At 43.7% G+C, this 72,089-nt stretch overlaps 2 protein-coding genes across 2 annotated transcripts in view; both read left to right on the forward strand.

The window, feature by feature from the left end:
- Nucleotides 1-2,965: 2,965 nt before the first annotated feature.
- aox6 (aldehyde oxidase 6) lies at nt 2,966-48,610 on the forward strand (the record flags this gene model as incomplete). The annotated part of the gene is made up of 34 exons (XM_080023814.1): nt 2,966-3,055; nt 9,199-9,256; nt 10,355-10,451; nt 11,358-11,466; nt 11,535-11,661; nt 13,212-13,273; nt 13,689-13,763; nt 18,755-18,835; nt 19,573-19,717; nt 19,816-19,908; nt 20,201-20,352; nt 20,509-20,602; nt 20,768-20,877; nt 21,179-21,363; nt 21,580-21,742; nt 22,096-22,185; nt 22,328-22,497; nt 23,294-23,420; nt 33,055-33,177; nt 33,339-33,435; nt 33,556-33,680; nt 36,917-37,050; nt 37,164-37,251; nt 37,380-37,466; nt 37,708-37,899; nt 38,952-39,179; nt 39,763-39,858; nt 39,940-40,068; nt 41,724-41,798; nt 42,876-42,928; nt 44,397-44,511; nt 45,629-45,694; nt 46,252-46,440; nt 48,389-48,610. Exons 1-34 carry the CDS (start codon nt 3,002-3,004, stop codon nt 48,608-48,610), a joined length of 4,011 nt encoding a protein of 1,336 aa, XP_079879940.1. The 5' UTR covers nt 2,966-3,001.
- A 14,632-nt stretch (nt 48,611-63,242) lies between these two features.
- LOC307245536 (stomatin-like protein 2, mitochondrial) overlaps nt 63,243-72,089 on the forward strand; it is an 11,351-nt gene continuing 2,504 nt past the window's right edge. The window contains exons 1-8 of the mRNA XM_080021172.1: nt 63,243-63,383; nt 65,290-65,442; nt 65,921-66,020; nt 66,273-66,331; nt 66,447-66,548; nt 67,286-67,420; nt 67,542-67,686; nt 71,184-71,263. Coding sequence (XP_079877298.1) covers nt 63,342-63,383; nt 65,290-65,442; nt 65,921-66,020; nt 66,273-66,331; nt 66,447-66,548; nt 67,286-67,420; nt 67,542-67,686; nt 71,184-71,263 — 816 coding nt within the window. The 5' untranslated portion in view covers nt 63,243-63,341. The remainder of the gene's footprint in view (nt 63,384-65,289; nt 65,443-65,920; nt 66,021-66,272; nt 66,332-66,446; nt 66,549-67,285; nt 67,421-67,541; nt 67,687-71,183; nt 71,264-72,089) is intronic.

A 72,089-nucleotide genomic window follows, 5' to 3' on the forward strand; every position in this document is an offset into this window, starting at 1 on the left:
GCAACAACACAATACGATGCTACCGCGGAAATAATCAACTCTCTCTGTAGAGCTGAGACTTTGATAGGATGGAGGCTCTTGTTGCATCATCGGCTTGCTGGAGCTCCTCCGGTTGGAAACAGTTCTTTGTGATCCATATGTCCTTTTGTGACCAGTTGTGAACATGTTGTTCCTGCTCGTAGCCACTTGCGTACAAACTGTTTATGTTGTTCTACACGTACACATTAGGACATAATGTCACAATACCTCATAAGTTCAATTGAAAGTGCACAGAAATACAAAATTCTTATAACAGACATGATGCATTATCATGCTGGAAGTAGCCATTGGAAGATGGGTTAATTGTGGTCATGAAGGGATGCACGGGGTCAGCAACAATACTCAAAAGGCTGTGGCATTCAAGCGACGATTGATTGGTATTAACGGGCCCAACGTGTGCCAAGAAAACAATCCCCACACCATTACACCACTGACACCAGCCTGGACTGTTGACACCAGGCAGGTTGGGGCCATGGATTCATGCGTGACTCCACCATCTGTGCCTCAGCAGAAATGGAGGTTCATCAGACCAAGCTACTTTTTTCCAGTCTCCAAGTCTGTCCTGTTTTGGTGAGCCTGTTCCCACCACGTGGGTGAGTTCATTTTGCGTTAGTCATTCTATACCAGAAAAGAATGGCTTTTATTTTGAAATTCCCCATCAGATATTTCTGAACTGCACTATCCATCTGAGATTAAAGTAATATGTGGAAACATGCCGTTTCCTTTTTATTGTACTCTGAATTTGGCTTCTGACAGTTCCCTCTAGGGATGAATAAAAGTGTAGATATCTTAATTTCCATTCGCTCTATATGGGTGTATTACATCAATACCACAATTTAAAAGCATTTACTTTTGAAATTCTAAATCAGAATGTTTAAACTTCAGGAGTGGTGATCTGAGTGGTGCACTGTCTTCATTTTCATTCTACAACATAATGTGGAATGAAAATTTTAAAAAACGATAAAAAATCCACAATAAAAATAAAATAAAAATAAAAATAACCTAATATTTTAAAATATTTCATATTTTAGACTTAATTTTCACAGTCAAAAGATCATTTATGTATTTTTTTTTCAAATGTCAAAGGTCGAGCAGACCTGCCTTTGTGTCCTCATTATCCTGTTACAGTGGCTACATGATATAATGTTTTATATCATCATTTAAAAGTATTATTAAAGTACTATAATTATAAAATTATTATAAAAGTTTATTATAATATGCATTTTCCCATTTCACTTTTGTCAGAATTAAATAGATCAGGGTGTAAGAAAATATTACACCCTGAAAATCTATAACTTATTATTTCCACATATCACAAAGTTAGTTAATCATTCCAATCGCCAATCGCGCGATATACAATTTTATTCGGGGTGCACCTGTGCCCGGGTTCACATGCGCATAGAAAGTAATGTTAAGTTGTAAATGCGGTCTCCCCATTCCAGAAGAGCAGGATTTTTTATTTACAAGTAAATATTATACAAAACATCTAGTTTTTACTAAATTAAATCCCATAGCAATGGAAAGCAACGGGCAGACGTCTGCCAGACAGTTGGGGCGCATAGGTTTTTGTTTTTTTTCGAACAGTACAGAACGGGACAGTCCCTTAACTGAGTTGTGTTTAAAAAAAAAAAGTTTCATACATGTAGGAAACAAACGAAAATAAATCGATGTAAAATAACAAGACAACCACGGGAGCCGGCGCGCACCGCTGTCTGGAGGAGAAACAAATAAAACTCTGCTCCAATTCTCTGAGTCAGGTTTTACGTTTTTTCATTCTCCATACAAGTAAGAAACTGACGAAATGAAATAAATCAAAATCTTTCTCTTTAAGATTATATTATAAACTGCTTTATTATAATCACAAGATTTGCATGTTGAGCAGCAGGGACGTGCGGGTGGGGGGGGCTGAGCACCTGCCCCTAAAAGTCTCTGTACGGGACTGTAGAGGGGAAGTGAGACCCGAGAGAGGGGAGAGGAGGCCCTCTCCCCTCTCTCCCTCTCTCCCTATCCACTCCAGTTTCAGAACACAATAAACTGCACTTACATTGATTTTTCGTGGCAGATAAAAAAAAACAAAAAAACCTGTCTGTCATCAATGTCAGTCGTGATCGACGGAGTCGATCGGCGATGACGGAGTCGACCGCCGATAGACGATTTAATCGTAAAACGGCCCAAGCCTATTGTATAGTTACAGTGCCTCCATCACTGCAAAGGGTGATTTTTACTAAATATAAAATATAAATCAAGTTACACTATGGGAAATTTCCCCCCCAAAAATTCCCCCCAAAAAGGCAAGAATTTTCCCCCCAAAAAGCTAGTAACGTTACAAGCATTTTTTAGGGGCCCAATGCAAAATGTTATTTGGGGGGTGGGGGTTCTTAACCCTCTACGGTGGTCATGCATTTAACATTTAAATTCATCAATGTGGTGCCCAATAAGAGGAAAAGAGGCTGGATCCGTGAAAAACTCTTTAACCTTTTATTTTCTCAAATTCAAATCAAACATCTCAAGTTGACCCCAGCAATTTAAACCTACGGAAAATGGGAAACACAGGGGCTCCCCCGTCCCCGGCCCCATAATTATTTTTTATTCATTTTTAATAAAATACAATAAAAATAAAAATAAATGAGGCCATTGCACAGAATAAGAGGGCGCTTGGCGACCCAGACAAGACCGGTCATTTAACAAAAAAAGGCTTAAATGGAAGCTTGGGGACTGGCTTCGGGGCCCTATGCAGCCGCATAGTCTGCATATACGTAGCAGGAGTTTCCCTTTCAGAAAACAACGTTTTTGTAACAGCACGGGGGGGGGGGGGGGGCTTTTACTTTGAAAATCGTACGACTGGGTCGACTACACCCACTTTCGGCTTCTTTTGGGGTGGACTCTGAGCGCTGAAGCGCTGTCATTGTCACCAGTCCAGAGGCTCGTTCGGCAGCGTCGGTTCATCCGCTCAGCAGCACGAATGGCCGAGCAGGAGAAACAAGGAACTTTGTGCTTCTTCGTCAACGGCAGAAAGGTAGAAAAACGTTTTGTTTCTGCAGACATTGTGACATGTCGCCTCGGACAACAGTGTCTGATCAATGAAATAATGGAACAAGTCTACGTCATGCACTGAAATGCACTTTGAAAAGGAAGGATATACACTGTGTGTGTGTGTGTGTGTGTGTGTGTGTGTGTGTGTGTGTGTGTGTGTGTGTGTGTGTGTGTGTGTGTGTGTGTGTGTGTGTCTGTGTGTGTGTGTGTGTGTGTGTGTGTGTGTAACACACACACACACACACACACACACACACACACACACACACACACACATATATACTGAATATATATTTCCACCACGCACTGAGGTTCAAGATGCATTTTTGGGACACCATTTTAAGAACATCATTAATATATCAGTTATTAATTTCTGTTTTTCACTGTGTGAAGTTTAAAATGGAATACAAATCCTTCGCGGCTGAATTCAGACTATGAGTCATATTATTATGGCTCTTGGGGCGGTGTAAATACCATGAGTTCGATTCTTTTTTTAACTATCAGAGAAATTAGTTAATTTATTTATTATAATTCAGTACACGAGTGCATTATAGTTACAGAACAAAAGAGGAAAAAGTTACAGAACATCTGATTCATTTCACTAGATTTTGTAAACAAATATAGTTCATATTTTGTTTGGATGTTAGTGTTGTTTGTTTGTATTTTGTTTCTATATTTGTTATATATTTGATATTGATGGCATAAATAAGATTTGAGATGTATTCTTTATTACAAGTTTATTAGAATGAGGACATCCGGTGTAATATGAATAACATTAAAACATATGTTTAATTTAATATAACTGCGTAAAATATATTAATTAAATATCCAAACAGGAAAGTAACGCTTTACTTTTAACTTGTAGTTCCTCTGGCCTCCTGTAGGACAAATTGTGCAACATTTTGTCTTGGTAACCAGCAGCTAGCGTGCGGCCTGGGGTGTATTCCTTAAAGGTCGCGAAGAAAAGTCCCTGTGAAGCAACAATGAATATGAGTTTATCATTAACCACCCATCCAAATTGGACCTTTTCACGTGACGCTGGACAACTTCGGTTCTGACTTGAGGGGAATGTTTGTCCCTGGTGGAGCGTGAAGTTCACCCAGGCCCTTGTACATCCGCCACAAACACGGCTAGACGATGTACAACCACTCCCAGACAAATTTAAGCTTACGACGGTTCCAAATTCCATAAAGGCTACAAATTCTTCAATGAACGGTACCTGTGTGATTATCAATGTAAGTGTTTTTGTCTTTCATGGCCCTTACATCAGCGAAGGATAGGTTTACGGTCATTGATAGGATCAATCTGGTAGCTTTCTGTTTTGTAAATAGAAAATCTTTAGGACCTATTCATGATCCGATTGCTGCAGTACAGACCTCAAACTCTTGTTGCAACTGCTTTTCCATATTATTGCTGTTAGCTACAGTGTCTGGAATGTAATACCGTTTTCACACCAAAATTAGCAGGTGTACCTGGGTTTTTTTTAAGCATATGTGAACCCGCTAAAAAATAGGTGATTGACGCCTTTCCCATCGCCAGGAGAAATGGCGTTGTCTATTTTACTCTGGTGTGTCACGTTTGACGTCACAAACACGCCGGAAAAGGGCCGTGTCATGGTTCCCAAACAGCAACATAAAACTGTCAACTTACCAAAAAAAAACGCTCATCACCTCCGTTCCTACAAAAAAAAAACGTTCAAAGGAATCGGATCGTTCGTGAACAACCCAACACTACAGTAGAAGCAGTATGGGGTAACCATGCCCGCACCTGTGCACCGGCAGAGCCCGATGCCTTCGGCGGCAGGGAGTGGAGAAGCTCCTCCGGTCCAGAGCCTGGCTTGGGACGGTGCTGAGGTGGCTCGGAGCCCGGCGGGGAGCGTGGGGGTTCTCTGCTAAGGTCACACGGAGTGGTCCCCACATTAAAAACATTTCATGGTCCCCAATGTGGGAGAAAGTCATTAACTTCTGATTTTGATTTTGGATTCTAAAACGGATATGAAATGATGGAATGATACATGGATATTGTTGTCTATTAACAATTAGCGTGTCTACCCGGGTGTCATGTTTTCATCACTGCCGATCGGAGCTGGGGCCGATAAATACCTGTGACTTCTCCAGAGTAATTTGTCCCGGGAATGAATGCCGATTGTAACCTTTCCCACTAAAGATAAAAGCCAGATGTGAGTGGGTGTTAGAGGGTGTTAGAGGGTTTTTTCCGTGCAGTGGACAAGAGGCGTTAACCTAAGTGGACTGTAATCCTTAAGTTTATATTCCATTAGTCTTTGTAGATATGATGAATTTAAAAAATGTTGTGCAGCAACAACACTAATTTTTATGTCTCTATTAACAGGTTACAAGCACCATACAATCACAAAGTGGCACTTCTAAGGTGCCATTGTCATGCACCAGCTCAAAGGACAAACTAATTAAGTAACAAAGGTTTTTTTATCCTATGCTTTACAACATTAAGTTCATTGATAGCCATGAAAAAGTAGTTACTCTTACCTTCATGCAAAATATAACATTACAGTTTTTCTCAATTGTTTTCACACGTTTTCTGAAAACATACCTCATATTCTCAGAACTCTACACACAATTCCAAAAACACAGACAAAAAATGAAAAACTCCACAAATCTCCTGCAAAATGAAACTCTATTCAAAACAATGTTATGTCTTCTCAAAATGTTTTATGGTGTGTTGAAATGACACACACTATGCACTACTATAAACACTACTATGAATGGGAAAACACTACGATGAACACAGAACACTAGTATGAATGTAAAACACTAGTATGAATGTAAAACACTAGTATGAATGTAAAACACTAGTATGAATGTAAAACACTAATATGAATGTAAAACACGAGTGTGGGAGTCTCTACCCACATGTACGGGTTTAGGGAGGGAGACGTTGTTTGGGCAGTGGAGCGCCGACATGGCGAGGAATTTATTCACACGAACAACACAAAGGCTTCGCTGGCAACACAGGAACATAACATAAAGGGAATGAACAGAGTTTGGTTCTCGTGGTCGTGCTCCGGGACGCAGGCGTTTCCACGACGTGTGTCTCAGCTCCCAACTGGAAGACAGAACAACATATATTATATGAAGACTCCCCCAGCCGGGTCCAACCAATCACTGCTAAAGAGGCTGATTGGGCAGACCTGGTAAAGCTTCCTCCTCTGGGGGGGCAGCCAGGAGCAGGAGGCAGCATTCGACGATGCGCCAAGGTACCTGGTTCCAAATGTCCATTGCTGGTCAGACGATGGTGATGTGTGCATGTTTTTGGTGCGGGTCCTTGCTGATGTTAGATGGAGGAAACCCCCTTGTGAGCACGGGGAGAACATGCAAACTCCACACAGGAAGGCCCCTTATTGGAAGATAACCCACCGGAGATCGGTGCCAGCAGCGCCCCAGGCCAAACCCAGGACCTCCTTGCTGTGAGGCAGCAGTGCAATGCACTGTGCCACTGTGCCACTAGAATGCAGTCAAGTGCAAATGAGAGGCAGGACACTGAAGACACGTCTCAGGGGGTTTGGCTGGAAGCGTCCACTGAGCAGTGGCTTAGGTTTTGTTTGAACATTGGGGGGGACACATTAAGCGGGGGGCTGGGCGTCCTCCCTCAAAATTTTGAGCTTGAAACACTTTTTTTTCACATTTCCTGCATTCTGTTGAACTTCTATGCACATTGATGCATCAATTTAAGTTGGAAAGGTTTTTATGTTCTCAAAATTCTTTATAAGTACATTTGCATTACTTTCTGCAGCAGTTCCAAAATCGCACTCTTTCTATCATCCCCAGCTGGATACTTTTCAGCAAAGGCAGTGTGTATGCTCTGCAAACAAATCGGTCTATGCACTTTTAAATTCTTTATTGTCCTCTGAGACTTTTTTTTTGGAATTTGGAATGCATCGCTACTGTATTGCCGGCAGGGCATTGCCAGAATTTTGGGGCCCCATGAAAAAAATCCTGCCGGGCCCCTAACATAGAAATCAGAATAAAATAACATACTGAATGATGTGTTATTAAATGTACTACTATAAGCTTCTGCTGGTCTATATATAGAATAATATATAAATAATAAGATAATTAGCTAGCCATGGCTGGTAGAGGTAGCTCAACATCATCATGTTAATAATTACTGCTCTGATCCTGTGTGTGTATGTACAGTGGGTGAAATAATTATTTGATCCCTCACTGATTTTTTAAGTTTGCCCACTGACAAAGAAATGAACGGTCTCTAATTTTAGTGGTAATTTTTGGTAGGCTTATTATAACAGTGAGAGACAGAATATCAAAAGAAAATCCAGAAAATCCCATTAAATAAAATATATAAATTATTTTGCATTTCATTGAGTGAAATAAGTATGTGATCCCCTATCAAAACATGACTTAGTACTTGGTGGAGAAACCCTTGTTGGCAAGTACAGAGGTCAGACGTTTCTTGTAGTTGATTACCAGGTTTGTACACATCTCAGGAGGAAAGTTGGACCACTCCTCTTTGCAGATCCTCTCCAAATCTTTCGAGGCTGTCGTTTGGCAACTCCAAGCTTCAGCTCCCTCCACAGGTTTTCTATAGGATTAAGGTCCAGAGACTGGCCAGGCCACTCCATGACCTTAATGTGCTTCTTCTTGAGCCACTCTTTTGTTGCCTTGGCTGTATGTTTTGGGTCATTGTCGTGCTGGAAGACCCATCCACCACCCATTTTTAGTGTCTTGGCTGAGAGAAGGAGGTTGTCACCCAGGATTTCACGGTACATGGCCCCATCCATCTTTGCCTCGATGCGGTGAAGTCGACCTGTCCCCCCCTCCGCAGAGAAACACCCCCAAAGCATAATGCTTCCACCTCCATGCTTGACGGTGGGGATGGTGTTCTTGGGGTCGTAGTCAGAATTCCTCCTCCTCCAAACGCGTGAGTCGCATTAATACCAAAGAGCTCGATTTTGGTCTCATCTGACCACATCTCCTTCTCCCAAGCATTCTCTGAATCACTCAGGTGTTCATTGGCAAACTTCAGACGGGCCTGTACACGTCCCTTCTTGAGCAGGGGGACCTTACGCGCGCTGCAGGACTTTAATCCATTACGGCGCAATGTGTTACCAATGGTTTTCTTGGTGACTGTGGTCCCAGCTGCCTTGAGATCATTAACAAGCTCCCCCTGTGTTGTTCTGGGCTGATCCCTCACCTTTTTCATGATAATTGATATCCCACGAGGTGAGATCTTGTGTGGAGCCCCAGACCGAGGGAGATTGACGGTCATTTTGTGTTTCTTCCATTTTCGAATAATCACGCCAACGGTTGTCTCCTTCTCACCCAGCTTCTTGCCAATGGTCTTGTAGCCCATTCCGGCCTTGTGCAGGTCTACAATCTTGTCCCTGATGTCCATAGACAGCTCTTTGGTCTTGCCCATGATGGAGAGGTTGGAGTCTGATTGATTAATTGATTCTGTGGACAGGTGTCTTTTATACAGGTAACAAGTTGCGACAGATGTCTTTTATACAGGTAACGAGTGGCGATTAGGAGTACTTTCTTAAAGCAAGAGGACTAATCTGTGGGAGCCAGAATTCTTTATGGTTGGTAGGGGATCAAATACTTATTTCACTCAATGAAATGCAAGATAATTTATATCGTTTTTTTTATGTGATTTTCTGGATTTTCTTTTTTATATTCTGTCTCTCACTGTTATAATAAACCTACCAAAAATGAACACTAAAATTATAGACTGTTCATTTCTTTGTCAGTGGGCAAACTTACAAAATCGGTGAGGGATCAAATAATTATTTCCCCCACTGTATATGTGTATCCATTTCTTATTATTTCTTATTTACTCGATTGATACCCAACTGACTGGGTAAACAGGCGTGTTGGCAATTTCAATGAGGAAGGTAGCAATAAACATATACTGTATATTCAGACAAGGTAATTAAAATAGTGCTAAATAGTGACACTCTGCGAGTCTTCAAACTAGCGACCAGGCCACTGTAGGTCCAAGGCATATGTTGCCATGGGATCTTAGGAACCCACTTATACCGGAAGTTAGTCAGGCCAGCGGGATTTTGCCTAAAAGTTAGTGTACACTGATGGCTGAATTCATGAACCTGAATTTGTTGTTTTGTCCGAGCAGGTGACGGAGCAGCATGTGGACCCTGAGACGATGCTTCTGTCCTTCCTCAGGGAGAAGCGTATCCTTCATCCACAATCCATAATCAAAACGATCGATTGGTCGACCGGGTGGTATGTCGGTCGGTTCAAACCTGTGACTCACAGCCTGGGTGTCAGTCAAGTTCAAGAGATTATTTGTCACATACATATACGTACGGTCATACATATATGCAGTGAAATTACATGACACCCGGTGATTACGCACAATAAGATCTATAAGCTCTAAAAATACTAAAATGTGCGTAATCGACGTGAGGTGATCGTGCAGCCGGCCACAAGGGGTGGAGCCACAATCGCTATTCTGGTTCCTATAATTATATAATAAATTGTCTGTTGTATTAAATAGACATTTATATCCTCGTCAAATCTATTGATCACTATTGATTACAATCACTCATTTATTGTTTGGAAAAAACTTCAGTATAAATGGTCAGTACGGTGTATTGATATTTTACATGTTCTATTCAGTTTAATACAGAAATTTTATATTTCAATTCTCTGGTGTTCTTTAATTTTAAAAGAACCCAGTTGCATAACTTTCAAAGTTTGATATAGTTTTTAAAATCAAATCAGAAATTGAAACAATAGAATCATAAAGGTGTAATGATTTATTTGTGTTCATTAAACTGTTCATTTAATTTTTTTGCTTATTTGTATGGGTTTGTTTTTTGTCTCTTTATTTCATGTGTTTTTGTAAATTGTTTCATTCATTTTTTCTCAACTAGGACCCAATAATCGATCAATCGGTCGTTCTGTGACCTCCTGTTGACTTGTCAGGAGGTCAGTCAGGCGTTCCACCCACCTCACACCCATCATGGTGTGTTTGTTTTCATCTTGAAACTAAACTATTTTTGGGTTTTCCCTTCAGTTTGTACTTTGAAAATATGTTAAAAGTTTTTCTTTGGTGCCTGACTAATTTTCAGTGTGAAAAGTGGTTGACACCGCAGCAACAATATGGTGGTTGCCAATGGCCCAAATCTGGTTGGCGGCAGCTGGGCAACAGTCAACATCGAGCCCTGTTCAAACTTGTTTTCTATTCACAAATGTGATATTCCTGATCTGAATATTCCATGTTTTGAGCGCCATTCGTGGCAGTTCTCCTTGACAGCGCCCCCTAGTGCGGCTGACGGGAACCAAGTACGGCTGTGGCGGCGGGGGCTGCGGGGCCTGCACAGTCATGATATCCCGCTTCCAACCCGGCACAAGGGCCATCCTGTATCCTCACCCAGAACTGTATTGTCTTTGTATTTCAGTGAAGAGGATTCAATATCTTGGGGGAACAGGAACAAGTGGAAGTGTTAGGCTTACTGACTCAGACCAGAGGTGAAACCAAGAGCACAACGCAGGAGAGCAGGTTAAGGTTCACAAAGCAGGGGTTTATTAGAACAAACAGACCAGAGTCAAGAGAGCCAGGATATTAGTCAGCGAAGGTAAACAAGTCAGGCAAGGAGCAGGCAGAGAATCAGAATCTGTAAGACAGGCAGGGAATCAAAAACCGGGGAATCAACAAGGTATTGGCGAGATCACACAAAGAGACAATCTGGCACAGAACCGATGAAGTAGACCAGTATAAGTATAGAGTGCCTGATGAGCTGCAGGTGAGGAGTAGAGTGGAGATCCTTGGTGGTGTTGTAGCAAAGGGGAGTGGCTGAATCTGAAACGACAGGAAAGTTACTGACAAGACTAGACTAACTTAAATGAGTAGACCAAAGAATGCTGCTCTCAGTGAGGGTTCATGACAGGAAGTGTGCTTTGGGTCATTGTCCTGTTGAAAAAGATGGGATGGCGTTTCGCTGCAGAATGCTGTGGTAGCTATGCTGGTCAAGTGTGCCTTAAATTCTAAATAAAGCAAAGCCCCCCCACCACACCATCACACCTCCGCCTCCATGCTTCAAGAGATCATCTGTTCACTTTCCCTGCTTATAACAGACACAGCGGTTGGAACCAATGGAGAGAATTGGATTGTATATCAATATACCACGGCTCTGTGGAATCCTCCATTCAAATTGGTCAATAGCAACAAACTGTAGCAGTCAGTTATTTCTGAATAACAACCGCTGATCCGTTAATCTAGAAGTTATCTCAAAGTCTGTCATCTTGTTTCCCTTGACGGCACGGCAGCCATTTTTCCGCCAACGCCTGCCTCCTTCCTGTTTGCCAGCTACATGGAGCCGCCATCACCACGGTGGAGGGAATCGGCAGCACCAAGACCAGACTGCACCCCGTGCAGGTAGCATCAGGGTTGGGGGGGGTCAGAGTGTGTATTTATAGTAGTTACCATGGGTTGGGTCCCTGCAGGAGCGTCTGGCCAGGGCTCATGGCTCTCAGTGCGGCTTCTGCAGTCCTGGGATGGTGATGTCCATCTACACTCTGCTGAGGAACAAACCACAACCCTACATGGCCGACATCATCGAGGCTTTGGGAGGTAACATACACACACACATACACACACACACCCAGACCAGACCTTTGTTTAAGCCTTTGCTACAAAGCCCGCTTGCATAAAGCTTCTCCAGTGGACTTTTGTTCTTTTAAGTTTCAGACGGTTGTATATTGAGATCTCGAGAGATCCACAGCATAGAACAAAGTCTAAAAATTCTAGTGGAAAAGTAGGTTATACAGACAGGACTCCTCATTTGGAACAGTACTGGTGTGTGCCAAAGGTATATTTTGTTTATTTAAGAGTTGCACACACAAACCCTCGGGAAAAACAGTAGTATCTTATGGATTTCACAGGATAAGAGACACAAACAGTCTGTGAGGGTTCAGAACTATGACCCAAATTTAGACATTGAACTAAACTAAACTACTACTACAGTGGTACCTCGACTTACGACTGCATCTATTTATGACTAATCCAAGATAACAGCAGCAACAGTCGCGAAATTTGTATCGACTTGCGACCGACTGCTCCAAGATACGACCGTGGAAATTTGCAGTTGGCGCGTCAGCAGTCAGTCAGCGGTCAGTCAGCACTCAGTCAGCAGCCACTCAGCGGTCAGTCAGCGGTCAGTCAGCAGTCAGTCAGCAGTCAGTCAGCAGTCAGTCAGCGGGCGACCTACATCGTGTGTGCATGTAGTTCGTGGCTTATCAATATTTCCTTCATATTAACTGTGTTTGTGCTGTGTATCTTGTTTATTTTCACCCTTCATGATTTCATAATTTATATGGGAAAAATTGCTTCGACATACGACTGTTTTAACATACGACCGTTCTTATAGAACCAATTACAGTCGTAAGTTGAGGTACCACTGTACTCCTAAACACTAAAAGTATAACTACTTATTTTTAATGAACACACATCATGTATCATGTTGTTTTCCTTTAAGACCACGGACAAAGGTTTCTTTAAGTGTTTTACAGAAAAAATAGAAAGCAAAGTTTTATTTCTTTTATTTTGTGATGCATTGTGTGTTCTGACACCTTTCTATCATAGCAGCATTAACTTTTTCACCAATTTGTGCTCCAGAAGTTCTTTTGTGGGATTGGACCAGACAGACTGGTTTGGGCGTGTGTGTGTGTGTGTGTGTGTGTGTGTGTACGTGTGTGTGTGTGTGTGTGTGTGTAATGTAATATGAATATGTACTGTATGTAGTGAGCTCCAAAATCTTTCAACATTTTTCAAAATTCTAATCTTGACAAGTCAAAATTCTTTATTTTAAAAGACAGTTTTGTATTCTCTTTATATTCTCTGTGTTATTTTCCTCCTGTTTTCATTTAATTCAACTTTGATGTTTTCTAGTTACAGTTTATCTCCTGTCAGTTTTATCAGTTCAACTACCAAACAGACACACTGAGATTTAATCTCTATTTCCCAGCAACACAAAATAAAATAAAAACATAGACACCCACAACATAGAAAGACTTTGTAAACAATCTGTATAGATGTAGAAATATCCCGAATGCTTCAAATCTCCCTTTGCTTCAGGAATAAACAACTTAAAACATAATGATTTAAAGTGTTTTCATTTCTAGGAAACCTCTGTCGCTGCACTGGATACCGTCCCATCGTGGACGGCTGCAGAACCTTCTGCCAGGTACCCGAATAAAGTGATATAGAACAATACGATATATAGTATAATATTATAAAAATAAAATAAATGCAAAAATAAAAATGTAACAATAATCTGTTGGGTACCGAGGTGTGTGTGTGTGTGTGTGTGTGGGTGTGTGTGTGTGCGCAGTATGTATATGTGTATATATTTGATAAAATAAATAATGATAATCAAAATATATATGTATAATAATAATAATAATATATACATAGTTGTATAGTATAATGTTTAACTATATAACATAGTTGATGTTATTAATATATAAGTAATAATATATAAATACAATAAAAAAAGTCAAATAATAATCTGTCATGATGCTTTGTTTCAATCCCTGTAAAGTTGTGTAATATATAATCTCAGAAGCAGGTTATTGAACGGAGCTAAACTGTTCCAACAGGAATCCACGTGTTGCCTTGGAAACGTTGATGGAGGATGCTGCATGAATGGAACCGGAACTGAACCAGAACTTAATGTGAGTTCTAAACCCTTTTACTAATATAACTTCATAAGGTTTATATACTGTGTCAATATTTGAATTTATATATACATCCTGCAGTTCATTTCATCATACTCCAGAAAAGTACTCCAGAGTCTCAAATTATAATTTCAATTATATAAATGGGCCAAGATATGCATTTAACTCAAGTTAAAGTACTTTTTCTATGAAAAGCCGTTCAAATTGTTTAAATAACAATGAGTGAGATCCAGCCAAATTGTTTCTAAAATACTTTGTTACTCTTGCTGAAGTTGTTATTTGGACTATTTTTCGCACTACTTTTGTTGTCATTTAAACAGTGATTAAAATCATATAAAGGAACAAATATAAGTGTTTTTTTCTTTAAAATTCACTTTTAGAGGTAGTCACTACAGTAATTTCATGTACTCGGTTACAGTTATTTTAGTCATTATGGAAAGAAAATACTTTTCTGAGTAGTTCTTTCTTGAATATATTTTAAAGGAGGTAAAATGGCACTTCAATCATTAAATGGTTTGAAAGTACTTGGAGATTTTACTTACACTAAAACATCCGGTTGGATGGAAAACATGTTTGTCTTTTTACTTTTCTGCCCCTGCTTCAGTGTGTGTGTGGCGCGCACGCCTGCTACATGGGTTCGACAGATAGTTAACAGTTTTTCCAAGAATGAAGCAGCTTGTATCGCTCAAACTTTTACTTAGAAAGCACTGTAAAACGACAGACGTGTTTTCCATCCAACCGGATCAAAAAAGAAATCATGTGGTGGCTCACTTCCGCATGTGTCATCAAACCCAAACTACGGCAAGATCGATAGTACAAACAACATCGCGTTTAGAGTTACCACTAGGGTCGCCCTTTCCCCAGATAACATCAGAACATCACAGTTGGAGTTTCATCCAAATCGATCCACATACGGAGCAGATATTAGCGCAAAACCGTCCAAAATTCTGAGTGATTTTAACACAGGCGAGGCAGTACATTTGACGTTGAAATATGTCCAACCGGCTAAAACTATCTGGAAGACATACTTCGGCATAATTTACAAACACAGTTGAGGTGTCGTTTAAACCGCTATGTCACAAGGATCTTGTGGTTTAAATTTAATCCAAAATTGATCCACATACAGAGCAGATAGGAGTGACAAACAAAATATTCAGTTGGTCTTGGTTAACTGACACGTCACGCGTCTTGTTCTAAAATGAACGAGATGAGATTTATACGATTTAGTAAGACTCTTTATGACATCATCATATTATGTACTATAAATGTACAGATTTCGATTGAGAATGTCCAGTTGGAATGTACCCAGTGTGTAGCGTGGACTTGGTCGCTCTGTACTCTTTAGAAGTTACCAAACTATCGATTGATGTGTCTATGTATCACTTCTTACCTGGTAGATGTCAGTAGATCAGTTCGATTTATATTTTTAAATCCATGGTCGACATTACTTGGCCAGATTAATGAAAAAAAGAATAAAAGATAATCCTTAAAATGTTGTCACTGCATCCCTCGAAAACATTGAAATGTACGACTCAGTGAATCGTCAAAAGATCCAGCGAGGCGTCGGAAAAATAGAAGCCGTGCAATGGTAATTACGCACAGAAATACCACAACGTTTTTTGTATGTCATGGAAACGTATCTTACTGAAAATGCAATCCAAGTAAAAAACTCAACAAATAAACGACGTACACGACACAGCACCAAACGGCCAACTGTCACTGAGAGTGCAGCCCTGTTTCCACAGAAAACACGGTGAGTTCTAACAATGAGAAGTTCTGGTTTACATATAAGCGTGGACAGTTGTTTCGAAGACAGGAGTATTACGCTGTGTAGTCCTCATGGTGGTTGCTCCGCGGGACCCCTTGCTACGTTCAAGTAAATGAAGAAAATCGTGCTGCGTTTCAGAGGACCAGGGAAGCTGTGAAGCACACCCAACACGACTAAACTGGACCCTGTGCATTGCTGCCTGCAGCTATATTCTCTATTTATTATTGCAGTTTTGCACAATGAATGTTCTTAAAGTACCTGTGTACTATGTGAAATGTGTCCTTGAAATACACTTAAGAGTACAGTAATAGCGGCCATGCAGTTGCCATACCAGTGCTTTACCCCATCGGAAGCATTTATATGGAATTTTTAAGAAAAACGAACATAATGTGATGTATGCCATTTCAGTCCATGCTTCAAGATCGTGAAATACTGTAAATTCTAGGTCATACCGCCCAGCCAGCATTTAAGTTAATCACTTTGATTAAGTGTTCTAAAATAAGAGAGAAAATGGACTTTTAAGTTTAAATCAAGCACTTTGATAAATGGGAAACAGTACAATAAATGTTTTTATTGAAAAAATTATAATACTGAGAATACTGAGGTGTATTCCCTGTCGTTTGTGCCCAAGGTTCTCAAAATTGTGATTCATATTTTAGCAAGAATCCTGCAGACCCTAGTTGACTGTTCTTGCCGTAACATTTAACTACCGCAAAAATTGCATTCTGGGATATGTTTATTACACCTAAACTGCATGCTGGGAGCTGCTTTTCACTAGTCAGAATTAGATTTATATTTTTAGCTTTTTATCATATTGCAAATCACCAATCATAAATGACATCTCGTGCCATTTTTATTTCACTTTTTATACTTATTTGCATTTTGTTTTATTTTTATTATTTTTATTTTTATTTTTTCTTTATTTTAAAATATATATATTTTTTTCAGTTTTGTCTTTGTTTTTTCATTTTATTTTAAAATGACCATAATTGTTATTATTATATATAGATTTTAATTGGTATTCTTATTGCACTTGGTCCTTTTAAATAGTTTTGCCTTTTGCGTTTTACTGTTATTTCTATTAAAGAAATCTATAGTTATATATATATCTAGTTATAAAGACAGGAATACAGTAAGTGTTGTGAAGGAAACGCTGAATGGGAATGGAGCAGAACAGAACATAATGTCTAATCTCAAAAATAGATACCAGGCCGCCAACCTAGATACATTATTCATTCACAATTAGCGAACCAGACATGCTGAATCTAATAAGAATACAATTAACAAAATGTAATTGTGCTCCTTTATGCTACTTTAGATCACATTGCGATTCAATTAATCAGGGCGACCCGAGGATGATGACTCAACGACTCCCACGCAACGGTCCCCAACGGTCGGCATCCCGTGGCTCCCTCGGTAGGCCACTCTCCGGGCATATCCGGTAGGCGGAGGTGTGCGCGTAGGCCTTGGCGTGGTCCTCAGCCATGGCTATGGCGGCATGGAGGGAGGCCGGCCGGTGGCAACGCACCCAGCTAGCAGCGCGGGCGGGGAGATTGTCATCGAACTGTGCGGGGGCCACCGCTGTGCGGGAATGCTGCTCCGTAGTAGCCAATGCTGGGCCGCGTCCAGGGGCGGCTGGGAGCGCATGAACGGCCATCCCGCTGTGTCGTAGCGGGATGACCGGAGGCCTGCTTTCCTGACCCGTTCCATCGCCACCCTCTGGGCGACAGTGTAGCTCGTCTGCTGCTCCTGCGGCAGCTGGGCTTCCCCCGAGAGGAGGAGAACGAGCCGCCACGCCTGTTCACAGTCCGACCATCCAGCCACCTTGGCTGTCAGTTCAAAGTTTGCGGGATCATCCTCCCCCATCATCTTCTGTAGTGGGGGGACAAGTGGCTCCAGCTCCCCCAGAGCGCCTCCTGGTCCCGCTCGCATCTGTTCATCCTGTTGATGTGTGTGCTGGCCAGGGAATGAGAGAGGCAGAAGGTGGAAGCAAAAAATCTCCTGTTGCATGTATTTATTAATTAATTAAACAAGGCAGCTCGTGGGCCAAAAGGGAAAAATCAAAGGCTCACTGGCAAAGAGAGGGGAAAGAGTCCAGAAGGATGGAGCTAAGTTAAGCACTCTGCCACCGTGACATGTCCAACCCACTATGCTCAGCTCTGGGTGTAATTTGCGCACATTGTGTTTTTATTTTAGATGTATTTTTTTTTTTTACTAAATTTCCTTATTGAACAAAGCAATAAAAGCACTGTGCCCCTGTTTGGATTTAAAGATTTAATCCGTGAGCTTGAGCCAAGGTAGACGGTCCCACACCACTCGACAACCACCGGACCGCCGAGCATTTGCTTGCCATGTTTACTTCCATATGACAGAGTGCTGCATGTGATGTCTTCATTACATCTACGCATTCAGTTAAGTTCAGGACCGTGACCAGTTCACACTGGAATCAGATATTGGCCACATTTAAAAAATACTTTGAACAGCCAAACAAAAAATCTTCAACGGATCCGAATTGAGCACTGAGGCTTGCAGTGTGAACATAGCCTAAATGTCAGCGTTTATTTATGCTATACTGTACCTATAGCCCCGTTTTTGTACTATAAATATCATAATATTGTCTGGTACTTATGGTTGTCGGTACTTATTTAAGCCCCACCCCTGCCTGGCACGGTTAGATTCGTCTTGACAAGTAGATGCGATTTGACTCCTCGTTTGTCCGATTATTTTTAGGGAAAGGCCTTCCCTGTAGCTCCAAACTAGCCTAAAAACTTAGCCTAAATCAGTGACATTTCTGATGTGATGTGCACATTTCCCGTGAACTAATATAGTCAATCGAGACATCGCTGGAATCAGCTTAATGTCACGACATTATTTCAAATTGCCTTTTTTTTTTTTACCCATTTGACAAGAAGAAGGATCCATTAACTATCTCCATATTTAATATACTATATATATTTAAACAGACAAACTATCTCCAGATTTCCATTTGTTACATTTTACGTACCGCACTGGCTGATGGGTTAAGGGGCTAAAGCAAACTATTTTGCTAACAATCAAATGTTTAATGGTCACGATTTATCTTGTAGTTGTCCTTGTCTCGTTCAAGTCAAATGGTGCATTCAAGTCGATTGGTGCGTAAAACTCGAATGGTGCGTTCCAGTTGAATGGTGCATTCAAGTGGAATTGTGCATTCAAGTTGACATTGCTTTGTGTCTTTCAGGATGGACCTCAGTTGTTCAACAAGAAGGATTTTCTGCCTCTGGATGCCACCCAGGAGCTGATATTCCCCCCGGAGCTGATTGTAAGACCTCAGATTAACAATAACAAATTTAGTAGTTGACACAAGACAATGAACAAACAATTTGATTCCGACAACCAAATAAAACATGCAAGATTCAAGATTCAAGATTTTTTATAGGTGTGTTCAAGTTGGTTCATAATCCAGATCGGGATTCTCAAAAAGTAATGAAAGATTTTAATTAAGTAATTAAATCAATAATTTAAATGTAACTGATACTGATGTGATAACAATATTTGAATTGAGACTAATTCAAACAATAATTTAAATTTAAGTTATTGAATTTAACAATTAAAATTATATAAAGGGACACGTGTTTTTATTAAAAAGTTGCATTTAAAAAAATTACAATTTAGCCAGAGGTATTTACTAGTTACATGTACTCAGTTACATGTACTTCAAGATTGGTGCGTTCAAGTCAATTCAATTTGTGCGTTTAAGTCAAATGAGGCGTACAAATTCATTGCATTCAAATCGATTGTATTCAAATCAATTGGTGCACTCAAGTCAATTGTGTTCAAGTCGAATGGTACGTTCAAGTAAATGGTTGACTTGATTAATAAATTAAAGTTGAATGGTGTGTTTAAGTCCTTTGATGCATTCTTGTCCTTTGGTGCGTTCAAGTCCACCCGTGCACTCAAGTCCATTGGTGCTATCAAGGCACTCTTGATGCGTCTCCCTAATACTTTAACAATAAACATGCCCTCCCACTTAAACCTCTCTCCCCTACAACTCACTAGCTGATGGCGGAGACGGAGCCCCAGCGGACACAGACCTTCCGTGGGGAGAGGATGACCTGGGTATCCCCCGTCTCCCTGGAGGAACTGGTCCAGCTCAAGTCCAGCCACCCCCGGGCTCCTCTGGTCATGGGCAACACAAGCATAGGTCTGTCTCAGCCTGTCCAACTCAGACTCTTTATTACAAAGGTTTGATCGGTCTAAAGTCAGAATACTGAGGCGTATTCCCTTTTGTTTGTGTCGAAGGTCCAGAGATCAAGTTTAAGGGCCTTGTGCATCCAGTCATTATCTCGCCCACCAGAGTTGCTGAGCTGTTCGAGGTCACCGAGACGCCCCAGGGTCAGTTCTTGTCAAACCTTTCACTGTGGCTACTCAACAGGACTGTCTTCAGGGGATGTTAGGGGGGTTTAGGCCAGACCAGCTGTCTCACAGCTCCTAGACTGTCTCCTAACTACTTGACTGTCTCCTAGCTCCTAGGCTGTGTCCTACCTCCTTAACTGTCTCCTAGTTCCTCGACTGTCTCCTAGACTGTCTCACAACATTACGCATCACATAATTAACTCATTAACTCAATTAACATTGTACCTCTGACATCGTTAAAATTATCGCCCAAATAAATCTGTCTCTGTAGGGGTCTGGCTGGGGGTGGGCTGCAGCCTGTCCCAGGTCCGGTGTGTCCTGGAAGGGCTGGTAGGACGTCTCCCAGGGGAGAGGACGGAGCTGTACCAGGCCCTGGTCAAGCAGCTGTCCAGCCTGGCCGGGCAGCAGATAAGGAACGTTGCGGTGAGTAGGCCACTGGGAAATAACATGTTTGCACACTGGACCATCATGACACAAAAATGTCCTTAACCGCAGCTGTCATCTCCCGTTCCGCATTAACATTGTTACATTTTCTTGTGTCCATATGGCTATGTGTTATTATGTTTATGTGTGTGCCAGACTCTGGGGGGGAACATTGTCAGCGCTCTCCCGAACTCTGACCTGAACCCAGTGTTGGCTGCAGGACGCTGCAGGATCCGAGTCACTTCAGAAGGTGAGACCATCCATGACCACGACAGGGAGCATGTTAGCGTCAGCGTGTTCCCTCCTCCCTCCCAGGGGGACGGCAGGAGATTCCCCTCGACCAGGACATTTTCTGCGATTTGGTTGGATTGAGTTAGCATGTTAGCCTGTCAGCATGTTGCATGCTCTCTCCCAGGGGGACAACGGGAGATTCCCCTGGACCAGGACTTCTTTGTGGGATTCAGGAAAACCGCCCTGAGGCCGGAGGACGTGGTGGTGTCCGTCTTTCTTCCTGAAACCAGGAAGGTAAGAAAATCCCAAAATAAACAAACAAAACAGTAAATCACAGAGAAGAAACGGTTCACAAAATACATATATAAGTTTTATATATTAAACAATATATGTAATTTCGCCATCATTTTTGTGCATCATGTTTGTGTGTCAATGTTTATTCTTAGGTTCATTGTATCTTACCAAATTTTTATATTTTTGTCATTTTTTTGACTTATTGGATATTGGCAATTTCTGTATGTTGTATTTTAATTCTAAAACTTTATGTATGATAAATAGGTAAATGACGTGGTGTACTGTCTTCTGCGTCCTGCAGGGGGAGCTGGTGCGAGCGTACCGCCAGGCCCCTCGGAAGGAGAATGCCCTGGCGACGGTTACTACGGGGATGAGGGTGTTGATTGGGGTGGGGTCCGGGGTGGTACAGGACCTAAGCATCTTCTACGGGGGGTTGGGACCCACCACGGTCAGCGCCACCAGGACCTGTGCCCTGGTGGTGGGAAGGTAGAACTACACCTCTTTATGAGTAATGTCATTACTAATACATTACTTCTCTGATACCAATACTTGTAAAACAATTTAATTGTATTGTAATTCCTCATTGATCAGCAGTTTAAAGGAGAACTCAAGTTTTTTTACCCAAACCAATTTTTTATAAAAAAAAATCCACAACATCCTTTTCTTGTGGAGTTGGTTCTAAAGTGGACCTCCTTTTTCAAGGATCTGGGACGAGGAGACCCTGTCCCAGGCCTACGACCTCCTGCTGGAGGAGCTGGTCCTCCCCCCTTCGGTTCCAGGCGGGAAGGTTGAGTTCCGCCGCTCCCTCACCCTCAGCTTCCTGTTTCGCTTCTACCTGGAGGTACATCAGGTGCTGACGGAGGAGGTAGGAATCCTGTAATTGGTCCATTGGGCAACCAGCACTCCAGCGCCTTTTTTCTGAATAATGAGCGCTGATCTGTTAACCCCTGAAAAAGTTAGTACCCGTTGCCAACTTCTCCTCCTGGTTTCATATCCCTCGTATCACTCCACTTAATGATAATGCTCATGCTAGTGAGTGCTGCCGTCTAGTGGCGTTCCATGGAAACCAAATGGAAGACTTCAAGAGATGAATGAGGACGTTGAAATGAATATCCCATTATCCCACATATCCCAATATCCCATCCCATTCAGCATCACATTTAACCATTAATGTAAATAAATAATGCTTGGTTGTTGAGGCCTCTTTCTGTGTTGTAGGGCGTGATCCAACATCAGGTTCCTGGCCCTGTGAGGAGCGCCATCAGGCCTCTACCCAGTCAGATCCAGCCCGGCCTACAGAAGTTTCAGGTCAGAAACTCTCAGACAATTATTCACACATGTGACATCTTATCTTTGTCTCGTCTCACCTCACCTCACCTCACCCCACCTCACCTCACCTCGCCTCACCTCACCTAATCTCACCTCACCTGACCTGATCTGATCGTTCCAGGCTGTGTCGGAGGCCCAGAGTCCCCAGGACCCAGTGGGACGTCCCATGATGCACCGCTCTGCGCTGAGCCAGGCCACGGGTGAGGCCGTGTACTGCGATGACGTCCCCCGGATAGAGGGCGAGCTGTTTCTGGTGCTGGTCACCAGCTCCAGGCCCCACGCCAAGATCCTGTAGGTTCTTCGTAGGGTTTCTCACACGGTTCCTCATAGGGTTACTCATAGGGTTCCTCACAGGGTTTTTCTCAAGGTGCTGAACAGGATTCTTCTAAGGATTACTTGCAGGGTTACTCGCAGGGTTACCGGCAGGGTTCCGCTCTCAAATTCCTTTGCAGGGTTCCTCACAGGGATCTGGCAGGGTTCCTCTCTCAAAGTCTTTTGCAGGGTTCCTTGCAGGGTTCCGGCAGGGTTCCTCGCAGAGTTACCCGCAGGGTTCCTTTCTCAAAGTCCTTTGCAAGGTTCCTTGCAGGGGTTACTCGCAGAGTTCCTCTCTCAAAGTCCTTTGCAGGGTTCCTCGCAGGGTTACTTATAGGGTTCCTCACAGGGTTACTCGCAGGGTTCCTTTTTCAAAGTCCTTTGCAGGGTTCCTCACAGGGTTACTCGCAGGGTTCCTCTCTCAAAGTCTGTTGCTGGGTTCCTCACAGGGTTTCTCGCAGGGCTCCTCTATCAAAATCCTTTGCAGGGTTCCTTGCAGGGTTCCTGACATGGTTCCTCGCAGGGTGTCTCGCAATATCTTTTGATGACATTAAGCCTTTATATTTCATGTTTGATATTTTATTCAGGTATGCAGCCACTCTGATCCCAATTACCTAGTTCCAGGTCAGGTGTGGCTGCTCAAACCACACCATCCCGACACCACATACCCCCAACAATGTGCGACCACAGAAGCGCCTGGTGACAGATGTAGAATTTTGGTCGGATCAGTCAGATGTTCTCCTGAACCTCAGTATCTGTGTTGCCGTGGTAACAGGGAGGTGGACGCCAGCTCAGCCCTGCAGCTTCCCGGGGTAGTGGACCTGGTCACCTGGAAGGATGTTCCAGGGAAAAAGGTCCGAACAATAGAACGCTACGAGGAGGAGCTGCTGGCTGAGAAGGAGGTGATCAGTCATAATTCAATTATTACGTTTAATTATCAGTTATTATTCAATGATTCAAATTTACTTGTGTAGAATGTGTAATGGAGAACTTCCTACATACATACACGCATAAACATGCATTCTTATGCATACACATACAGTATATACACATACATATCTCAGTAGACATAGCTAAAGACAAAGTTAAATTCCACCCCTGTCTGCCTATATGAAGATAGACAGACAGGGGTGGAATTTAGCTTTCAAAGGTTGGGGGGAACACAGTTATTACAGGCACAAATCCTCAAAGGGGCTTTCGTTTTTCAGATACCCCTACCTGAGATGGAACAAAACACAACCATGTTTTTTCTCCTAATTTTGATACGTCCCCAAAATGAATGGTTGTAACAAAAATATTTTATACAGCAAAATACAGAAAAAAGTGATGAATATGGTCAATATATTGACTCACTCCATAGGTGAAAAAGTTCAGAAGAAAACCACTCTGGAGATGATGGGGGGCTGGGGGGGTACCTACTTAATCGCATGTAATTTTTCACCTAATGCTTGGATTTAGTTCAGATTTGCACTGATATCTTTGCCCTACAACTCAAAGCAAAATGAATATCAAAATATTATATTAACTAAGTATTTATTCTAAAACTACTCTAGATCAGAGGTACTAAAATTGGTGGACCACAGTCCGGATCAGGACCCTGACGCCATCCTGTCCGGACCCGGAACCCAGGACCCCATAAATTATTGAGAATTAATACATTTTGACGGAGCATTTATACTTTAATCTGCACAAATTTTATTGCCTTTACGGTACTGGAGGAGCGGTCCAGGAGCGTCACGGACCAATTGCATGTATTGTAAATCATCTCACGTGATGTTACTCAGCCAATCAAATCTGCGCATTCCAACAAGCGTCTCACTGTCACACATAGTCGAGGGACGAGATGAGAGAGGAGAGTCACACAGTGAGAGAACTAAGTAGGTCAGTCAGAGAGAAGTAATTTCACATGGCGTACTCTAAAAAGGACAAAAGAACACAGCGAGAACAGAGCTTTTAATCAAGAATGGACAGATTCAAAACCAGTATTTTTCATATGTTCCGAGACCGTGGCGATTATTAAAAGCGGCAACGTGAAGTGCGAGACAAAGCAGAGATCTTTCGAACAAACACCCCCGCTCAAATGCTAACTGAGAGCACAGAAAATAAACAATCTGAAAGCCCAATATGATCGATCAACCAGAATCCTATCACATTCATTCACTGCCCCAAACGTGCTCCTTAATGTTCAATTAAAGTTGCTTGGATTTTGGGTCAACATAAAAAAACATTTACTGATGGAGAAGTTGTCAAGGAGAGCATGAGTGCGGTAGCTGACACCTTATTTGAGGGAAAACAGAAAGAAGAGTTTTGTGAACAAATAAAGCAAATACCTATGTCAGCATCATCAGCCACAAAGAAAGCTGAAATGTTAACCCAGGATGTGCTCGCACAACTGGATGAAGCAATTCAAAAGGCTCCATGCGTAGGCTCAGCTGTAGAGGAGTCCACTGATGTGTCTGACAATGCTTAGCTTTTAGTTTATGGGAGGTTCTTCAACAAGGAGAAGAACGAGTTCTGTGAGGACCTGTTAGGTGTTACACCCCTTCAGACCAGTACAAGAGGAGAGGACATCTACCTGGCCATAAAGGAGATGCTAGCGGACAGGGGAATAGGTGAAAACAGGTGGTTTCAATAACCACAGATGGAGCCCCTGCCATGGTAGGGAGAGAGAAATGAGCTGTGGCAACAATGAAAGAGGACAAGTACGAGTATGCTGAAGTGATGAAACAGTGAGGAGAATGATTAACTTTCTCAGGGCATCCTCTTCCCATCAATATCGCATGCTCAGGGAATTCATAAAAGAACTTGATGCAAATGCTGATGACCTTCTGCTGCATTCTTATGGCTCAGCAAAGGCAAGGTGTTGGAGCGTTTTTGGTCAATCCGAAGGGAAATCCCAGCTTTCTTGACACAGCTGAGGAACCATAAGGCCTTCTCTTTTACCTTCTCTTTTAGAAGATGAGACAAACAGTCTTTATTCGTCACGCAACACACCACACTACAACACATGCTTGCACACACCCACATGCACATGCTTTGATGGTGGCCGGTGAAATGGATCCTCTGCTTTTGACCCATCCTGGCTTGTCCTTCCTCCGGGGGCACAGCCAGGAGCAGTGGGCAGCATACGTGGACGCGCCCGGGAACCAAGTGATAAATGTCCATCGCTGGTCAGACGATGATGGGTGCATGTTTTTGAGGGGGGTCCTTACTGACGTGAGGTGGAGGAAACCCCATGTGAGCACGGGGAGAACATGCAAACTCCACAGAGAAAGGCTCCTATTTGGGAGATAACCCGCCGGAGCACGGTGCCAACAGTGCCCCAGGCGGGAATCGAACCCAGGACCTTCTTGCTGTGAGGCAGCAGTGCAATGCACTGCGCCACCGTGCCACCGAAGATAGAAGAAGATAGATATTGTGGCTTTTTTTGGTTGATATGACTTCACACCTGAATGAACTGAATTAAAGCTACAGGGCAAGGACAATCCAGTTTGTGACCTGATGACAGTGGTTCGCTCCTTCCAGAGGAAACTTGAGGTGTTCATGGAAAACCTGCAGGGAGACCGTGCACACTTCCCAACAGTGCAGGAACAGGTTCAGGGTGAGAGAGTGGTCTCTTCTTTTGTAGACTTTGTTGACAAGCTGATTGTAAACTTCAGCAGACATTTTGACAGCTTCAGCCTTGGACAGCAGCTCACCCTGTTCATTCGGAATCCATTCCTCATCAAGGATATCAGGGGGTTCTCAAAGGAAGTCACACAGCACTTCAAGTGGGTAAATGCTGGGCCTCTCCAAATGCAACTGGTTGATCTCCAATCAAATGTGGCCCTGAAAGAGCATTTTGGAGGACCTGACCCCGCCACTTTCTGACGACAAATAGTCTCAGAGACAGCTTTCCCAGGTCTGAGGAAAGTAGCCTTGAACATATTAACCATGTTCAGCTCCACATACAGTTGTGAGGCAGCTTTCTCCCCAATGAACATTATTAAAACCAAATATTGTTCATGCTCACCAATGAGCACCTACACATGCGCATTCCAGCCCAGATTTAAAATCCTGGCAGGACAAGCTAAAGCTCACTTTTCTCACTGAACAGGAGAAAGTGTGGAGTGGCGGGGTGTGAAATATGAAGGAAAGGAAGAGAAAAAGTGTTAAAGCCGTGTTGGGATGGTGTGGTTGGAGAGGCCACACCTGCCTGGTTCTAGTTCATTTGGATCAGAGTGGCTGCATACCTGTTGCTTGTTGGTTGGTCTAACGAGCAACAGGTAAAACCCCCTTCGCCACATACACTCAAGAGAGGAGCCTGATTCATGTCAGATGTCTATCTGCGTCTGGGTTAATTCCAGCTGCCCCACACTCTACAATATACTGGTGTTTACAACCCCCGTCTTCTGTGTCTCTGTGCCGGAAGTCCCTGAACATGCCACTTGGGTAGTAGTTGGGTCGTGGTCAGCAAAACTGCAACAATTTTATATAGACTAATATAAGTTATTCTCATTTCTATACTCTCCATTCATTCTCTATGTAATTTGCTACAACTTATAAGATACAAACACAATTCCAACTTCCATACCTACAGAATTACACACACACACACACACACACACACACGCACGCACGCACGCACGCACACGCACACATACACACACACACAGTATGTGTGGTGAGTATGAAAATGATGTGAATAAAATACAAGGGCCTTTACAGTCACCAGATTTCAATCCAGTTGAACACCTATGGAGGATTTTGGACCAACATGTAAGACCATGCTCAGCGTCTATACCGTTGGAGAGGGTATCCGAATCTGGGAGGTCCCGGAACATGTTCCGACAGGATCCGGCACAAATTAAGCCCTGAGTGGTTCTAAGCCCGTTGGGGTGGGGTTTCTCTGCTGTGGTCCCCCTTGTCATTTCAAATTATTAACTTCTGATTTTGATTTTTTATTCTAAATGGGATGTGAAATGATCTAATGGTACACGAATATTCCTGTCTATTCATGCACCAACATCCAGAACTTCAACACACGTCGCATCACACAGGTAAAGGGGCCAAAATGAGTGGGTCGACCCCGGTGTCCTGTTTCCATCAGAGACGATCAGAGCCGGAGCCGATAAAAACCTTTGTCTATTGTAGGGTCATTTGACCCGGGACTGAAACCTGGGTGTAACCCTTCCCACTGATGATGAATGCCGGAACTTAGCGAGTGCTATTGGGTTTTTTGCGCAGTGGGAAAGAGGTATATATTTGTAGGAGATTGTTCTTGCACTGCTGCCTCACAGCAAGAAGGTCCTGGGTTCAATTCCCGCCTGGGGCGCTGTTGGCACCGTGCTCTGGCAGGTTATCCCCCAAATAGGAGCCTTTCTGTGTGGCGTTTGCATGTTCTCCCCGTGCTCACATGGGGTTTCCTCCACCTCACGTCAGTAAGGACCCCCACCAAAAACATGCACCCATCATCGTCTGACCAGCGATGGACACTCATCACCAGGTCCCCGGGCGTGTCCACGAATGCTGCCCACTGCTCCTGGCTGTGCCCCCGGAGGAAGGACCAGCCAGGAGTCAGACACACATTTGTCACACACTAGCACACTAGCAGTGTGTGACAAATGGGAGAGATCCGTTATCAAGCAGGAAAAAAAAAAATTTGAGTATGAGCGGTGAACTGGCAAAAAAAACTAGTATTGTTTAGCTGAAGGGTTTTATTTCTCCATGCGTCTGTAAGTTTGTATAAATCAATAAATAACAGGAGAACCTTTCCGGATTTGGAAAATGCACTACCAGGTCAAGGTCTGGACTTGTCTAGGCCTGGGTGCAGCACGGAGTTGAAGTCACCTCCCAAAATCAGATGGTGTGTGGGGTGGTCCTATAGTTGAGCTATAAAAACTGTGGGTTGGACCTGAACATTAGCATAAACAATTTGTAAACCAAAAAATATTTTCCAGCAACAATTTTGTGTCTGCCATTATTGTCAGCAATTACTGAGGTTGGAACGAAGAGAACAAAGGGATTCCTTGTTTGATCAGTATGGCTGTGCCTCTGGACCTAACCTCATATTTGGAACAGAACACTGTCCAATCCAGCCACTCTCAGGTTTAGTGATTTAATTTGTGCAGAGGTGGGTCTCTTGTAGAAAAATAATTTCTGAGCCCAGAGATTTTAGGTGTGCAAACACACGGCTGCGTTTAACTGAGTGGTGGATCCCTTTAATATTCCAGCTAGTGAGCCGAATAGAGCCCTAAGTATGTTACTGGAACTAGGTTATGCCATAGTATATTAAAAGATGTGTAATGGAATCAAGTGGATCAGAACTGGATAATTTAAAGGCCCCATGTTCAGTCATTTCAAAGTAAAAAAGTGTATAAAAACGCACACAAATAAAAGAAACAGAAAAGGGGAAAAAAAAGGAGTCCTAAATCCCTGTGCAGATCTCCCGGCAAATGGAAGATCACACTTACCTCCTTTTAAGGATGTGCTTAGTGACAGGGAAACCTCAAAGCTTTTAAGGCACAAAAGGTAAAGTAGTATGATTAGTATAAAACAAACAACAGTGATAACAGTAATAACAGCATCAGGAAAAATTTGCCTAAACCTATGGTACAGTAGAAACATTAGCATCAAAATAAAACCTTTATAAAGAGCACCAAACCTATAGAATATTGAAATGAAACAGTCCAGCATGGATATTCATTATCCAAAGGTGGAGAACAATATTGACTCAAGGTGTTGTTATCAGTTTATATGTTTCTTATTTTCTGTGCAGGCCTCATAAAGAGATTAGGATGATGACTGTCTACCTGTTTGAGTTTTGGAGGTTTTGCTCCATGCAGTAATAGGTGATGCAAAGTCTGGCAGGATTGGAGATGCCAAACTGGACTCCTTCTAATCCTCGGAGTTGGTGTCTGATGCCATTGAAGGCTGCCTTGGCCACCCATGCAGTGTAGTCAGGGTAGACTGAGATTGTCATGTCTTTCACCATGATCCTCTGCTTTTCCCTGGCAAGACACAGTATATTGGCACGGTCAGCATGGTAATGAGGGCGTGCTATAATGATCCTGGGGTGCTGTCCTGGCTTTGACACCGGCTGCAATGATCTGTGGGACCTGTCTATCAACGGGGCATCATCTAAATTGAATGCTTGAAGGCCCTCTGGTACCCCCACGATCCTAATGTTATTCCTCTTGGATCTAGACTCTAGATCTTCACATTTGTTTTGTAACGAGTCAATCAAAACCCCCAGCCGTTTTACCACCCGTTTCAGAGCCGCAACGTCGTCACAGCAGGCAGTCAGGCTCCGTTTCGTATCTCCCATTATAACCAACCAGAGGTTGATCCTCATGCCTCACCCTCCTATGGTGGGTAGTGATAGGCTGAGAGTCGATAGGCTCCTGCTCCTGCTCCTGCCCTGCTCACCACTCTGAAAGGTCCAATGACCCCGGGCGCCAGTTTATTGGACTCTACCCTCAGTGGCAGGTCCTGGAAGGAGGGTCAGACCCTCTGCTCAGGAAGGATTGTGGGTGCCGCCTTCTGCCATGGGTCTGGTGCTGCCCGTGTCCTCCTCAGGTACTCTGGCAGAGATCGACGATCCTCTCAGCCGATGGGACCCCCACCTCTGGCTCCTGCAACAGCAGGGGCTGTTATCAGAGTATGCACTGGAAGGGAGACATTACTGTAGATGAGGATATTAAGGTGTTGTGTGCATACTCAAGAAGAATCTTGGGTCTTTGAAAGATGGTAATGACATGATGTTTTTGATGGACACTGTTTTATTGCCCGGCCCAAATGCATGCACACACATTCATGCACACAGACAAAGACCCACACACAGACATTCATTATGGGAGAAGGATGGAAGAAAATAATTACCCAATAAAAAGTCTTATTCATATAAATCAAAAATAAATTACAATATGCAATCATTATAAAATGATAGTATAATACATGTAATAAATATAGTATAATAAAATAACAAGTAATAATATAACAATTACAATATAATAAATATAGTCAAACTAATAATTGTATGTACTAAATATAGCCAACGATATAATTCTGACCTCTTACACCGGAAGTAATTGGGACCAATCCCATACACTCACCAGTGCGCACGTACACACACACACACACATATATATTTAACCCATCCTGGCTTGTCCTTCCTCCAGGGGAACAGCCAGGAGCATTCAATGACACACCCGGGGACCTGGTTCCATATGTCCATCGCTGGTCAGATGATGATGTGCATGTTTTTGGTGGGGGTCCTTACTGATGATGGAGGAAACTCCATGTGAGCACAGGGATAACATGCAGATTCCACACAGAAAGGCCCCTAATAAGAAGATAAGCCACCAGCCACCACCACCACTGCTGTGAGTCAGCAGTGCAATGCACTGTGCCACTGTCCCATCATGCCACACCAGATGAGGTAGCTGCTCCAGGAGGCGGAATTGGAGGACACCAGCCACCTCAGGGTTGTCTCCAGGTCCTGGTTGATCCTCTCTGTCTGACCATTGGAGTGTGGGTGGTATCCTGAGGAGAGGCTAGCCATTGCCCCGATCAGGCTACAGAACGGCCTCAAGAACCCTCCTCAAGAACTAAACTGTGGTGCCCCTGTCCAGGGGCAGACCAAACACCCAGAACACACCGGCGAGAGGAATGCCCCCACTGTGAGACCTGGGAGCAAGTGGCAGTAGGGACATAGCTGTGACCTGGTGGACGCAGCCTTGGTCTCCCCGTCTCTCCCGCACTCTAGCGACCACGGTCTCGATTCCCCACTGGACTTGTGCCACAATCCTGGATCCAGAAAGGATGGGCTCGGGAGAGTTCTCCATCGCCGGGGAATCGAACTGCCTGGACAGGGTATCAGGCTTCAAGCTTTTAGACCCTGAGCGGTAGGAAAGGAGGAAATAAAAGTGGTAAAAAATCAGAGCCAGCAGGCTTGGTGGGAGTTAAGTCTCTTTGAATCCAGTATATAGGCAAGGTTTTTATGGTCAGTCCAAAGAATGAATGGATGTTTGGCGCCCTCTAACAAGTGTCTCCATTCTTCCAGAGCCCACTTGACCGCCAATAGCTCCACTTGCCATTATAATAATTTCGCTCAGAGGGTCAGAGTCTGTGGGAAAAGAAGGCACAGAGGTGAAGATTATTGTCCCCTGAGCGTTGGGATAGGACCTCCCCTACTCCCATATCAGAAGCGTCAACCTCCACAATGAAAGGGAGGTCAGGGCTGATATGGTTAGAACCGGAGCAGAGATGAAACGTCCCTTGAGGGTGCTCAATGCTTCCTCAGCCTGAAAGGACCAAAGGAAGGCACGCTGCAATGGAGCTGTAGTTGCAGATGAAACGTCTGTAAAAGTGAGCAAAGCCCAGAAAATGTTGTACCAGCTTGATGGAGGTGGAATTTTGTCTTCCCTGGATCCATTGGATGTTGCCTTTTGAAATGATAAAGCCATGAAAGGACATTGAAATGTCAACATTGAACTCACATTTCTCGCATTTGATGAAGAGGTGGTTGTGGAGGAGGCGATGAAGAACTTGCCGAACGTGCTGGTCCACCAATCCCCTCAAGGGGTGCTGTTGGTCCTTCCAGGAGAGTGAGGCTGCTAGTAGGACCCCAGAAGGTGCAGATTCAGGAGCACTGACGGAGCTCGTCACAGGTCTCCCCCTCCCTGGGTGAGCCCGACCTTTTCCCGAAATCTCGGGGCAGGAAGCACGGAAGTGTCCAGAACCTCCACAGTCAAAGTAACACCTCTCCCTCATTCAACGTTCACGTTGTGAGAGAGCCGAGCCTCCCCCAAGCTGCATAGGTTCATTGATGGTAGGTGGTGGAGTACTCGGGGAGCTTTGTCTCTCTTTGTGCATGGTGGTGATTGCTGTTCCCAGATGGCCGTGGCCCAGGAGAGTACCCTCCCGATAAGGGCCGTGATAATTTAAGCTATCTTAAGACGGCCTGTAGGGAACCTGTCCACTTGCGTTTCAAAAGTCAATTCACACTGGGTCATAAAACCCCGACACATACCCGGGTCACCATTGTCACGTTCTGGGGTAGGTACCTCCACCTGCTGCTCCAGGCAGCAGGTGGAGGTGGACTAGTGGCTGCTGCCATCTGGTTCTGCTGGATGACTTGGGCGAGGGCTTGCATGCTCTCCATGAATTGTTTGGGAAGTGTCTCGTGTGGACCAACAAAGGCACCTTGGTTGGTCAGAGCCAGGCAAAGACGATCCAACTCTACTGGTTTCATCCTGTTTCCGTCTTGCTGTCACAACCGTTGGTGAATTTTGACCCAAACGCAGAGTCAGGAGACAGGTTTCCAAACCAAAATGGAAAAACTTTTTATCTTTTAGTATAACCCAAAAGCAGTGCATGGTCCATTAGCAAAGGTCAACTGTTTTTTTTGGGGTTTTTTTAGAAAGGTTAAAAATATGGGGTATTTATGGGAAAATAGGGTAAAATATGGGAGAATCCCGGGAAAACAGGAGGGTTGACAGCTATGGGTTAAGATTAAGTTATGGTTCAATTAAGGGTTTCTGCTTGGTTCTCCAGGTTTCCTGTGTGGGTCAGCTGATCTGTGCTGTGGTGGCTGACTCCAGAGCTCAGGCGAAGCAAGGGGCGGTGGCTGTGAAGGTTCGGTACGAAGACCTACCTGATCCGGTGTTCACTGTTGAGGTACCAGGAAAGACCTTATTTTTCACGGTTAAAATCTGAAAGACCTTCCCGGTGACTGAGATGAAGGACAGAACATTGAAACTCAGGTTTCATAAAAACCTATGTAATTTACATCCCTAGATTCCACATTCAGTTCACATTTGTATTTTGCTGTTTGTCAGGAAGCCATTGAGAGGAATTCTATCTTTGAGCCCCAGAGAAAGATAGAGAGAGGGAACGTCACTGAGGCCTTTAAAACCGTGGACCACATCCATGAAGGTACGAACACCTAAACTATGATCTGTAAATTTACACTTTATTCTATGATTGTCTTGTACTCCCTTTAGTGTATAACTTGGGTAATTGCTTGGCAAATCCTGGTTGTATTTATTTCTGCAGGACAGATTCGTATTGGCGGCCAGGAGCATTTCTACATGGAGACCCAGAGCATGCTGGTCGTACCTGTCGGAGAGGAGGCGGAGTATAAAGTCTACGTCTCCTCCCAGGCGCCAACATTCACCCAGGTAAACACTGATGATATAAATATTATTGTGATTATTATTATTAGGGGTCCTACCCTACAAAATGGCTGTCGAAGTGTCTGGCGCTCAGAAGCTGTCGAACCCACGTACAGGAATGATAGATGTATTCGGGGCAGTCCAGACACACAGTCGTCCAAATTCTATCCACATCAGTCCATTTTTGTTGGATAAGTTAATAAAAAACTGTATTTTTATCATCTCAGACGATGATAGAACTTCAGGCTACAGATTGGTCAAAGACAATCAAGACAATTGTCACTGCATCATTGCATCACGTGAAATCACTGCAGACTATTGATTGCGTCATCATTGCATGACATCAAACTTGCGCGACATCAAATTTGTGAATACCCATTATAATCTACCGGCTGCACTTTTTTCCATTTACTGGACTATTGGATTGGACTTTAACTAAAGGAATTTAAGACACAAACATACACACATACGCAGAACGCAGAGATACAGATCCGGGACTGACAACCGCCGTTTAATACCAGAAAAGCAACGGAAGAAGTAGCTCATTCTGGATTACCGGTTTCACGAGGTAGGGGCTGTGTTTGGAACATGGATAATGTAGCATAACCTTAATTACTAATAAAATTCATTATGTTTGAAAATAATTAGGTTAAAGTATTACCAGTAGACAATTGTATTAAACAAAGCGCAGCATATTAGTAACACAACCATGATGATGTTACGTAGCAAACAGCTTTTTAGCAACTTGTGTAACTAGTATCGCGGAGACACCTAATGGTAGTCTACAATAAACGTTGGTTAATGGGGCTTTCCACTTTATGTTGTGTAGTAGTATGTTAGTTATTGTTTATTTCCGATTTTTTGGCTTGTTTTCACATTGGTACAATTGCTGCGACGGGTTTAAAGAGGAAAACACACGTTTGGCAAGAGGGTTATTTACTTTTGTATTAGTCCTTAGATATTAATCCAAATTCCAAATTAATGGTAGTCTACAATAAACATTATACAGTATTTCATATTATTAACATTAACCTTAATAAATTCTTCACTATTGCGAACAGGGCTTGTACATCGTTTCGTCACATGGTCACACCGACTTACCTGGACCCCATGCATTGCTGCAACAATGTTTATTATTATTATTAGGCATCCAGTCCGTCGGGTCTGTCTGTCCATCCATTGTGGATCTCAAGCTGCTTCCACCAACAGGACAATGAGTTGAGTGACTGCAACAGCTACCACGGTCACCAGATCTCTGTCTGATAGATATAATAAATAATATAGGTGGGGGGGTGGCCGGGCCTGCGTGTCCCTCTGCGCCACATGGGGGGGGTTGACCCGTCGTGCCGGGGCTGGTTGGGCGTTCCGTCTGGGCCTGTCAACATGAGTCCTGAACCTGGCTGGCTGTGCTAGGTGCGGGGTTCACCATGTGGCGTCCTTCGTGGGTGGTCTCCTGTGATCCCACCGGGCTGCCGAGGTGCCTACCCTCTGATGCCCTCGGTGCGCAGGGTGCTCGTCGCTGGGGGGTCGGGCTGTTGGTGGGGGTGCCGTCTGCCGCCCTCTGTTCTGTAGTCCACCACACTACACTAGCTCTTACTAGTTTGACTTGCCTGAAGGACTCGCACCCCCAACTGCAGTTACCAACAGCACACATTGAGCACTGGGGTTTTCCGGGGTGGCCGGTTGCTGGTGGGTCGGTGTGGGGGCGTGGTTGGCCGGGGGGGCGGTCGGGTGGGCCCCCCCTCCCGGCCTGGCTGGAGTCTGGACGGCTTGCACCTGGTGGATTGGGATGTGCTGCGACCTGGCGAGGCTGCCGGGTGCCTTCTCGGGCCCCTAGGGGGACTGCTTGTCGTTGTGGGTGTGGGTTGGGGTGTGGGGGTGGCTGTTGGCCTTTTGCTTCTGCGGCGGGGCTTCTCTGCGTCAGGTGCCCCGGGTGCTGGGGGTGGTGGAGGGCCTGCATACCTGGCGGCCTGCCGGCATCGCCAGAGGGGGAGTGTAACATTGAGGTGCTCTGCGCTGGGCACTTGCTGCTACGTGTATGGTCACTTGGCACTCATGCCGGGCGGGGCACCTGGTCGGCTGCGGTGGGGCGGGCCCACCCCCCTTGTGCGGGGCGTGGGTGGGCGGGCATGGGGGCCTTGCCGGCCCGCCAGGCTCGGGCAGGGTGTCGGTCAGGGGCTTGTTGTATGTGTGCGCCCCTGGGGTGCGGGGTCTCCTTGTGCTCCCTGGGACTTGGTCATGCTCCTCGGGCTGGGCGTGGGAGTTGCTCCACGGCCCTCTGGCTTCTCTGGGGGCCTAGGGGTCTTCCATGGCCGCAGGGCGGGGTACCCGGGGATCTCCTGCAGCCGCAGGTTGTCTGTGGGGCTGTGGAGTTCGGGGGCTTCGGGCTTTGGAGGCGCCGCAATATAATACCGACCTTCTACACCACTACCAATGGGGATAAGTCATGTACACTCACCGGTGGACATCTTACACACACACACGCACGGCTTGGAGTGCACCCCAGCAACCAGGGGTGCTTTCCTCTCCTTTCCTCCCTCATTTACTGCCATAATCTTGACAGGAAGAGTCCACGTGACCAGTGGTAGTTCTAGTTTTCCTGGACCTAATTCAGTTTTTCAATACATCCAATGTTCATGTTTTTGTGTAAATGTTGTTTGTTTCTATGTTTATTTGTCTCACCATGGTGATTCTTCCCCTCTTGGAGTCGTGATTAGTTGTTATAGATCCAAACATGATAAATAGTTCTCCAAAGAGGGGGGTTGGTGGTGGCTCTCCATAACCAAAACTGTGCTCTTGTCATTCTAAAGGTCGTCCACAGGACAGATTTATTGCAGCAGTTCTTGATGATTTAAGAATTAATAAAGAGTTGCATTGCAGGTGGGGAACTTGAACTCCACTTGCAGACTAACTCTGTCCTGGATGCAAATGGCACAAATACTCTGTGTTGTATGCCCGGCATGCTGACAGCACAGGTTGAAAAAAAAAAATAATAATAATAAAATAAATAAATAAATAATATAATGACACCTTATATGTAATGCACCTTTTGGATGTGATGCTCTCTTGTCAACATGGAGATGAACCTCTAAAGTACATTCCAGCTCCTTGTTGAATCCATGACACCAACAATCCAGGCTGTTCTTGGGGCAAAGAGGTATCCTACCCAGGACTAGAAATGTGGAGCTGATAAAGTTGCGACTTAGTCTATATATATTTAGTACACACTATGTTTTATATAGGATGCAGTGGCGGAGACACTGGACATCCCGTCCAACAGAGTGTCGTGTCATGTCAAGCGGATTGGGGGAGCGTTCGGAGGAAAAGTAACAAAAACGGCCATCCTGACCTGCATCACTGCTGTGGCTGCATGGAAGTACAAGGATATTACCTTATATATATTATAATATCATTTCATATTACATTATACTATATTTTGTGTGTTTATGTGTGACCTTAAAATGCAATTTATGTTGAATATTTTCTCAGGACAGGTCGAGCTGTTCGCTGCGTTCTGGAACGAGGGGAAGACATGTTGATCACTGGAGCACGACACCCGGTGCTTGGGAAGTACAAGGTATGGGACTTTTATTTTGATACAGTACAGATACAAGTTACTCTTTAGTATCCTAGGGCTTTTCTTTTGATACAGTGAAGATTCAATGTACTTTTTAGTAATATATTATATTATAAATCTATTTCCAGGTTGGTTTCATGGAGGACGGGAGGATCATGGCAGCAGATTTCCAGTACTATGCCAACGCAGGAAACACTATAGACGAATCCCTCCTGGTGAGGACAAATTGAGATTTATACAGTATATTCATATCCATATTGAGCACTTTTGAAAGATCTTTCATGAAGGTGGGATTTTTTTTTTTGATACATATACCTTTATAAAGTTTGCCAGTGTACTATACTAGTTGGTTTCATTTTGACTGGTTTAGGACTCTTCTGACACTAATATACATTGCATGTTAACATTTCACCACCTAAAAGTCCCATGTTCCTGATGTAAAATGTTGTTGTGGAGGTGGTTGAGAAGATCCTGCTGCACATGGACAACGCCTACAGCGTGCCCAACCTGCAGGGAGTGGCTGTGGCCTGCAGGACCAACTTGCCATCCAACACGGCCTTCCGGGGCTTCGGTGTACCGCAAAGCATCATGGTTGTGGAGAGCATGGTGACTGACGTCGCTGCCCAGCTGCGGCGCCCCACCCACGAGGTCAGAGGCCCGAGGAACTCTTGGAAATGCTGTTCGTACCATGGTCCATAGCGTTTCATTTATTTTATTTCTACTTTTTTATTTATTGTTTGTTTTATTTTCAGTGAGAAAATGAGTATATTTAAATTGTATTTTATTTTTATTTATTTTTTCATTGTTATTGGGTTTTTTTCCTATTTATTTGTTTATAATTTTTTATTTTTTTTTTTCCAGTCCCCGAAACCAAAATAACTATCTATAATCTCCAATGTTAACAGTTCGGTATTGGGCAAATTACGGAATAAATAAGGAAATTGGTCAAATAAAGGAAAGAGTTTTGTGTTTAATTTAGGCTTAATTTAGGTAAATATGACAAATGTAATCTTGCAGCTCTCCGACCCTGTTTATAGCTTGCATGTTGATGCGTTTTTGCAATTCAGATTCCTGATATACTCTCCTGATGAAAGGTTTGATTCTTTTCTGAGAGCCGGTTCTTGAGGAGTCACTCAGTCAAATGAGTCATTCCATTTGATTCAGTTGGTGAAACACACAGTGAGTGAGGGAGGACTTCCTGTCAGATGAACAGGAGTCAGAAGAGTTGGTTTGACTCTTGAGTTGTGTATGGAATTCTCACAAGAATCATTGAATTCTGTCAAAAATGTTGGTGAATTTGGTGGAATGTAAAAAATAAATCAGTCACCCTCAATATGAATTATGTTAAAAGCCTTGGATTTGAATTTAGTCCCCAGTAATTAGTTTCAGTTTGTGAGTCGAGGATTCCCACTCTTTGCCGGAGTGACTCCAGACTACCTCATTTCAAAGATTTGTTCACTATGAGTGGATCGAGTCTTTAGTGAACTAAGCGTTAATATGTCATCGACCACAATGCTCGGCATCACAATTAAGCACAGAATAAGTATTTTGAATATAAGAGAGGGAACGTTTTTCTTAGAAATAAGCGAAAAATAAGAGTACTGATGAAGTAGTGGATTGATAAGAGGTATTGATAAAAGTTATTGATAAGATAAGAACCACTCCCAGCGCTGGTCTCTACTCTTCCCTCCCTGGTCCAGATCCGGGAGCTCAACATGTATCGGGGTCCGTCCACGACCCACTACAAGATGGACTTCGACCCGGAGAACCTAATGCGCTGCTGGGAGCACTGCAAGACTGTGGCGGACCACGCCGCCCGACTCCGGGCGGTGGCCCAGTTCAACCAGCAGAACCGCTGGAAGAAGAGAGGGATGGCGCTGGTTCCCATCAAGTACGGCATAGCCTTTGCTGAGGGCTTCCTCAACCAGGTGATCATCCGCTACTTCTGGTCTGCCCAAAAAAAACTTAGAACAGCTCCACAGAATAATAGCTACTAGCTATTACATTAATTTGTTTTTTAGGGCTGTCAAACAATTTGTATAGTCACACTATAATTTCATTATTGAGAAGAAAAACTCAAAATAATCTTCATAAAAATTAAGATTATTATTGATTGGCCGTATTTTGTAAATTAGGGTTCACCTTATAGGTAAAGGCTCCTTAGAGGAAGTTATGTTTGGAGGATGAACCAAGGTCTCCCATCAATAGAGTTGAATAGATGGTGATCTAGAGTGGACCCAAGAAATAACCCTGGGGGACAGGGTTGACAGGTTCTGACCCACTTTAGTGCACTACAGGATGTTTCACCAAATCTGATTTACAGAATACTGCTTTTCTTAAAACAGAATACTGCATTTTACAACAGAATACTGTGTTTCAGAACAGAATACTGAATTTCACAACAGAATGCTGCATTTCACAGTGATATTAGAAGTACTATTAGATTCGCAAATACATTGTAAACAACAGTGTTAAATGTTTTTTCCAAAATACCCTGGGTTTGTGTTCCAGGCTGCGGCTCTGGTCCACATCTACAAGGACGGATCGGTCCTGGTGAGCCACGGAGGAACGGAGATGGGTCAAGGTCTGCACACCAAGATTCTGCAGGTACCTCCTCCTTCAGCCAGGTTCATAGTAGTACTGTCTGTTAGCCCACTTTACCCTGGTTCTCTCTGTCCCCCCAACCAGGTGGCCAGCAGGGAGCTCCAGGTCCCTACCTCCAAGATCTTCATCTCTGAAACCTCCACCAGCTGTGTGCCCAACACCTGTCCCTCCGCCGCCTCCTTTGGAACTGACGCCAATGGCATGGCCGTCAAGGTAGGACTGGGTGCCACACCGGCCTGATGTGAAAGTAGGCGTCGCTCAGTCATGGGTAGAAATGGTCAAGCGAATAGCACAGGAAGTGCTATTATGGTAAAGCAGGAAGTGGTGTTATGGCAACACAGTAAGCATTGTTATGGCAACACGGGGAGCGGAGTTATGGCAACACAGATAGTGTTGTTATGGCAACACAGGAATCATTGTTACGGCAACTATAGTGTTATAACTACTTTAGAAATTAAATTGCACTTCTTGAAAGGGCACCAAAATGTAGCGTTATTTGTTTCATTAACTATTTTAATTATCATAACAAATTACTTTTATAAAGTTGGGCCACTACCTCCAACTTCGGAGCAAGCGAAAATAAACCACATTAACAAAATAGAGCTGCCAAAACAGCACTAACCCGTGGAGGCATGGACTCCACAAGACCTCTGAAGGTGTCCTGTGGTATCTGGCACCAAGACGTTAGCAGCAGATCCTTTAAGTCCTGTAATGCCGTGGGCACACGACACGACTTTCAAAGTGGTCAAATCGACGTACTGTTCAAATTACACAACTTTCTGTTTTGTGATGGAGAATTTTGAAGTCGTTGTGGTTTCACACTACATGATTGATCGGCGACAGGGGGTCACACATTACCAGATCTTTCACCAGGAGGAAGCCCTGACGAGTCTGTTGGGGTTTGGGTCGGGTCTCCAAACTACATTTTGTCACGAAAACACACGTGGGACAGGATTATATATTTGTTACTATTCTTGGTCACTTCAACAAAAACAAATGAAAGCAGAATTTAAATAAGAAATATATTAAAAACCTAGAGAAGAAAAGTAAAAGAGGTATGCTGAGTGTTTCTGGCTGCTGCTCCATGCCCTTCCGTCTCCTTCTGGACTCCCCCTCCCGTCACCCCATGTCGGCTCTCATTGGCGGTAGCTCGTTGCCTTACTTCCGACTCGATCCCGACGCGACTAGATTTTTAACATGCTGGATCTGAGGCTTTGCTCTGCGATCTCCAAAAACCTGTCGGCGAGTGGAAAATCAGGCCAGAATCAGGTTGTCTTCTGTTGGGCCACTGAAGTCGACTTGTTCATTAAACATTTAAATGTCTTGTGGAATTTAAGCTAAAACACACTTAAAGAAAGGACGTTGAAAACTTAATTTAAAATAAAGGGGTTCTCTTGAGCTCAAAGGTGAGGGCCAGTCTGAGGTAAGAACAGGCGGATTTGGGCACGAGCCAGAGGAGGCAGAGTTTTGGCGTCTCCTCTTTTAAACTGGCTGCTAATATTTCCTTCACTAGTGAATGTAATTTAACTTTACGAATTGACAAACCAAACTTTACGAACCAAACAATTTTGGTTGGTGTGTTATGGCAACACAGGAAGCGTTTTTATGGCAATACAAGAAGCATTATGATGGCAACACACAAGAAAGTTTGTTATGGCAACGTTGGAAGTGTTATTTATGGCAAAACGGAAAGTGTTGTTATGGCAACTCAGGGCGATGGTTATGGAAACACAGTAAGCATTGTTATGGCAACAGGAAGTGTTGTTTGCAAGCTGTAGAATTGGAAGTTTTGAACCAAGAACTCGGATTGGTAAAAGCTTACTAATTATCATTATAAACAATGCTAATTGTTCGTGTTTGTTTGTCAGAACGCCTGTCAGACCCTTTACAAACGCCTGGAGCCCATCCGGAAGCAGGACCCCAAAGGATCATGGGAAAACTGGGTACGACACGCCTTACACAGTGTGTTTGCTGTTTATTGATGGATGTTTTATTATATCCTTCCTGTGTGTACTGTCAGTACAGCTTATATGGAAAAGTCGCTCCTTCACACGGATTGGTCCATCGACTTGTCATGTAAATTTGAATACATTGAAACTATAAACTGCAAAAAAAAAATGTGAACCCAACAGGACAGGAGTGTAAAATTGATTCTTCTTTATTGAGCTCAAGAAAGGCGTCTGACACACCTGGTAGTACGACAGAGGAGTTCTAATATTTCTTTATCTGCAGTGATCTCTTATAGGATTCAGACATCTATCACTATTTAGGAATTTAGATACACAGTGGAAAGGGGGTTGTTGACTAAAGCATAACACACATCAACGACACCCCCTCTGGAGTCAACCTAACTTATTTGAGCACAGTGAATGATTTGTCAAATGGTTTCTTGGACTGAAAAGACAATGCCCACCAGGGGTCGTAAAGCAAACCCTGATAACGTCTCATGATAAAGCCTGCTTTATAGTTGCCGCAAGCGAGCCGCGCGGCTCATGGCGTGCTCACTACCAGCGCACATTGCTTTTATAGTCGACGCAGTGCTGTGTAGATGCCGTGGTGATATTCTTCAGGGGGCGCTGTGCACAAACCACAGGGGTAAACTGAAAGAACTGACGTCCTGAGAGAAGGCTCTGAATAACTAGAAAAGAGCTTAGTAACTTAAATAGAAAGTGTTAAATGTATGTGTATCTATTGTAGTCAGCTACAGCTATGGCAACTAAAGGAGCCTGGTGACCCCCTCTGGTCGTACTCCGATCTCTTTGACCATCTGGTACAATACATTCAACAGTAGTTAAAGGATCAAAACAGACATTTGCCCTTAAAGAAAATATTATTGTGCAGTCATAGTCAGTAATTTTCCGCCACAGACTTCCAGCTTCCAGACAACAATTTGCCACTTGACTTTTGAGTGGATCTGTACTGATAGTACACACCAAGAAGCATGTAACACATATCACTTTTATGCAGTTCATTCATCTCATTTTCTTTTACTTTTCTAATGGTTTTGTGGGATACTTCAGACCAGGAAAGCCTTTTTTGATAAGATCAGTATGTCAGCGACAGGATTCCACAGGTACGTACATAGTGTGTGTGTGTGTGTGTGTGTGTGCGTGCGTGCGTGCGTGCGCGCACTGGTGAGTGCATGGGATTGGTCCCAATTACTTCCGGTGTAAGAGGTCAGAATTATATCGTGGGCTATATTTAGTACATACAATTATTAGTTTGACTATATTTATTATATTGTTATTGTTATATTATTACTTGTTATTTTATTATCCTATATTTATCACATGTATTATACTGTCATTTTATAATGATAGCATATTGAAATTTATTTTTGATTTATATGAATAAAAGACTATTTTTATTGGGTAATTATTTTCTTCCATCCATTTCCCATAATGAATGTCTGTGTGTGTGTCTTTGTCTGTGTGCATGAATGTGTGTGCATGCACTTGGGCCGGGCAATAAAACAGTATCCAACAAAAACATCATGTCATTACCATCTTTCTAGTGGTGTTATATTAGTAAATTAATACAATGCCGTGGCAATACATAACTTTGTATTCTTCTTTATATTTCAGATTAATTTAAATGTTCAATTCAACATTAATAACAGTAAATAGTTTATCCATATGTAGTAGAATAGTTTGTTATGTTGCTGTGACTATTTTTCCCAGTGGAAACTCTTAAACGAAGCATACTAGTTATAAAACCAGACGTACTAGTACTAAAATAATTTCTAATTAATCTCATCACATCATCTGTATTTGGGGGACTTCACAAAGTCCTAGAATTCCAGTCGAAGCTTGGACATTAGTTATTTCCAACATCCAGGTTTCCCTTCAGCTTCGCACTCAGACGTCACTTTCTTTCCTCCAAAAGTTTGCTTCTACTGATCGATCAATTTGAGGTTTGTTTTCCTTGGGCACTTGAGCTGGTGGTGGATATTGTTTATTATTTTTTGTAAATGTTCATCCATATCGACAGTTTACCGACCACAACTAGCTACACTGCTCCATCACAATCACTCCTCGCGGTGGCAGACCCCGCCACCCACAATGGAAACAACATATAGAGGAGCGCATGCACAACGCAAAAATAAATTGAATGGCTGTTTCTCATGAAGTGCCATTGTAAAAAAGATTGAAACGTGACATGGCCGACTTTCGATTGGCAGGGACTAAAAATCCCTTTTGGAAAAGGAGCGTTGGGACTCCATGGCGAATTGCGAACATAACCGGGCCAGCACTGATGAATTATACTTTTCCTGTAGCCAGTGGGAGGACGAGCTAAAACATCCTGTCCTGGCACCAACGTTCTTAGACAAAGTTTATGTAAAGGTTCTCAATCGTCAACACAGTTGAAATTCTAGACACTAATACATAAAACAATCCGGAAACGGGGCAGGCTTAAAACTTAAGTCGGTTCCCTTCCAATCTCTGGGTTCCGGCACAAACTCTTAGGGGCTTCCCCCCAGGAGTCCTTTTAGAAAAGGACGCTGGGGTCCGAGATTATCATGGTAATAACTGTGTCTCCAGGGGTCCAGACCTGCACATGGACTGGGGGAGGATGAAAGGCCAGCCCTACGCCTACTTCACCTACGGAGCCTGTTTCACGGAGGTGGAGCTGGACTGTCTGACCGGGGACTACAGGGTGGGTGCAGGGGCTCAACCTGGAGCTCGCGGACCCCGAGGTGGCCGCCACATTGGGGTCGTGGCGGACAGTATTCTGGAACAATATAAAAAAAAATAAAAGCTTGTGATAAACTATTACTATTCATTCTACATAGAAACTAATGTAACATAGATACTATACTGTATGTATAATCTGGCTGTATAATCAATAATGTAGATAAAGAATTATATTTAGTTTGGTGTTATGTAAAATTATTATGTTACAATAGTATTGTAGTATTAGTATATGAGTTTATTGGTATTTATATTTCACATTTTTTTCAAAGAGTGCCCAAGTGTTTAGATATAGCCAATCAAAACACAGCATCACAATAAGAAGCTCCGCCCGCCCAGCTTCTCCAGTTTTTTTACCTGTGTTGTCAGCATGCTTGGTATACAACACAGGGTATTTGTTTGGCATTGCATCCAAGACAGAGTTTATCTGAAAGTGAAGTTACATTTCTCAACCTGCAGAGCCACTCTTTATTAATGTGACAAAACACAATGAATTAAGTCGTGGCCTCTTCCTGTAATAGTTACAGCAGTAAAAGGTGAAAGTAGAAGGGAGTGATCACCAGGGTGTTTGGGGGTGTGTGTTCGAAGCAGATGCTGTTAGTGTCTGTGTGCCTGTGTGTGTCCTTGTGTACGTGTGTACCTGTGTACGTGTGTACCTGTGCCTGTGTGTGCGTGAGTGTGTGTGTGTGTGTGCACTGGTGAGTGCATGGGATTGGTCCCAATTAGTTCTGGTGTAAGAGGTCAGAATTATATCGGGGGCTATATTTAGTACATACAATTATTAGTTTTACTATATTTATTATATTGTTATTGTTATATTATTACTTGTTTTTTTATTATACTGTATTTATTACATGTATTATACTATCATTTTTAATGATAACATTGTAATTTATTATTAATGAAACCTGAAGTTCTAAGACAATTTGAGGCTGAATTTATGCTAACTGCTACATATATATGTAGTAAATAATATTGATTGAAGACAGAATAATTCTGGGTCTTTCTTGGGGGTGTAACCAGCTAGGTTTTCCCATGGGAACTGTAAAAAGTCATAATATCGATTGCTTATTAAAATCCAGGCTCTGATGACCGACCTGGTGATGGACATCGGGAGGAGCATCAATCCCTCTGTGGACATCGGACAGGTGAGTGTAATGAAATGTGAATTGTGCTATCTTTCTTCTACTATATATTTATATTCAATAGACTTGTAGATAAAATATAAAATGATAATGTCACTATATGGTAATGTATAACAATGTATGACAGCAGTGAAATCACACGTCACTTTTTCCCAAAATATATGTGAAATGTGAAATGTGAAACTTTTTGTGCTAAAATCAGTTACAGTGGTACCTCTACTTACGACTGTATTTCGTTCTATAAGAACGGTCGTATGTTAAAACAGTCGTATGTCGAAGCAATTTTTCCCATATAAATTATGAATATCGCTACTCGTATCTTGGAATAGTCGTAAGTAGATGCAGTCGTAAGTCGAGGTACCACTGCATTAGTAAAAAAAAACAAAAGAACAGCAACATTTTATATATATATACAGACACATGTATGTACATGTATATACATGTACTGTATATATTTAATATTACTATTAAATATTGAATATATATGATATTTGGCCAATATATATTATATTGATATAAAATGATAAGTAATATAATTTTTTTGTCTCTCCCTGCTCCAGATTGAGGGGGCCTTCCTCCAGGGTCTGGGTCTCTACACTATGGAGGAGCTGCCTTTCTCCCCAAGGGGGGAACTCCTGGCCCGGGGCCCGGCGCAGTACAAGGTCCCTGCGCTGTGCGACCTGCCGCTGCGCCTGAATGTGCACCTGCTGCCAGACAGCGACAACCCCCATGCCATCTACTCCTCTAAGGTGGGAGCTAGGCAGTGGAGGAGGAATAATGGACAACCGCACAGGTGTTATCAGGAAACTAACACTAGACAGCAGCTGGCTGGTCAGGGTATCACTCTGAAGGGGGTTATTTAGTGATAATGACCACCTGGCTGTATGTTATCCTGCTTATTACATGGCTAGTTAGTAAATAAAAGAATACACTTCTTTTTCTTTCGGCTGCTCCCATTAGGGGTGGCCACAGCGGATCATCTGCCTCAAATACCTTCTGTTCTGCGCATCTTCCTCCCTTACACCAACCTGCATGTCCTCCCTCACCACATCCATAAACCTTCTCTTTGGCCTTCCTCTTTTCCTCTTGCCTGGCAGCTCCATCCTCAGCCTCCTTCTCTCAATGTAACTCTCATCTCTCCTACACACGTGTCCAAACCATCTCAATCTGGCCTCTCTCACTTTTCCACCAAACTGTCCAAGCTGAGCTGTCCCTCTAATGTACTCATTCTTAATCCTGTCCATCCTTGTCACTCCCAATGAAAACCTCAACATCCTCAACTCTGCCACCTCCAGTTCAGCCACCTGCCTTTTTGTCAGTGCCACCACCTCTAAACCGTACAACATAGCTGGTCTCACTACCGTCCTGTAGACCTTCCCCTTCACTCTTGCTGGAACCCTTCTGTCACAGATCACTCCGGACACTCTTCTCCACCCACTCCACCCTGCCCGTACTCTCTTGTTCACCTCTCTCCCACACTCTCCGCTGCTTTGGATGGTCGACCCCAAGTACTTTAACTCATCCGCCTTCTCCACCTCCACTCCTTGCATTCTCAGCTTTTCGCCGCTCTCCCTCCCATTCTGGCACATGTATTCTGTCTTACTTCCCTGTTCTTTTTCATCAGCATACTTAGAGGAAACATTGCATCTGTAGTACCCTTTCCTGGCATGAAACCAAACTGCTGCTCACTGATCCCCACCTCTCCTCTTAACCGAGCCTCCATTACCCTTTCCCATAGCTTCATGCTGTGGCTGATCAACTTAATTCCCCTGTAGTTACTACAGCTCTGTACGTCGCCCTTGTTCTTGAAGATTGGTACCAGTACACTTCTTTTCCACTCCTCCGGCATCCTCTCCCTTTCTCGGATGGTGTTAAACAGTCCCATTAGGAACACCTCTGCCATCTCACCCAAACATTTCCATGCTTCCCCAGGTATGTCATCTGGGCCAACTGCCTTTCCACTCTTCATCTTTTTTGATGCTGTTCTCACCTCATCTTTGCTAATTTGCTGCACTTCTTGATCCACTATCCCCACATCATCTACTCTTCTCTCCCTCTCATTTTCTTCATTCATCAACTCTTCAAAGTACTCCTTCCACCTTCTCAACACACTTTCCTCACTAGTCAGCACATTCCCATCATTATCCTTCATCACCCTTACCTGCTGTACATCCTTCCCAGCTTGGTCCCTTTGTCTTGCCAATCGTGTCTTGCCAGTATGTATAGTTGAAGAGCCTACACTGAGAAAAACAACAATGTAGTGAACTATTCTCCTCCAGATTAAGAAACTATTTACTATTATTAATGTTAAATTGTTCATTTACATTAATGGTGAAATGTGACGCTGAGTGTGACGTTGAGGATTTCGATATCAATGTCCTCATTCATCTCTTCAAGTCTTCCATGGTAGTTTCTATGTTGCGTCACCTGATGACGCCACTAACATTATCATACTGTATAGGCAGAGCTGTTTCCCGTGGCAACTGTCGTTATTAACAGATCAGTGGTCATTATTCAGAAATAACTGACCGCTGGTTGTCGATATTGACTAATAAGAATCCAGTATTCCACAGAGCAGTGAAATAAATATTAATATTATAGAGCTTTAAATCTTGGCAAATTGCGTGAAATCGATTTCAATCACATTACATCACCTTGAATGGCTATTAACCAGGCCTCCCTTGTTTCCGTTGTCAGGGTATCGGGGAGCCAGTGCTGTTCCTGGGCAGCTCTGTGTTCTACGCCATTAAGGACGCGGTGGCAGCGGCTCGGGCCGAGTCGGGTCTGGAGGGGCCCTTCACCCTTGACAGCCCCGCCACGCCTGAGAGGGCGTGTCTGGCCTGCGCTACACCCTTCACCCAGAAGGTAGGTCCCACTTGTTTGTCTCGCTTAGGAAAATATATCTTAAAGGAGTTATAAAGGGAGGTCTAATTTCTTCTCTGGTTGGTTTTGGTTCCAGGTCGCAGCCGGAGCAGAAGCAGCAGGATCCTTCACCCCCTGGGCAATCAATATCTAGAGATCAATATTAGACTGACTTCATCCAACAGAGATCTATACAGTATCTGACTCACCTCATCAGATTGATTTCAGCGTGAGACTTGCTTCATCCAATTGTTTCCAGTATCAGACACGCTACATCCAATAGATATTAATATCAGGCTCAGAACTGCCAGCCAAACAGAACTGGCAACCCACAGGGTGTCTGCCGGTCCCTCTAAAAGTATTTCTTTTTTTGTATTTTTTCTTAAATTCATTTTACAAATATTTGGCATCAATGCTTAAGAATATTTCAGGGATGCATCAATTGTGAAATTCTGGGCCGATACCAATATTTAAACTAACAACTTGACCGATTTCTGCTACCGATGTTTTACAAGTTCCACTGAAAGCAGCATCACTTACAGTTTTTCGAGTTCCAATGAACGCAGCATCACTCCTGCCTTGGAGCGCTGTAAAGAGCCGTGTCCGTATCTTCTAAAATCGATGGTAGATGGCGTTGTTCTCTCAGATGGATAAAGAAATAGAAAAAAAATGGTAAAATGGGTCACCTTATATACTTTGGCGGCTGTTAATATGCCTGGGCGGCCCGCCCAAGTAAAGTCTCTTCCACAGAGGCAGCCATGTTGCACCGCTAGATGGTACTGAATTCTACACACTGCACTTTTAAAGAGAAATCTAATTTTATTGGAATTTGTCAGTATATTACTATACTATTAACTATGACTATTAACACATTATACATTCACTTAAAACCCTTAAGTCTTAAAACATGACATGTTGTTTGTTGTTAATAATCCTGATTATAATAAATAAAAGATATTTCATGTTATCTAATCTGTGGTTGAATTCATACTTCCAGAATGTAGCACAGCCCTACGATAGAGAAGTTGGATATTTATGATATTAGCATAACCTCACAATACAGCTTCAAATTGAAGCTGTATTGATTGTAGTGACCCACCACAGCAAACCCCCTTTGTCACGCATTTCTAAAATTGCCAGGAGCAGCCAAATAAGTTGAAAAAACCTTTCAAGAAGTCACACAAATTCAGCACATGCAGCTGAATTGAAAACCCTCACAGAGGCATGTAAACATGCAGCAGGGAATACAGTTAACATTGACACGTACAGTCATGCTTTTGGTGTTAACTATTTTGGCATGCTTTGGAACCAAAGAAAATTCCTTACATCTACAGACAAGCCAATTGCAGATCAAAAACTTGTGGCTAAATAACTGGAAACTGTTTTGTTACTAAGACAGCTAAGACAGACTGCTGTATGCAAATGTGTCTGCTCACACAAATAATGCAGACCTTGTTGCACAGGGAAACGGGAGAGCAGATGCAGCCGCCTAAAATGCAGCAAAACAACCTCTTACTACACAACAACTTGATTCTGTTCCTCTAACTAAGCTGCTTTCACACATGAACTCCAGTCGATGTCGAGATAATAAGGTTCAGACATTGTCCGGAGTTGCTCTTCCTCACATGTAACTCACAACTGGAGATTGTCCATGTCAGATGCGTTTATAACTTACCTGGAAATAGTCAGTTTGGTTTAGATGATGGGTGGACCTGGGTAGAGAGTGCAGGAGGCAGGATGTGACGCAATGACACTGCAGAGTTTTAACACACCCAAAATGGCGGACGAGGCCACCGACTTATCTTTTTTTGACGATGATACTCCATGTATTTGGGCATAATATAAACAAAAGAGTGTATAGGAATATAAAGGAAAGCAGAAAGAAGTACGCAGCAGCTATGCTCCTCCTCCTACGCTGATATCGCTCAATCGAACGTTACGTAGACTTTGTACAAGGGTGCTTAAAGTCCGGTTGAGGTCCGGTCCAAATGATTCGGACATCTGCATAAACATGTACAGCTCTTCCGGGTAATGTCTGGATAATTTCACGGTTGCAGTGCATATGTGAAAGCAGCTTAATGCACTAACACCAACAGCTGATTTCCAGGAACTGCAGAGCAGAGCCACATGTGAAGAAAATGCTCTCTGGAAGAAATCACAAGTATATGTGAAGGAAGGAGTAACCCTTAATATCTGTTTCCCTTCTATGCTAAAATGACACAAGGTAGAGACCACATGTCAAAAGGCGATTAATGTCAGAAATCAACAGATATTTAAATTTTGCGAAAAATGTTTAGTTTGTGCTCCACATAATTTTGGCAGAGGACAGCAGATGCCAATGAGCGCAACACCCACCAGCAGATGAACCTTTTGAACAATTGTGTCATGGAAATTCTAGCCACTCAGGTGGTGGTCGATGCGTGGGGTGAGATAGCTCAGGTTAAACAGAAAATACAACAACTGACTCCTGCTTTGGTGTTCTATCTGTCTCTCTCCGCGTCCTAGCACTCTCTGGCTCCCTCTGTCTGTCTCTAGGTCTCTATGTCCCTCTCTAGCTCCCTCTGTCTGTCTGTGTCTGGTGTCACATCCCTGTCACTGCACACCTGTCCCCAGTCAGTAATCTCACCACCTGTCTTCACTTTCCTCGTCTCTCCTTTTGTTTTAACCTGGTCCCCATTCACTCTCTCCCTGTCAGATTGTTGCATGTGTCTTTGAGTGTGTGTCTGGTGAAACTCTCAGACATGTCTAAGATTCAGATTCCTGGCCCTGATTCCTGGCCTATTCCTGGCCCTGATTCCTGTCCTGTTCCTGGCCCTGATTCCCGACCTGTTCCTGGCCCTGATTCCTGGCCTGTTCCTGGTCCTGATTCCTTGCATGTATGTGACAAATAAACCTCTTGAATCTTGGCCTGTTCCTGATCCTATTTCCTGTTCCTGATTCCCTGCCTGTTTCCTGTTCCTGATTCCCTGTCTGTCCCTGGACCCTGATCCCTTGCCTGTTGTCACATTAAACCCCACCCCTACTCCCTAAACTGTTTTGTGTCCTGCGTTTAGGTTCACCTGACTGTATTTGTAACACAAAGAGCATCTCTCTCGAACCGACTTGCTCAAGGGCTTATATCAACTACGTCACATGGACCATCACTTAGAAGAGGGAACATTGTATAGATCACATAGACATTTAGCAGGGGGTGTAGCCTGGGTTCCTGTTGAGACCATCTGGTGGGTGCGATAAGTCAGACAGGTGAAAGGCAACTTCCCCTTTGGTCACAAGGTGCTTTCAACATGTTCTACTGTGACCTGCCTGAAAAGGCCAGCAGTACAAAATGTTCCTGTTGTTAGTAAAACAGATATGGGGTTACAAGCGGTCGGTCATAGGGTTAGTTTAGTATTTCCATTACAATTGCAAATGAACTTTATTGAGCTATGGTTGAGGCAAGGCAGGCAAGAAGGCAAGAAATATTATTTGGTAATGGTTGACATGTTTTTAAATGGGTTGAAGCCTTTCCCACTTCTAAAGCATATGCAGGTGTTATGGCCAAAGCAATGTTGCACATTTTGCAAATGCTGCTCTGAAGGCAGTAGGTGAGTATTTGGGAACTGACATGAAATATCACTGTGCCTATCATCCAGTCAGTGGAGGAGCTGTTGAGTGAGAAAACGGGAAATTGAAAAACAAATTGGCAAAATGTTGCAGAGAAACAGGTCTTAGTTGGACGAAAGCCCTTCCATTTGTCCTAATGCACATGAGAGCAAGAGTTAGAAGCGGGAATGGGTTTAGTCCTTTTGAAGTGTTGTTTGGAAGAACACTGGGATTGGCCCAGGAGACCTGGAACCCACAGTCCTAGGGCAACTCTCCCCCTGGGTAACAAAACAGATTTCCCCTCCTCTCTTGCGGCTACTGCCAATTGGGAGAGGGCTTGTGCTATGGCCACCTGTTGACCTGTTGGTGGCTCCAGTGCATCTTCAGACGGCCCTTTCGTGTCCCTTCCCTGTGCCAGAGAGTTCCTGTTCCGTCTGCCACACACCACCTGAATGATGTTTTCAGGGCCCTCCGACGCAGAGACACAGGCAGAGATGTTTCAAAAACACCCGTTTATTGTGGGGAGTGGGAAAGATGGAACAAGCCGGGAGCACATGGAACATTGTCCTGAAAGAGGCTTTCCCTGTGTGTGTGTGTGGAGGGATCGAGGTTTTACCTGTTGCTCACTGATTGCTCTAACGCGCAACGACGTACAGCCACCCTGATCCTTGGCCCAATTACCCGGACCCAAGACAGGTGTGGTTGCTTAAACCACAGCACCCCCACACCACAATGAAAAAATAATAATAATTGTTGGGTCTTTAAAGGTAAATGTTATCCAGGAGAATCTATTAACAGTCCATTACACAAACTTCTATATAAAAATTAAAACTGTTCATTTGGAAGGAGCTAATATGTAAAGATACTGTATACAGATTAATGTGTATTTTTCCTGTATATGTGGACATACAATGCTCAGGTGGAGCAATTGTGGTGGAAAAATACACTAAATCTATTACTTCCTCCGGAATGCACTAAAACGAGACTATTCACAGATGAATGCTGACCTGGGCCGTTGACCTGGACAGAGTGTGATTCCCTTCGTCAACTGCAGTGGTGTCCCATTTTAGTGTATGACTCTTTACTACGGAATATTTCCTGTCCGAAAATAAAATTGCCGACTACCTTGAAATGCCTGTAAACTGAGCCTCGCACTAACGAGACTGAATTGGGGAAACTTACCCCCAGCTTAAACATGCTACGTGAAGGCTGTGAGAAGTTGTCCTGTCTCTGAGTCCTTAAATAGGTAATACAAATTGTCACCACATAAACCCTACTACAGGGATATTCAGTTGGTGGCCCGCGGGCCATATCTGGCCCCTGGGATGAAGTATATGTATATATATATATATATATAATTTTTTAAGATTATTTAAAATATATTTAAAGATATATTAGCTTATTAGCTTATTAGCTATCAGTCGCCCGCCCCCCCCGAAGAATCGCTGCCCCCCAAAGAATCGCCACCTTACCGCGGTGAAGGGGTATGTGTGTCCCTGTGACCCCGGGAGCTGTGTTGTCGGGGGCATTAGCCCCTGATAGAGTCCAAGGCAAGTGGTCCCAGGGGAGGGACCAGACAAAGAGCAATTCAAAGGACCCTAATGAAACGACAACAAAGGCAATATGGTACCTTGCCTGGAATAGGGAAACCAGGGCCCCCTCCTGGAGCCAGACCTGGGAGGGGAACTCGCCGGCGAGTGTCTGGTGGCCGGGCCTTGACCCATGGGGCTCGGCCGGCACAGCCCGAAGAAACACCATGGAGCTGCCACCCTGTGGGCCGACTAACTGCAGGGATAGGCATTGGGGTTGGGTGCAATGTCAGCTGTGCAGCGGGCAAAGACGGGGGCCTGGGCCTGCTGATCCTTGGCATCGTAGACTAGTTCTAGGGACTTGGTATTATAGTATTCAGCCTTCTTGGAGTCTCTGGGTGGCGTCCTGGAAGGGTGAGCTCTGTCTAGGAACTCTATAGTTCTACTGGGAGACTTCAACGCTCATGTGGGCAACAATGGAGAAACCTGGAAGGGGGTGATTGGGAGGAACGGCCCGTCTGATCTGAATCCGAGTGGTGCTTTGTTATTGGACTTCTGTGCTAGTCATGGATTGGCCATAACGAACACCATGTTCGAGCATAGGGTGACTCATAAGTGTACGTGGTACCAGACCACCTTAGGTCAAAGATCGATGATCAACTTTGTGGTCGTATCATCAGATCTGAGCAGAGCGGTAAACTGATCACCACCTGGTGGTGAGTTGGATCAGATGGCAGGGGAGGCTGCCAGACAGACCTGGTAAACCCAAACGTGTAGTGAGGGTTAACTGGGAACGCATGGTGGATGCCCCTGTCCGGGAGGTCTTCAACTCCCACCTTTGGAAGAATTTTTCACGCATCCCGGGGGAGGTTGGGGACCTGGAATTTGAGTGGGTCATGTTCAAAATGTTCGATGCCTGTCATGGCGGTAACCCAAGAACCCATTGGTGGACACCAGCGGTGAAGGAAGCTGTCAAGCTGAAGAAGGAGGCCTTTCAGCCTTGGCTGGCCCAGGGGTTTCCCGAGGCAGCAGACAGGTACCGGCAGGCTAGAAGGGCTGCGGCTTTGGCTTTGGCTTTGTAACTAAAGCAAAAACCCGGGTGTGGGAGGATTTCGGAGAGGCTATGGAGAAGGACTTTCAGTTGGCCTCAAGGAAGTTCTGGCAAACTGTTCGGCGACTCAGAAAGGGAAAGCAGGGCTTGGCTCAGGCTGTGTTCAGCCGGGGAGGAGAACTGCTGACCCGGAGTGGGGATATTGTCGGGCGGTGGAAAGAGTGCTTTGAGGAACTCCTGAACCCGATCAATACGTCCTCAAGGGAAGAGGCAGAGTCTGAAGACTCGGGGGAAGTCTCATCCATATGCCTGCCATATCGCTAAGGCCGTCAAAAAGCTCCGCGGTGGCAAGGCGCCGGGGTTAGATGAGATTTGCCCTGAGATGCTGAAGGATCTGGAAACTGTTGGGCTGTCTTGGCTGACACGCCTCTTCAGTGTCGCTTGGATGTCGGGTACAGTACCTGTGGAGTGGCAGACCAGGGTGGTGGTTCCCGTTTTTAAAAAGGGGGACCGGAGGCTGTGCTCCAGTTATAGGGGTATCACACTGCTCAGCCTCCCCGGGAAAGTTTACTCCAGGGTGCTGGAAAGGAGGCTCCAGCCGATTGTCGAACCTCAGATTCAGGAGGAGCAATGTGGATTCCGTCCTGGACGTGGAACAGTGGACCAGCTCTTTACCCTTGCAGGGTTGCTGGGGGGTCGTGGGAGTTTGCCCATCCAGTCTACATGTGTTTTGTGGACCTGGAGAAGGCTTTTGACCGTGTCCCTCGGGGCATCCTGTGGGGGGCACTGAGGGAGTATGGGGTACCGGGGCCGTTGGTACAAGCCATCCGGGCCTTGTACAACCAAAGTGAGAGCTGTGTTCGCATTCTCGGTACAAAGTCAAACACGTTCTCAGTGGGTGTTGGACTCCTCCAAGGTTGCCCCTTGTCCCCAATTCTGTTTGTGATATTCATGGACAGGATTTCAAGGCGCAGCCGAGGTGAGGAGAGTGTCCAGTTTGGGAACCTCAGAATTGCATCTCTGCTTTTTTGGCAGAGGAAGCTGATGATGTGTTTTTTTTGGCTTCATCAGACCGTGACCTCCAGCATGCACTGGGGCGGTTTGCAGCCGAGTGTGAAGCTGTCGGGATGAGAGCCAGCACCTCCAAGTCTGAGGCCATGGTTCTCTGTTGTCAGCGAGTTGCTGCCCCAAGTGAAGGAGTTCATGTATCTCGGGATCTTGTTCACGAGTGAGGGGAAAATGGAGCGGACAGAGATGGACAGGCGGATCGGTGCAGCGTCAGCAGTGATGTGGGCGTTGTACTGGACCGTTGTGGTGAGGAGGGAGCTGAGCCAGAAGGCAAAGCTCTCAATTTACCAGTCCATTTACGTCCCAACCCTCACCTATGGTCATCAGCTTTGGGTAGTGACCGAAAGAACAAGATTGCAAATACAAGTGGCCGATATGAGTTTCCTCTGTAGGATGGCTGGGCTCAGCCCTAGAAATATGGTGAGCAGCTCGGACATCGGGAGGGAGCTCGGAGTAGAGCCGATGCTCCTTTGCGTCGCAAGGAGCCAGTTGAGGTGGTTCGGGCATCTGATCAGAATGCCTCCTGGTCACCTTCCCTTAGAGGTTTTCCGGGCACTTCCAACTGGTAGGAGACCACGGGGTAGACTCAGAACGCACTGGAGGGATTACATGGGAAGCAGGGATCCCAGCTGGCCTGGGAATGTCTCAGGGTCCCCCAGGAGGAACTGGAAAACGTTGCCAGGGAGAAGGGGGCCTAGAGCTCCTTGCTCAGCCTGCTGCCAATGCGACCCGCCCCCGGATAACTGGAGGAAAATGGGTGGATGGATGTTAGCTATTATGCTATCATAATTTAACGTGTCCAGTCCCTTGGTGACACATGCCAATATTATTTCTCCTTTAATAATTCTTTAAAGGCAATAATTACTGATTTGTCGTCATTGTTACTTACTGAGTCGTTACTTACTGATGTCGCGTTTGCAATCCTAGGCATAGTACTGTTTTCTGGTATGTGTTGTTGCCACACAGTGTTTTGATGTTATAATGCACAAATATATGTGGTTTAATTATAATAAAGTAGCTTACATTACCATTTTGGTTTCCTATTTTATTACTACTACTACTACTGCTATGTAGCAGACACAGCCAGGACAGTCCTCCCTCTAATTTCTTCCCCAGATATTCACAGGAGGGGGGGTTAACGAACACCCGCTGAGATCCAGATCTGCTACCTCTTGTCTGCATCCCCAAATGTTAGGCCCACGGCCTCCCAGCACCACTAGAGTCCGCTCTTGCCCCATCTGCAGCTCCTCACTTGAGCCAATTGCACACACCTGGGATCAATTACCTGCATCACTCCACACAGTATTTAGTCTCCAGCTTCCCAGTCATTCTTTGCCAGACCGTCAACTAGCTTACCCAAGTTGTACAGCTACTGGTTCCATTCCTAGTTCCAAGTTCATAGCTCCTAGTGCTTGTTTCAAGTCTCTAGCCTATGTCTCTTTGTTTTGTCTTCCCCTTACCTGCTTGTCTCCTCTCGTCGACCCAGTCTGTCCATCCATCTCCAGCCAGCCCGGTTTACCTGCTTGTCTCCGCTCGTCGACCAAGGCTCTCCGTCCTTCTCCATCCAGCCCGGTTCCCCGTCTCTCCACCTGGATCCTGGACCCCTCCTCCCGGTCATCATCATCCCTGCCAAGCCCTCCTCCATCCCTACCTGACCGGGTCCCCTCGGCCAGCTCCACCGTATGGGCTAATAAACATCCTTTGTCTGCCTCCCGTCTCCCCGTGTCGTGCGTTTGGGTCTCTCCTAGCCCTGGACTGGTCGAGGGGGCAAAATGACCCTAATGTTAAAATGTTGAAAATGTTTGTCTCAGCCCAAACTCCTCCTCCTGTTTTAAAAGGAGCCATTGACCAGTCTTTATTCTGGTCCTGACTCGATTTAAGAACTTTTCCTTTTATTTAATTTTAAGATTTCTTTTCTTTAAGTCTTTGTTTTCCCTAAAGTTCACGCGCATTTCAAATTTTACTAAACAGGCCTGCTCCAGCCACCAAGCTAAAGAATTGTGTTTCCTTATTTTCTTTCTTTTATTTTATAGCAACAAACCTTGCAATTTTTTTTTTTCAATTATTTCCTTTTGTTTTCAACAGTTCCACGAAAGATTCAAGCCTATCTCATTAAAGTTAATGTACTGTAGCTTCAGATTAATTTGTCACCGATTTGACGCTCAACTACAACAACATATGTCATCTGAGGACCGAATCAGTTTACCCAGACTGACTCAGTGATAGTGAAATAACGGACCCCAGACCACGCCACACTGGAGCCTTCCCAAGTAGGCGGACTGCAAAGGGCTGGGAACTTTTGGACTCTTTCCCTGGCACCGTCCAACCACTGACTTCCACACACGGTGGCTGAAAATCACCGGCAAATGGAACAAGCTGCAGCGACTGCCCATGAACTCCACATCGTCCACATAAGCTGTGGAAAGCCTGCTGAAATGATCTTTAAGACAAAAGGCTTCCAATTCTGCTTCTTGATGAGGGTTGAAGTCGAATTTAATTAATTCCCCTTATTTTAGAGAAGTTAACTGCCCGTACGGGGTCGAGTCACATACCCCGTATGTGAGTCACATAACTTCCTACCTCATTGTTGTCCGGACAAAACCACACAAAAAAGCGAGTGGCCACTCCAAATAGAGGTAAACAAATTTCTAACTATTAGCTAGAAGTTTTTGTGTGGTTCCTGCCGACCAACCCCAAGGGCTGAGCAGTAAGTAGGACTCTCCAAATAATGAACAAAAAGAATAGAGACTAAGCGCCAAAGGTGGTTGGGTTACAGGAAGAAGGAAACACATGCATAAGTGTCAAAAGGCTGTGGATACTGCTCGGTGTAAGGGAATATCAGAGGGCTGAACGGACAGGTCCCTATGGATACCACTTTAAGAAAATAAAACTTGAAGGACTGCAAAAGTGACCCCAAAATAGAAATCAGAACCAAAAAGGGCCAAGAGGTCCACAAGGGGATGTCACCAACCAAGACACACCTGTAGACAGTGCCCAAGACAAGGACAAGGACAGGATTAGGGAGCTTGGCAACAGTCTCAGGGAAGAGCCCCCCATCGCCAAGCCAACCCCTGGCCAGGACAGGGATACTAGGGAAGCACAGAGAATCAAAAAGAGGAGGGTCAGCTAGTAGCAGTAAGTAAGCAGGCTGATCAAGAACCTATGCTGCAGGTTCAGGTAAACAATAGAGGTACACCAATGATGATAGATACTGGAGCTACTTACACATGTGTAAGTCCAAATTATGCCTCTCACCTCCCCATGACTGGCAAATATGCAAAGACAGTTGGATTCTCAGGACAAATGCAGCTAATAGCCATGACAGCTCCATTAAGTCTTCAAACACACGGCTGTGTGACCAAAGGGCCTTGATACAATCACGGTATGTGATAATCAGCCCACAAGGGGCAGCAATAGAGGTTCAGGATCAGCCACAAGCAGACACAATACAGAAATGGTACCACATGCCTGAGATGGAATCACATGCCTCACTGCTGATAAACTCGGGGCACAAAGCCAAAGAGTTAAGCCATATGATGAAACAGGGAAAAAAAGAAAGGAAAGAAACAGATAATCCTCTAATACTCAGATCAAAATGCAATAGTCTCATTAAAAAACTTTGTTCCACAGAAATGTCAGGGGAACTACAATAGGTTGAGATAACAGAACAACGATAGATGCAGGAGATAGGAGAAAGAAGCAGACACAAAGTGTTGAGAGAAGAAATCAAACAGGTAATCCGAGAACAAATATGGACCAAACATGACACTGTGGAGGATTGGTTAAATCAGCTGGCCCAGTTCAGATATGGCTAAGACCCAACATTAAACCACTCTGGAAACAGCAGTACCATTTGATACCGGAAGCAGAAGCAAGAATAGACTCCACAACATAATGTTTGAGAAAACTAGGGGTATTGATAGAAACTCAGAGGTGTTGTAACACCCTTTTGCTACCAGTTTCGGAGGCAGATAAACAGAAATGGCAGCTGGTTCATGACTTATGGGCAGTGAAAGAAGTGGTGGAGGAGCAGCAGGCCGAGGTTCCAAATCCCCACTCGTTGTTGACAAACATTCCTCCAGACGCGAAGTATTTCACAGTAATAGATTTATGTGGAGCATTCTTTAGCGTACCACTGGCACAGGAGAGCTGACATTTATTTAATTAAGTTCTGAGAGCGGACATAAAGGAACTGTGTCAGGATCATGCCCTGCCTTGGTGTTCTCTGGCTCCCTCTGTCGGCCTCTTGATTCCTCTGTCCCTCTCTGGTTCCCTCTGTCTAGTGTCACGTCACATCCCTGTCACTGCAAAACCTGTCCCCAGTCAGTAATCTCACCACCTGTCTTCACCTTCCTCATCACCCCTTTTGTATTTAACCTGGTCCCCATTCACTCTCGGTGGAGTGTTGGAGGGCATTAAAAGGACTCTCTCGCATGCTCGTTATCGGCTGTTCTGACACATTCTCTGCCATCTCGCCAATCCTGCGTTTGACTGAGCTTTCAGACAACGAGATGAGGTTGATTGGCCTTGCACGCCTTCTCTCCCAACATCGCCCCCACGATCCCTTTTGTGGCGGGAAGAATTAAAATTCTCCCTGGTTGTATGTGGCTTAGCAGCCTTGGCTATGAGTCGGGCAACCCGATAGGAGGCTTCCACTGCCTTTGCATTCTCGGTGCCCATACATGACGTTTGGATGACTTTCTTCTTGCCCTGATACTCCTTGAGTTTTACATCGAAAAAGTCAAGCGGCTTGGACATGTTGGTGTTTTGTCTCGAGGTGACGGCACAGTTTACATGGCTTCAGAGCTGCATTTGATAAAATCTCGTAACACACTACACACAGTGGTGACGGTTCGTCTTCCGTGCCTCTTCAAAACAACTCCAATGATAAATATTCACCGATATACTTTCTTCGAACCTTTCTTTTTTGTTTGACAGGTGGGACTGTCCCGTGGACTTTGGTTGTGGATGATGAACCAATGGCTTCCTTCCTTTTCAGTGTGCCTGATGCTCGCCAACCATCCATTTTGATTATCACCGCAAGTTTAAAAATATACAGGTGCACGTGGATAGTGATCTGGCTTGGACATAGTACGCCCTAACATAAGTTTCTATCTATCAGTGATGATGCATTTTTGAAGGTTTTAAAGAAAAAATTCCATGAATTTTTTTTTTTTTTAAGATTTAAAAACGTTTTGTAATTAATATATATATATATATATATTTTTTTTTTTTTCAATAAGATATATGTGATTTTCCCATGATTTGGCAGCCCACTTGCGATACCCTCGCGGCCCACGCATAGGTTGGGAATCACTTAACTAGAAATATGCTACTAGTTATAAAACTAGACTAACTAGTTATAAAACTAGACGTACAAGTTGTGAAACTAGACATTCTAGTTATGAAACTAGACATACTAGTTATGAAACCAGACAGACTGGTTATAGAACTAGACATACTATTTATACAACTAGAAATACTAGTTATAACACTGGACATACTAGTTATAACACTGGACACACTAGTTATGAAACTAGATATACTAGTTCTAAAACTAGACATACTAGACATACATACTATAAAATAAGTCAGTTTTGAGATCATTTCAAATCAAGATTCTGTTTCCATCTTTGTTTGAAAACTAACTTCAATAACTAACAGCTGCAGAGTTACACAGTTAAATACTGTACATGCAAATTCAATCATACAATAAATATAACACATTTTTTCATAATATTTTTCTAAGGTCAGGTGAGGTGAAATTTGTTATGTGATCTGATCATAAGATTCCATAGCTACTGGCCAGTGACATTGTTAATGTGGAAAGAAATACCACCCGTCCACACTTTATATCACAATGCAGCCTGTGTATGCAGCACTGTTGTTAGACCCCCAGGGGTTAATAAAGTTTTATTTATATATTAATCTTATTTGATCCCAACATGGACATTGGTAATGCAATTTGTCTCTGGTCCTACTGACTACCGTGAGGAGGTGGCTGACCTGTCACTCTGGTGCCAGGACAACAGCCTCCTCCTGAACACCAGCAAAACTAAGGAGCTGATTGTCGACTTTAGGAGCGGATTGCAAACAAGGACGCACACGCCGTTGGTGATTAATGGGACTTCTCTCAACAGGGTGAGCAGCTTCAAGTACCTGGGAGTCCACATCACGGAGGATTTAACATGGACTACACGCACAGACACACTGATGAGAAAGGCAAGGCAGCCTCTTTACCACCTCAGGCAGCTGAAGAAATTCAGGGTCCCGTGAGGATCCTCAGGTCCTTCTACTCTGGAGCAGTGGAGAGCATCCTGACAGGCAACACCACTGTTTGGTTTGGGAACTGTACTGCTCAGGACAGGCGGGCCCCGCAGAGGTTGGTGCGTTCAGCCCAACGTACCCATGGAACTTTTCTCCCCTCCCTGCAGGACTTTTACACCAGGAGGTGTAGAAGCAGCCCGCAGCATCATGAAGGATCCTCACCACCCCAGCAACAGACTGTTCCAGCTGCTGTGGTCGCAGTCACGCAGCGTGGACAGAGAGACTGAGACAGAGTTCTTTAGCAAGCCATAAGGACTGTCAACGCTGAACTCACCAGGGGCCCTAACTGAGTACTCTACTGTATGTTGTATACTGTACTGCATACTTTATCACTGTACTAGGTTACTGCATACTGTGCTGTATTGCTGTTCTGTGTTACTGTATTGCTCTGTCGTACTGTTGTATACTGTACTGTATATCTCAACACACACTCCCTCACTTTATTTACCTGCCACTTTACTGCACAAATCTGTTAATACATAATAGTGAATTCCTTTTATTTGTATTTTGTATAAATCTGTATATACATAATAGTGAATTCCTTTTATTTGTATTTTGTATAAATCTGTATATACATAATAATGAATTCCTTTTATTTGCATTTTGTATTCCTACTTAGTATATTACCTTTTTTACTCTTATTTTATTTGACTTTCTAACTGAATTATGTTTTCGGAATCAGTTACTTTAGTTAGTTAGTTAATTAGTTTGTTACTTTGCCAGTTAGTACTTATTGTGCATAATTTCCGGGGCGTTTTGCAATGTCATTTCAATACATGTATGTATGCATGTATGTATATGTATGTGACAAATAAACATCTTGAATCTTTAAAATCTTGAAATCTTGAAATCTTAGGTCGAAAATGTGAGACCTACTTCCTGTAATAAAATCATATTGAATATACTCCGGTATGAAAAGTACGAGTGTTTATTTGTTGATTTGTACATTTCATTTTTTTATAATTGAGTTGAGTTACTACTTTTATAATTACTGACGACTATTTGACCTTGAACTTGAACTTGTCGACTGTTGTCCATCAATCAGTGTAGCTCCAACCCGCTAGTCGGCGCTACAGCACTGTGACTCTCTACCAGAGGAACACCCGGAAGCGGCTTGCAGCCATGACCTGCAGTAGCCAGCTAACCAGCTAACCTGCTAACCTGCTAACCCCACCATGAGCATTCAGAAATAAACTGTAATAATCAATAAGCTCTGTGTTAATTTGGAGACATGCTGCGGGCCTTGTGTCGGGCGGGTGGAGTCCTACTGAAGGTATGGTGTTAAAGCCTGTTTTTATCTGGTTTGATAGCTTAGCATGCTTATCAGCTTGCTCTCTGCAGAGAGGTTCACAGTAGCCTGTAAGTAAAGTTTCGTGACTGTCAATAAATATTGCAAATAATTTTTAATATTTTGAAATAATATTCGCCAAAAATATTAAAAATCAGGTCTAAAATCTAAGTTTAATTAGGAATAACGAATAATTCAATATGAAGAAATCAATGAAGTGTGTGTTTGTATATATATATATATATATATATATATATATATATATATATATATATATATACACACACACACACACACACACACACACACTACTCACAAAAAGTTCAGGATATTTGGCTTTTGGGTGAAATTTATGGAAAATGTAAAAAGTTCACGCTACAGTGACATTATATCATGAAAGTAGAGCATTTAAGTAGAAGCATGCAATGGTGATTTCCTCATCTCAAACAATTGATTGAAACAAAAGCCAACAACAGTGGTGGGTTTACCACAACAAAAAATGTCAATGTCTCAATAACTTGTCATGTGCCCTTGAGCATCAATTACAGCTTGACAACCACGTCTCATGCTGTTCACAAGTCGACCTATTGTCTGCTGAGGCCTGGCCCCCCACTCTTCTTGAAGGGCGCCCCTCAGGTCATTGAGGTTCTGGGGTACAGAGTTACGAGCCTCTACACGGCGACTCAGCTGATCCCATAGGTTTTCTATGGGATTCAGGTCTGGAGAAGGTGCAGGCCACTCCATTTGAGGTGCCCCAGTCTCCAGCAGCCGTTCCCTAATGATGCCACCTCCATGAGCTGGAGCATTGTCGTCCATGAAGATGAAATGAGGCCTGTGTTGTTCATGCAGGGGCACAATGACTGGATTAATGATGTTATTCAGGTAGTATGGGCTTGTCACTATACCATTCACAAAGTGTAGGGCAGTTCTGTATTGACTAGACACACCTGCCCACACTGTAACACCACCACCACCAAAGGCTCCTCTGGTGACAACAGTGGCTGATGCGTAGCGCTCTCCTTGACGTCTCCAACATCGTTGGCGGCCATCATTTCTGCTCAACGTGAATGGACTTTCACCAGAGAACAGCACTGAGGCCACTGGTCCCTCGTCCAGCGTAAATGCTCCCTGGCCCGTGCAAGACGATGATGGCTGTGCCTGGTGGTGTGGTCAGGTACCCTTGCAGGTCGTCTAGCACGCAGACCACGCTGATGGAAACGGTTTTGAATGGTCTGACGTGACACTTGGGTGCCTCTCACCTCCCTTAAATGTGCCTGGAGTTGAGTGGCATTCATCATCCGGTTCCACAGGGCACTGTTCACAATGAAGCGCTCATCAGTGTGGGATGTGGCTAAAGGACGTCCACTTCTATGCCTTTCCGTGACTCTTCCAGTCTCTCTGTATCTCTGTTGCAAGAATAAGATTAGAAGAAGATCAAATTAAGTGCATTTTAGGTTCATCCTGAAATTTCACCCGAAAGCCGAATATCCCTAAGTGTGTGTGTGTGTGTGTGTGTGTGTGTGTGTGTGTGTGTGTGTGTGTGTGTGTGTGTGTGTGTGTGTGTGTGTGTGTGTGTGTGTGTGTGTGTGTGGGTTGTGCGCATGCACTAGTGCTGCGTTCCAATGATGTTGGAACCCTGAGAAATCCAACTTCTAGGTGCAAAGGAACCCTTATTCTGGTTTCCGAGTTTAACTGAACGCAGCATGAGTTTATAAACTTATACTTTATACTATTATATTATATTTCAAAATATATTTTTATGTTTATTATATTTTTATCTTTATAAACACATACATATTATAGGATGATCATCGTAACATCAATACATAGACATTCTCAATCCCTTTTGTGGAGGATTATTATAATTATTTTTCTTCCAATCTGTCTCCAGGGCTCTGGTCCGGCAGGCCCCGGGCTATGGCGGGCCTCGGTCCAGCAGCGATGGGCGTCCAGCCTCCCGCTGAACACCGTGGTGCTGTTTGTGCCCCAGCAGGAAGCCTGGGTGGTGGAGAGGATGGGCCGCTTTCACACCATCCTGGTCCCCGTACGCTACATCCTTTATTATTGTCATCTCAGGGGAAAATAACTTTTACAGGTGGTTGTGGGCATCCGTGCATTGGGTTTTCGTTGCCATTCTAATTCTATTTTTTGGTATTAATAGAGTGAATAGAAGGGGAAAACATCTTAATTAACATAATTTATTTTTGGCAATCATGCAACGGGTTCAGGTTGCCAAGACTGACAAAATGGTTGCCAAATTTCTCATCATGAGTGATGATGGTCATATATAATTATAATCCATATTTCAGTATTATGAGGGTGATATCAAGAAAGGGGGGGAAATATCTTAATTAATATAAATTATTTCTGGAAACCATGCATAAGGTTTTTGTTGCCAAAACTGGCGAAATGATTGCCAGATTTTGGCAAGCGTTTGCTCCCTACCTAAGGAGTGTGATCACACCCTAACCACCCTCTCTCTCTCTCTTTGCCTCCTCATCTCCCCTCCCTCCTTCTGTCAGGGATTAAACTTCCTGATCCCGGTCCTGGACAGGATTCGTTACGTCCAGAGTCTGAAGGAGATTGTGATCGATGTTCCAGAACAATCTGCAGTGTCTCTGGGTGAGTGGCGCCATGTTTTTGATCCCAATCATCTAGTTCTTTATATATACATATAAAACGTTTTAGTTAAATAATACTTTAATTACAATTTAATCCAGACATTTCCATTCTACCTCATGTTTGGTATATAAACTTTATAATTGTGTGTTTGCATACATTTCTGTCCTTTTTTAAAACTGTATATTCTTGTTTTTACCATAATTCTTTTACTTTTTGTAATTAGAACATCTTTTATTCACTGTTTTTCTCCAGACAACGTGACGCTGCAGATTGATGGAGTTCTCTACCTCCGAATCCTGGATCCTTTCAAGGTACTTTGGACATGCTAATAAATGAGTAATGACTAGTAAATTAGAGTTATTATTATTATATATGTATAAAGTGATTATTACCACCCAGCACAGCGTTAATCTTCCTTCCGTCCAGGCCAGTTACGGGGTGGAGGACCCAGAGTACGCAGTGACCCAGCTGGCCCAGACAACCATGAGATCTGAACTGGGAAAACTGACGCTGGATAAAGTGTTCAGGGTGAGAAAATGGCTGCCGCTCAGCGTCTGTTGCTAATTAGGGGAGTGACAATGTGATGGCTTTGCAATCAATTTGAAAAGACGTCCTTCCTGACTGATTTTTGATATTTTGTTAGCGTTCTCAAGTGTGAGCGAACAGTTATTTGTTTATCTGTGGAAATGAATGAATTAGGACTTGCGAGGGGGTAAACGTTTTTACATTGATTGTTTTTTTGTGCATTTTTGGTTTATTTTCGATTGCCAAATTCTTCAGGTTTCTTGTTTCTGATTATTTTTTTTGACATTCAGATGTATTGTATATTGCCAGTTTTTACTATTTGTATTCTTGCTCTTGTCATTAAACCTTTTGAGCTATCTAGTCAGTTTCCCCTCGGCAGTTTCAGTTTTCTCCACCAGGGAGCGCACGGGTAGTATTCAGATCACCGTGGAGGGGCTGAGACAGTTTCTTCAAGTGAAACTCCGATCAGAAATATTGCACTCGTAATTGTTAAACTTTAAGTGATTGTTTTTGCACGTTTAACAGAAGGAATACATTTCTTTCCATTCAGACTTTAAAAATATTGAAGTCGTTTGTTAAATATTGTGCGAGCTGTTGTTTTGCTGTTTGAGCTGAGTGGGTCATTGCACCCCTACTCTCACCTCCTTTACTCCTTTACCGTTACTAAGGTGTTTGAACGTAATAACATAACTGTAACTTTCACGGCGTAACATGTGGATTATTTTCCTCTGTTTCCTTAGGAGAGAGAGTCCCTGAACTCCAACATCGTTCACTCCATCAACCAGGCATCTGACGAGTGGGGAATCCGCTGCCTGAGATACGAAATCAAGGACATCCAGGTCCCTCCCCGTGTCAAGGAGTCCATGCAGATGCAGGTCAGTAAGATAAGATAAGGTTAAGATAAAGTCATGGACATCCGGGTCCCTTCCCACGTCAAGGAGTCCATGCAGAAGCATGTCAGGAAGATAAGATCAAGGACGTCACCTCCTGTCACAGGTTGAGGCAGAGCGCCGGAAGAGGGCAACGGTGTTGGAGTCGGAGGGGACGCGGGACGCAGCTATCAATGTGGCGGAGGGCCAGAAGCAGTCCCAGATCCTGGCGTCCGAGGGCCAGAGGGAGGAGCAGATCAACATGGCGGCTGGTAGGGGAGTTAATTCATCATTCCTGTGTTCTGCTTTCCACCGCTAGAGGCACTAGACTAATATTGTCAGTGTGCTGTAGGTTCTGGAACTAAAGCAGGAGGTACACTTAAAAAGATGGGAGAAAGAAAGACCTTAGAACCACCGGAGCAGGCTTGTTGACCGTTTTTTATTTGAGTACCGGTTAATATTTGAGGAGATGAGGTATCTATCAAACATGCTCCGAATGTTGCGGCTCTGGAAAAAAACAGCTTGTTGACCTGGGAAAAGGAGGTTGAGTGACCTGGTAAGGGAGCTTGAGGTCCGTCCGCTGCCGTGACCCAATGGCATTTGGACCAATCGCGACAAAGGGAGCTCTCAGAGAGAGAGAAAGACGAAAGTTTGCCTCTGGGGCTTGCGCAGAGAACATGGCAAGAACCCAAATCACCACGTCAATTTGTTCTTATGTTGTTCTGAACATTTATTTTTCCTCCAAAACTTCCACTTCTTTTTAAGTGTACCTAGAATTTTTTGAAGTTGAAGAGTCTAAAACTAGGACCAACACTTGATGAGTAATTGTGTTGTTGGGCCACCAGCAGGAGCTCTAGCCCATCATAACCTCATCAAAAAAAAACAAGAAGCCAAAACACTGGACTATTGTTTTTACAAGATGGAAGGACTCTATTTTGATTTAGCTTTTTGGTTTGTTTTGATACGGTTATGATGGACTACAGCTCCCTCGTGTGGCCTGAAATCCCAAATTTTATCTTTAAGACTCTCACTGCATCCAAAATAGCGTGCTAGTAGTGTACTATTAGTAAGTCAAATTAGACAGTGAACGTGTTTATTGTGTGTTAAACCATAGATCAAATAGTAGCGAGTCATAAAGTTACAGTCTGTGATTTCAGGCCACCAGAGGGAGCACTCGTCCATCATGACCTGAATAAAAGACAATCCCAAGAAACCAAATATTAATATTATAGATATTATTGTCATTTTAAGACAATTTTCTGCCACTGATATAACAATAAGATAACAGCATAATAATGAACGAACACCCTTTCAAATAACTCCAACACAGCAGACGAGAGGACAGAAGCAGCGTGGCTAGAAATGCGGCAAAACATGTGTCGGCATAGTTTGTTTTTGTCTGTTCATTTGGCTCAGTTAAATTCATTTGTAAAATGGTTTTGACAATGCAAGTAATAACCTTAATGTAGATTGTAGTATTTATTAATCTTTTTCCCATTTGTATTTATTGCATTATATGTATTGTAACTCATAGTTCCTTCCATAACGTGTTTTATGAACTTCACAAAAAACAAAACTTTATAAACTACATTACGTCATTTAGCGTCACTTTTTGCTCAAAGCCATTTCCAAATTTATTTTTCCATAAGTTAGAATACAAGTCGAGTAGTTATGGATATAAAAAACAGATTAATGTTACGAGCAGGGTAAAGCAGCACGTTGTTTTGACCGTACATTCCCACGTGGCTTGAACGCAGCATCTGTAGGAGTAACAGCGGCGGAGAGTCCACAGTGGATTCTAACATAGATAAAACTTAGCCAGTGACTATGATTGTGGTCACTGTGAAAACTTCAAAAGAAAAGGAGGCGATCGTAATGTCGGAAGATTCTTCTGATGCCGTACTGTTTAGGTTTTGTCATGTTGATACTTGGAGTAGCGTGTTTATAAAAGAAAAAAAAACAAACGAACCGTGCACAAATCTTATAATGGAAGGGAAACCCTGCTGTTTATTCTGGCATCATGTCAGTGCAAATGTTGGTGACATTCTTATGTGAACAAACATGCATGTAAAAACGGGCAATTATCGAGGTCGGAAAAATTATCGAGGTCATGTCCATATATCGTACAATAATTCAATAAAGTCATTATCCCGACAGGCCAAATGGAAAAGCAAAGACCTCCAGTTGGATAATGATTAAGTTTGTCTTAAACCATAGCGTACATCGAATAGTATGCCATTTCGGATGCGCAATTCGCGAGTTTAAAAGTTACAATCTGTGATTCTTCTTGGGTTTTTTTTGTTTTTTTTGATCAGGTTATGATTAACCAGAACTCGCTGCATTCAAAATTGCGTACTACAAAAGTATAAAAATACTCATAAGATAGTGTTCTAATATACCATTTTGGATGCAGTAAGGCCATTTCAGGCCACGAGAGGGAGCTCTAATCAATCATAACTTGAACAAACCAAGAAGAATCACAGACTATAACTTTTAGAGTCGTGCGTCCGAAATGGCAAACTATTCGATGTATACTAAGGTGCTAAAAAGTCAAATCAGAAGTTACACTGAAGTAATGGCTGATAATCAAAGTTGCGTCTTACACGCTCTGGGCTTGTGGCTGGATGAGGCGTCTCGCCCTTGCGTGGGGTATTGGTGGGCATTGGCCCCGCCGGCTCAGGGGAGCAGGGTCTCCTCGCGCTCTCCGGGACTGGGTCATGCTCCTCGGGGCCGTGCGTGGGTGTTGCACCGCGGGCTTCCGGCTTCTCTGGGGGCTGGAGGGTCTTTCTCTGGCTGCAGGGCAGGGTGCTCCGGGCTTTCTGCGGTCGTGGAGTGGCTATACGGCCGCGGGACTGAGGGGTGGCTGTGGGGCCTTTTCCGATATAATATAAGGCGATATAATATAATACCGACCTTATACACCAGAACCAATTGGGACATGTCCTGTACATTCACCGGTGGACACACACACACACACACACACACACACACACACACACACACACACACACACACACACACACACACACACACACACACACACACACATACAGGCGGACTCATCACAGGCACACACACACCCCCAACACCCTCCTAGTTACATCCCTCTCCTTTCCTCCCTCATTTACTGCATAACTATGACAGGAAGTGGCCACTTGCCGATACATGTCGTCATCTGACAAAATCCTATGCCTGTGTTTTTCCATGTACATGTTGTTTGGTTCTATGTTGATTTGTCTCACCCGCGGTGATTCTCCCCCTCTTGGAGTAGTGATAAGTTGTTTAAAGACCAAAACATGGCAAGATGGTTCTCCAAAGAGGGGGGTTGGTGGTGGTTCTGTGTTAAAAAAAAAAAAAAAAAAAAAACTGTGCTCTTGTCATTCCACAGGTCGTCCACAGGACAGAGTTATTGCAGCAGTTCTTGATGATTTAAGAATTTAAATAAAAAGTGGTACTGCAGGTCGCGAAGTTGAACTCCACTTACAGATTAATTCTGTCCTAAATGCAATGGCATACAAATACTTTGTGTTGTATGCCCAGCATGCTGATAGCATGCCCGGCAAAAGAAAAAGAGAAGTTGCATCTTAACTGAAAGCAAACGAAAACGGGAAACAAAGTAGTCAACTCGTAAATGGAAAGGGATGTTCGGGACTTGGTAAATCGCATGCGTAGGTGGATCAGCGGCGCTGAGCAACAGAATGAAAGCCAAACGCTGGTCGCGTCCAAATGTTAGCGTCAGATTTCCCAGCATGCCCTCTGTCTCCTGCAGGTGAGGCCCAGGCCATCCTAGCCAAGGCCCAAGCCAAAGCCAAGGCCATCCATCTGCTGTCGGAGGCGCTGACACGACAGGTAAAACATGTTATAAACTACTCGTCTGGTTTGGATGAAGGCCTCAAACTGTGTGTGTGTGTGTGTGTGTGTGTGTGTGTGTGTGTGTGTGTGTGTGTGTGTGTGTGTGTGTGTGTGTGTGTGTGTGTGTGTGTGTGTGTGTGTGTGTGACGCACACATTACACACAGCAGTATTACTTCCTTCCAGTGTATTACCCAATAAGTAGACAGACACCCAGAACCAGTATATCCCACTCTTAGTCTCACTGAGTCATGTTGGGATGACGGTTTCATTTTGACTTTTGGGAATGGTGATGCAAGACACGCAAACAATTCATTCAGTTATTTCAAATGACTCACTCCTGAGTCACTCCGGAAAAAAAGTAATTTGTTTTGTTTTACTTTCAAGTCAGTACAGTATAAACTACGAGGATGTCCTCCCTCACTCACTGTGTGTTGAACAAACTGAATCCACACAGTGTGTGTGTGGATTAAACTTGTTTCCTTCTATTTACGCATAGAAAGCAGGAAAAACTTACTATAGATCAATGTAAAATATTTTATGCGATAATCATTTAGAAATTATCATATTAAAAAAAAAAAAAAAATGACAGAAAGGGTTTTGTTCTTTTTACAGGATGTTTATTTCAGTATGTATATATTTGATAAATGAAAATCAAAAAAAAAAATTAACTATATAGAAAATTCATTTTAAAAATATATTTAATTATTAGTTTTTGCTTTTTTTTATAAGAAGTGTGGGGTTTTTTTTCATTAAAATTATGAAAAATACTTTTAAATATGTAAAGGGTTTTTATAAGATGTGTTTTTTCCATATGTATATACT

Source organism: Zeus faber (genome assembly GCF_960531495.2).
Source record: "Zeus faber genome assembly, chromosome: 2".
Lineage (NCBI taxonomy): Eukaryota > Metazoa > Chordata > Actinopteri > Zeiformes > Zeidae > Zeus > Zeus faber.